Source organism: Nycticebus coucang, chromosome 6, assembly GCF_027406575.1.
Source record: "Nycticebus coucang isolate mNycCou1 chromosome 6, mNycCou1.pri, whole genome shotgun sequence".
NCBI lineage: Eukaryota > Metazoa > Chordata > Mammalia > Primates > Lorisidae > Nycticebus > Nycticebus coucang.
Genome location: NC_069785.1, coordinates 82789360 through 82859044, shown reverse-complemented (window position 1 = coordinate 82859044; position 69685 = coordinate 82789360). Strand labels below are relative to the sequence as shown.

Below are 69685 nucleotides of genomic sequence, written 5' to 3'. Positions count from 1 at the left end.
AAACCCAACCCCTTAAAAGCACTCAGGCTGCTCTCAGAAACCCCATGTTGGGACACTGAAGCAGTTGCCAGCTGGCACTTCAATAAAAGGACTCTGCTGTAAATGTGGCTTGTTTGGCAGTGTGGTCTTTGTGGAACTGCCAGGCCCAATACCTGGCTACTTCCATTAATCTTATAAACAAAATGACAATAATTTTTACATTTTCCTGCATATAGAGAAGTTATTTCTTTAAAGATTCCAGCAGATAACCTTCAATTTGTTCATACAAAAGGACATATGCCCATCCTGCTAGGAACACATTACAGGAAAACCCCCACTAGTAGCAAAATCCTACTTGGCACATTTGCTGAAATCATTCAGAAGCATCAATTACTCCAGGGCTCAGTAGGCCAAAAATGTTCCCTCAGCCTGCAGCCACCACAGGAAGACTCCAAAATGTCCCACCAGAGAAAGGACATGTTCCATTTAAGTTGCTGCTCTATGGCAGGAGATCAAATGGGTTATTTAATAGAAAAAGGCAAGTAAGATAGATGAGACAAAAATCCTACAATCAACTATAAATGGCAATTTTAACAACAAAAAAGTTTTCAGTTGGAAATGTAACATAAACCTACATAGAATACAATTTTTTTTTTTGATACAGTGTCTTGTTCTATGGCACTGGCTACAGTGCAATGGTGTCATCATAGCTCACTGCAACCTCAGAATACTGGGCTCAAGGGATCCTCCTGCCTCAGCCTCCCAATTATCTGAGACTATAGACAGCATTCACCAATTTTTCCGGTTTTTTCTCTTGCTTAGGTTGGTTATAAACTCCTGGCCTCAATCAATCCTCCCACCTCAGCCTCCCAAAGTGTTTGGATTACAGCATGAGGCACCACACCCAGCTGAGAATGCAGTTTCATAACAAAGTAGATCCCAAAGCAAATATGGAAACTACTCAGATTAAATACAGAAATTAAGTATTTATCATTTCAAGGTAGGATATGGCTGAATTTTTTCTAATTTTCTTAAATGAAAAATCCACCAGTAATACCCTTATATTTCATTTTTTTTAAATCACACATTTCTTACCACATCCTCTTCCTCAACTAACAGATTTACAAATGTGACATTTCAACAAAGGGGACTACCTGATTTACTTACTTGAATAGAAGCTATTTAAAAGGAAGAAAATAATACCATATTCAGAAAGTTATATACACAACAAACATCCTCACACACAGCAGTTGTGGATACACTGAAATTAGAGTGCTGTTAAAAAATTTTTTTTCTAGAAAACTTGCTGACTAATTGAAATAACAGACTGCAATTATGGCATCACTAGATATTAGTTAAATTTATCTGAGCACCAAAGATGGTAAGAGTAAGAAAAAGAATTCATATGCATTATATCCTTTGAAGTAGTTTCACCCCATTATTCATCCAGGTAATAAGTAAAATGCCAAAAATGAGGCACACCAATAAAAAAATGCAATTTGTTTCCTTTCAATAAGCCAGTATCATTTAGTTTCAAAATATCTCTAGAATAGGGCAGCACCTGTCGCTCAGTCGGTAGGGCGCCAGCCCCATATACGGAAGGTGGCGGGTTCATACCTGGCCCTGGCCAAACTGCAACCAAAAAATAGCCGGGTGTTGTGGCAGGCACCTGTAGTCCCAGCTACTTGGGAGGCTGAGGCAAGAGAATGGCTTGAGCCCAGGAGTTGGAGGTTGCTGTGAGCTGTGTGAGGCCACGGCACTCTACCGAGTGCCATAAAGTGAGACTCTGTCTCTACAAAATATATATATATATATATATATATATATATATATATATATATATATATATATATCTAGAATAAAGAGGAAATGCAAATGAGATCTACCAGGAAGCATCCAGGCTTGGGCCTTATGGAAGCCTAGAGTGGAAAGGGTTCCCAAGCTCATCAATTCTAGGCCAGGTTTTTCAGCCTGGAGACATCATCTGACTCCCACAAAGATAAACAACTGACAGAAATGCACTAACCTCCAACCTCAATGTGCAGGGCAGTGCAACAGTCTGCTTCCTGAACGTTCATACTTTTCAAATGACAAATTCCACATCATACATACAATTCAGCTTCCCTGTATCAACCAACGGTACTCAGAGCTCTGCCATGGGGGTGCTGACTCAACAGCACACGAGTCCACTTGGCCAGTTTGCATAATTATTAAATACATAATTGAATTTGCCTATACTTTATAAATGTAAGTTAATAATGAAAGCAAAACATTTTTTAAAGCAGGAACTAGTTGTGAATATTCAAAAATGCTGAGACAAACATTGGAGAGAATTAGTTATTCCAGAGAAAGCAAATCTTTACTTGTTTGAAAACTCTCAGGCTTAAGGCAGAGGGCTAAGTGCTCAATTGTCCCTAAAGAGAACAATATTAAAGAACATGCATAAACACTATACTCAGAGGGTGCAAAATATATGTATACACATATTAGGAGCTGTTATCTATGTATTACTTTTTTTTTTTTTTGAGACAGAGTCTCAAGCTGTTGCCCTGGGTAGAGTGCGTGGTGTCACAGCTCACAGCAACCTCACACTCTTGGGCTTAAGCAATTCTCTTGCCTCAGCCTCCCAAAGTAGCTGGGACTATAGGCGCTCACCACAATGCCTGGCTATTTTTCGTTTGTAGTTGTCATTGTTGTTTGGTGGGCCTGGGCTGGATTCGAACCCACCAGCTTTGGTGTATGTGTCTGGTGCCCCAGCCACTTGAGCTACAGACGCAGAGCCTACCTATTACTTCTTGAAGTTGAATTCAATTACCACAGCAAGGCATAATATGAGGTTTGCAGCGCCTCTAGTAACTGCAGAAGACAAATGTGACTTGTATTCATCTTGTGTTATGAGTATATTAAGCATTACAATCTTAATACAGTTTTTCTTTCTTAAAATGTGCATACATTTTTGGGCATCCTCTGTATATATACAAATACATTACTATATACCTTGCTATATATCACAATCTATGCCATTAGATATTACTAGATATCACAATATATATCACCATCTCTATAAATCACAAATATATATCACAATGTGCAATAGAACCTCCGTAGTTGACCACCTCCTTAAGTTGACTTAATTTTCACAGACCAGACATGCACCCCATGTATGTATCAGTACAGAGAGCCTCGTTCCTTCTGTTGACCACCTCTTTATTCTGAGCAGTTTGTTACAGTCCGTTGGGGGGGTCAGCTTACAGAGGTTCTACTATATATCAGTCTCTACATAGCGGAGGTCTCTCCCTCTCTGTCTCTCTCTCACATGGACATGTCCTCCTCCAGGAAAGAGGCAAGCAGTGACGCTGTCCAGTCAGTGCATCAAAGGATGAGGAACAAGAAGCGTCTGGTTCACTCCTTGGCACACCTTACCTCTGGCCAACATCCCTAGGAACCACCTCCTCACTATGTGAAGGTGTCTGAGGAGGCAACCTAAGGCCATGGAAAATAATGCCAAGAATACTGCAGGCGCCTCCAAACTGCTGCCACAGGAAAGAATGCTTTGGAAGCCATCACCCCGTCCCCAACAGGGCCAGAAGGTGAGAGGTGAACACACCCACTCTCCAGAGGCTGGCGGCACCCCGCCTACCTCCGAGCCCTGCCCACAGCGCACCCCTTGGCAGCTCCCTGCCTACCCCCAGCACCACCCACAGTGGCGCCCTCTGGCAGTGCTGAGCTATTCAGGTGGGGGGGGAAGTAGACGGTGCTCAAGTACGTGCTGCACTCTCAGGTTGTGGGTCTGGTTGAAGGGACACTCTGGGGGGCGGGGAGGGATAGAGCCACACCAACTCCAATAATTTGGCAAAGTTCTTAGAGCACTGCCCACTGAACCACTAGGCTCTGCAGGAGCAAGCTCTCCAGCTTCACAAGGATTCCTCCAGAATTTGTTAGAACCCCTCAAAACTCCAACCCCAGCTCCTCTGAGCCCCGCCCACTGTCCATCCAAGCCCTTAAATCAGGCTCTGGGTCTCCACCCGCTCCTCAGAAAGTACCCACTGGTCCTGCAAAACCCCACCCTATTCCAGACGTCCCACACAGGGACCTGTAGTCCTGTTTTCAGCGTCTCAGGGCCAGCTATTGCCCATATAAAATCTGTAATTCCACTATTATTGACTCCTCACCTGTGACTCCCAAAAGTTTGTCTTTTCTCCCTTTACACCCTCCTGCCACTTCACCTCCAGGCTGTTCTCTCAAAAGTTCATAACCCCAGTCTACTTACAAGAAAAACCCACACGGAGGCACATTTTACAGCTTACCTGATCAGTAAGTACCCTTCAAAACTGCTAAGGTCTGAAAAAACAAGGAATAGGGAAAACTGTCTCAGATCAGAGGAGACCTTGCAGGCCTGACAATTTATGCAATCTGGTGCACTGGGTTGGACCTAGCCAAAGGAAATCAATTAACATTAATAGAATGTATGGTAAAATCTGAATCAAGCCTGGAGTTTAGTTAATTATAAACGTACCCAGTGATGTTTCTTAGTTGTGACAAATATACAATAGTAAAGTGAGATGATGGTAGTAGGGAAACCAGGTGAGGGGTTCAGGGAAGCTCTCTGTGTTATCACAGCAATTTTTCCTGTAATTCTAAAATCATTTGAAAACAAAAAGTTTATTAAAAAGAAAAAAGTAATTATATGCCTTATATTACAAAGATTTTTAATATACTTAAGTCTCTAAAAACCAGAAGAAAGAAACTACCAATAAGCCCGTGGAAGCTTGTTAGAGACATAAACCAACAGTTAAAAGAGAAAAAAAAAAAAAAAAGACAAACAGCTCTTCATCTCATTCAAAAAAGAAAAATTTAAATTAACTCTACTGAGATACCATATCAGTGACAAAATATCAGAAGTTTCACATCTAACTGCTTGTGTTTGTGCTCAGTGTTGCTAACAAAGTGTGACTCAAACGTTATGAGGACAAACTGGGCAATACTTAAAATACTGAAGAGGCACTTTGACTCGCAACCCAACAGGTCCAAATCCATCCCAAAGGTAGACTGCAAACTATGGAAAGGCTCCCCCACAAGGCCATTTGGTACAACATCAGAGATTTAAAGTATACTTCTAAAGTTAAATGTCTATAAAAATGGTAATGAAAAGTAGTCAATACTTACTGATAAGGAACATTGTGCAAATTGACATTTGGGAGATGCAGCAAAGAGCATTATATGAGAACAATCTATGGTAATTGTTGCATGACCAGAGACGCGAACAAATAGCAGCTTTGCCGTGGGTATAAACTCGCTCCTGTAATTATTGTCAAGAAACAGACTACACAGTATGGGATGGCATGTAGCAAAGTTCTTTCTTCAGGGTTTTGATTTTATACCTTTTTAGTCATGTACACACTTAATCTATCATCTGTTAGTTTCAACATTACCTCATTTTACCTATCTGCAATTAACTTGTAAGGAAATATCCTGTTACCATATCAACACAATCACTTCTGCAGTAAACATTCTCTTCTAGACACTGACTAATCTCTGGGCAGGTATCTAAATAAAGATCACAAAGAAGAAAGTAGTCACAGGAGAACAGAGTTAATGGAAGAGTATCTTCAAGCAACAAGCATTCACTCAGTTTACTCAGTATGAAGTAATGACTGTATCTTTCCTCAGGACAGAGCAGATATAGACCTCTCACAATATGTTGTTAACATACGTCAACCCTCTGGCCCATGCCTCTGAGGAAGGGCGGCATGTCCTTTGATCTCAGGCTTCATGGGATGCACAGCTTCAGAGAAGTGGCTTGTGGAATTTTTAACTCCAGGCAACCTCACTCTGCATGTGTCCCAGGGGGACCCAGGTCCCTTAAGCCTCTGGAAGAATAGAAAGTCATTTTAAACTCACACTGAGTTCACTTTGTGTGCTTGATGTAGGATATGTTTATTTCTAAATATTATCCTACATTTCCCCTGTTTTTTGACATATATTATTCATATCCGTCATCATTAAAGCAAACACTTGCGTGTAACGTTCATTTTCTCTTTGGGCATGCTTCATTTTCTTACAAATTAAATACAAAATGAATCCAATAATTAAAAATAATGCTAATGATCCTACTGAACTTCCTACAAGTCCCTGTATTTTTGGAATAGGATTCATTTGTTCAATTCCATCAGCTATGCCTTGTAAAATCTGATCTCCATCTATTTTTTGTAACTTATTTTCAAAAGTAGAATATACCTCATGTTGTAAATTTGCAATTTCCTTAGTCTAATTATCATGGTTTAACAAATGCTTTTTAACATTCTCCCAAGGAAATTTGCTCTCATTATATTTAACAGGGGTTATACAAAAAGTAGTTACATTCCAATCACATTTTAACTTCATTTATTTCTTTAAACTAACTAACTCATCCCCCAACGTAACAACAGATTGTTCTAAATTATCAATTTCATTATATAATTCAGTGTCAGTCTGTTTTTGAGTAGTCCATAATTGTTCAGAGTCCTTATGCCAGTCAGCCACAATATTATGTGTTCTGATTCCTTGAGTTAAAGTCACCCCAGAAGTGGCAGCAGAAGCTGTCACTGCAATAATTCCTAGAATGGCAGCATCCAAAGTCCAATAAATCTCTTGGTTCTTTTCAAGACTCAATCAGCCAGAAGTTGAAGGACTGTCAGGGCAGGAGATTCTTGCCACGGCTTGGTTAAATTCACTGGCATTCACACACCTGTCCTGGCTCTCAACAAATATAGCTGTTCCTTTTGAGGATCAAAACTTAGAGAACTATTAATACAAGTAAACAGTTGACACACAGGACAAAACAAGTCTCCTGTTTTTTCATTCCACTTTATGATGCCCTTAAGCCACACAAAGGGTAATTGAACACAAGCTTGAATGTATCTTTCATCATGGAATGTAAATTCCATACTATAAGTATGGGGTATGGTGGTTTGATGATAAAACAATACACCAGTCCAACCTTTCATAGGTTTTAGGGCTGCTGCTACTTTCCACAAATGATTTTGTTTAGGAAAGCTATAAATTCCAGGTGCGGGAAGTGTAAACCCTACATCTGTCCAACTCATAGGTGTTATCATATTAATATTAATTTTATTTTTACTTATGGGATAGATAGTCTCATCTCTTGGCAACTAAATGTTAATAGGTCTTTTATTACTGTCAAGTAAAGTTGCCTTTGGATTCCAGTCCACTATAGGACCTTTAGAAGTATAAGTTAAGAAAAAAGTTTGATCTCCTTTACATCGAGTTCAATGCACCCATTCTTTTTGTAATGTAAAACTGTGCTCCTTACAAGAAGGAGCGTCTACATCTATATGAGTTAAACCCAGGATAAAACGAGAGATGGAATTAGCACTTAGCATAAACATCTCACGTTTGAAGTCATTCCAGATACCGGCCGGTCATAATGACTTAGCCAGTACTGTACAGTCATATTTAAACACTGATATTGTTGCCCAAAACAAATAGGAGGGCTGGTGACCCCAGAAGTATAATTAGCAAGCTTCATTCCCTCTTCAGATTTAAATGGTCCTCGGGTATCATAGGGTCCAGGGAGCCATACAGATTCATTTGTAAATATGGGGACTGTGGGTTCCATCCAACTAACCCCTTGCAGCAGTGGTGAATTAGGGACATAAGTCCAATAATGAAATTCCTTTCCTTCTACAATTGACATAAGGAAAGCAAACATTGCTAAAAAAATATTCATAGGTGTTACCTTACGCTTTTGTCTGCGTAGGCTTGTCACAGTGGCTTTCCCCAGTTTCTGTATTTGTTGCATGGTCACCATTTCTGGGTGCACTGCCGTCATCTTCTTGCACTTCCCGTTTTTGTGGGTCAAGGTTAGGAGCTGGAATCTCGTGGCTAATTTGTTCACTCGAAATTCCATCAGGGTTCTCTGCTGTTGTTTCTTTATGGTAACACTTCTGAGTTTAATATTTTTATCTGGAACCTAAGAGTTACGGTCTCCTGTAGAAATATAAGCAAATTCCCTTCCTCATTTTACCACAGTGGCAGGGATCCACTGATTATTTAGGTTGTCCTTGTAATATACTTGTTGGTCAGTAGATGTTGATGTGACCACACTCCAGTGCTTAGATGCTGGAGTTTCATTTTCATCATTCAAATTTAAAAAATTTAAAGTAAATAGAGCTGAAGATAATCTGTTTCTTGGGGAGGTATACTGACCCTCCCCTTTCTGTTTTGGCATATCTTTTAATGTTCTATTTCGTCTTTCAATTATAGCCTGACCCTGGCTGTTCTGAAGAATACCTGTTAGATGATTTATTTGATGAAGATTTAAAAATTCTTTGCATTTATTTGAAATATTTGCTGATCCATTATCTGTTTTTATAGTTTCAGGTTTACTCATAATAGCAAAGCATTCCAAAAGATATGTGATAACAGCATCTGCCTTTTCAGATGATAATGCTATTGCCCATGAAAAATGAGAATAAGTATCCACAGTATGATGTATATATTTTGTTTTTCCAAACTCTGGAAATTGAGTCACATCCATTTGCCATAGTTGATTAGATTTCAATCCTCTAGGATTAACTCCCTTGGGTAAAGGATGTGCTACTAAAGGTTGGCAAGTGGGGCAAGATCGGACTATGGCTCTGGCAGAGTGCCAAGTGATGCCATGTCTCTGTTTTAATGATCTTTGATTAGGATGAATATTATGTTCCTGTCGGGCAGTAAGTACTGACCCTATTAATTGATCTATCATATGATATCTATCCTTCTGATAAAGGTCCGGGTAATCCTATATGGGCTCTAATATGTGTGATATAAATACCTTTAACTCAGGCTCTTAAATTTTGTATTTTTTGAAACAACAAATTTAATTCTGAATTATTTTCAGTTAAAGTAACAGTCTCGATAATTTGTACTACAATTGTGCTAAAAATTGAATCACTAATTATGTTTAGCTCTCTATCTGGATAATCACTTAATAGCATTAGTATAGCAAATAACTCAACTTTCTGGACAGATTGATAAGGAGACTGTTTGACCTTTTGTATTTCTTCTCCTACATATCCTGATATTCCTTTTTTGTTAGCATCAGTATAAAAAGTGACAGCATTATCTAAAGGATGTTCTTTAGTAATTTTGGTAATATCCAATTAGTTCTTTTAAGAAATTGAATTCTTTTATCTTTAGTATAATGGTTGCCTATAAGTCCTAGGTAATCAGAAAGAGTGATTTGCCATTCAATGTTGAAGATAAATAAATTATTAAATTGAGAATTAGTAAGAGGCACAAATATTTTTTCAGGGTCTTTACCAATTAATTGTCTAAATCTTTGATGTCCTTTTAAAATTATTGTGGCCATTATATCTATATCTATATCTATATCTATATATGTGTTTCCCTTTTCTTAACTGTCTTATTAGGTAGAAAACACCATTCTATGAAATTATTTTCCTGTGTTAACAGTCCAGTAGGGGAATGACTGGAAGGAAACACATATAAATAAAAATGACCAATTTCGTCAATTCTATCTATTTGAGATTGCTGGATATGCTGTTCTATCCATTGTAATTCTTTTTATGCCCCAGCAGTTAATACTCTAGGGCTTTTTAAATCAGCTGGCCCTTCTAAAGTTGCAAAGAAATTTTTTAGAGCATACGTGAGAATTCCCAAACTAGGTCTAATCCAATTTATATCTCCTAATAGTTTTTGAAAATCATTCAGAGTTTTTAAAGTATCCCTTCTAATAGTTACTTTTTGTGGAATTATTTTTTGTCTAGTTATTTTGTATCCTAAATACTCCCAAGGATCTGTATACTGTGTTTTGTCCTCAGAAATTATGAGTCCAAACTGTTGGCAATTTTCTTTTACAGCTTTAAACATCTGTTGTAACTTTTCCTTATCAGGGTGTGCTATTAAGATGTCATCCATATAATGTAAGCACATACCCTCCGGGAAAAGTGTTCATACTATTTCTAAAGGCTGATTTACAAAAAGTTGACACAAGGTGGGGCTATTCAACATTCCTTGAGGAAGGAACCTCCAATGGAAACGTTTTGCAGGTTTTTCTGAGTTCAAAGCAGGAATAGTAAAAGCAAATTTTTCAGCATCCTCAGGATGAAGAGGAATGGTAAAGAAACAATCCTTGAAATCAATTGTGATAATAGAATAAGTTTTAGGAATTAGAGATGGGTTAGGTATACCTGATTGTAAGGTTCCTGTCGGAGAAATAACTGTATTAATTCGTCTTAAATCAGTTATCATTCTCCATTTTCCATATTTCTTTTTTATTAAATGTACTGGACTTTTCCAGAAGATGTTACTGTGTACAATATGGCCTGCTTTTGACTGTTCGTGAACTATATTATTAAGCGCTTCTAATTTTTCATAAGGGAGCTGCCAATGTTCAACCCATATTGGTTTATCTGTTAACCGTTTCAACGGCAGGGCAAAGCGCTGAACAGGAGCCTCTATATAAAACCCTCGTGAAGAGCAGGCAAGCCTAGTCCTGTTTTGTCATTCCCTATTCTTAGAATTTCAGGTTTTAAAGTAGGAGTGGGGTCAATGGGATTATAACCCATATTCATCATTATAGTCTTGGCTGGTTTGGAAATAGTTGAAAGAGTAATCACGGCTCCCCACTGTTGTAAAAGATCTCTGCACCATATAGATAATGCAATAGGAGCCACATAGGGGCGCAGTTAAGCTTTCTGACCCTCAGGGCCAGAACAGTCTAAAGTATTAACACTTTGTTCAGTATCAGTTCAGGTTCCCACCAACAAATGTGGCCTCAATTTTCTTTTTTGGCCAGCCCCTAGGCCACATGAAAGAAGCAATTATCGAAACATCGGCTCCTGAACCTACTAGTCCAGTAATTGCCATTTTATCAGCAAAAGTTACTGTATACTGAGGTCTAGAGTCATTAAGGAAAGTATGCCAAAAAACCTGTTTTCCAGTGCTGCCAAAGCCACCCTCCTGCTTTATGGGAGCAGCCTGTCCTTTATGATAAGGCAGTATTAAAATTTGTGAAATTCTTTGACCAGCTTTTAATTTTATATTCTGGGTAGGAGAAGCCATAAGCATAATTTTCCCCTTGAAAATCAGAATCAATAACTTCAGGATGTATGTTTAAACCTTCCATTTTTAAACTGCTTCTACCTAAAATAAGCCCCACAGAGTCTGGTGGAATAGGGCCATAAATTCTAGTCTGAAGTTTTCTAGGCTTTTGTTCAGCTAAGATTTCTTCCTCAGATAGTATTGGTATGTCTAAAGCTGCACTTCCTTGAGTTGCATGAAAGAGATCCTGAACATGTAATTTCACAGGCTCTATTTCATTAGTTGTTCTGATTCACCTGTGCATGTGTTACCCCATTGTCCACTGGAAATTGACCTTGAGTGCTTTTATTGTTCATTATCAGGCCCCGAGCTGGGCCCTGTACCCCGTTTTTTGGGAACAAAATTCTACTTTGGGGGGCAGGAGTTTGCCATCTTTATCTTTAACAGATCTACATTCATTAGCCCAATGTTTGCTTTTTCCGCAGTGGCAGCAGAAGCCAGGTGCTTGTGCCTTGGTATCCTGAGCTGCAGCAGCTGGAGCACTTTAAGTTTTAGCCTTGCAACATTTAGAATGCAGGTGCCCCCATTTTTCCACAATTAAAACATTTTGCTTTCTTTTTAATCCCATTAAGTACCTCTGCCAAGGCTGCAGCCTTAAGCTTTGCCGGAAATGTTCCAGAGCCAATATCCCGACAAGTGCGGAGATATTGTTCAATGGAAACATTGTCCTGATTTTTGACAGGTGTCAGGGCCAACTTACAATCTGAATTGGCATTCTTGAATGCTAATTGTAATAAAAGCATCTGTCTGGCCTGTTCTCCAGGAACAGACCTTTCAATAGCTGTCTGAAGTCTAGCCACAAATTCAGAATATGGTTCATTGTTTGCTTGCATGATTCTTGTGAAAAACTGTTTAACCCCATCTTTTTCCTCTAGTCTTTGCCAAGCTCTAATACAAACATCTTTAACCTGCATTAATAAGTCTTGTGTTAATTGCAGCTGTTGTTGAATGTCAGCTGCAGGGCCAGTACCCATTATAGAGTTAACTGGAGTTCCCCGAGCTCAGTTTTGCAAAGTTGCCTCTTCCAGCCACCAAGCCTTAAATTGTAAAAATTGACCAGGGCTCAAGGTAGAATGAGTTAAAGTTTCACAGTCAGCGGAATAAAAATATGAATTGTGCAATATGAATTTAAAATGCCAATCACAAAAGGAAAAGTAGGTCCACAAGCATAAATGGCATCTTTCATTGTTCTTAAAATTTTTTCTTCTATAGGAGCATGCTGAGCAGCTCCTAATTGACCATTCTCTTGAATTTCCTAGAAAACAGAATATGCTTGTATAACAGGTTCTTTATTATTACCCAGTTCTGAAATTTGAACTGAGTTCTCATTAGATATACCCAGTTCAGAAACATCTAAAGGAAAGTGATACCGTGCAGTGAAGCGAGTATCTGGGGGATTAGACCACATAGGATAGATTCCTGGTGGAGCATTATGATGTAAGGGACCTTCCCTCGAGACCATAGGACCTGCTGGTGCAGAAGGAGTTAAAGGCTTGTAAGGTGGAAGTACATCTTTACAAGAACCTGCTTTAGAGTTGCTCTAGAGGAGAGTATTTCAGCTCCCTTCTTTTCTTTCTTTCTTTTTTTTTTTTGTGTGATTTTTGGCCGGGGCTGGGTTTGAACCCACCACCTCCAGCATATGGGACCGGCACCCTACTCCTTGAGCCACAGGCGTCACCCTCAGCTCCCTTCTTTTCTAAGAAGCCAATTCTTTGATTCATTGTTTGAAAATTTTCAGCCATAACCTTTTTAAGATGTTCAAACTCAGACTCTTCTTGAGCTGATTCATCAGCCATTTCCACTAATTCTGGACAGCTCTCTGCATCACTCTCTAGACTAATTAAGTCACCCACATATTTCTTTGTAGGCTTATTAGGCTTGGGATCAGAATAGGACTGTGGCATATCATATTCATGCTCTGATTCTCTGGGACTTTCTGCAGCCTGCTTTGGCTGGTCTAACTGACCCAGCTCGGGAAAAGGAGGCAGGGGTGGCAATAGTCAGCACCAATATCCTTGGTCTCAGAGGTTTCCTCAGAACATGTTTGACATGGCTCCAATGCAATATGAACCAGCTGATATGTTGCCCATATTTCTCTGCATATAAAATTGCCTTTTTGGTGGGTACAATGCAGAGCCTGACCCACTTTATTCCAGACTTTCAAATTAACCTGGAGTTTCTGGTCAGGCATGAACCAGTGGCAATGCTTAACAACCACATGGAAAAGTTCCCACGGATTACTGGTTTTTACTGGAATTTTAGTGGTACAAATCAGAGTTTTTAAAATGGCAATATACTGGTCCTCCAAAGAGGAAGAGAGCTGAAGACTCATATTATTTCTTCCCATGTTTCTTGCTATGCTGGAGATGTCCCACATACTCTGCATGGCAATTGCACCATCCCAGTTACAGGGTTCTCAAGCTTACCTCAAGAGGCTTCAGCAAAGATCTCTCCGAGGTGTCCTGGTGAAGATGGCTGTCCTCCAGCCCAGTGTCCAGAAAGGCTTTCTGCTCCTTTGCGATCCCCTTATCCTGCCAACTACACCAATATGTTGCATGACGAAGACGTGAACAAACAGCAGCTTTGCTATGGGTATAAACTCGCTCCTGTAATTATTAAGTCAAGAAAAAGACTGCATAGTATGGGACGGCGTGTAGCAAAGTTCTTTCTTCAGGGTTTTGATTTTATACCTTTCTAGTCATGTACACACTTAATGTATCATCTGTTAGTTTTACCATTACCTCATTTTACCTATCTGAAATTAACTTGTAAGGAAATACCCTGTTACCATATCAACACAATCACTTCTGCAGAATTAAATGAAATTGAAAGCAAAAGACTTATTCAGAAGATCAGTGAAACAAAAAGTTGGTTCTTTGAAAAGATACATAAAATTAAAAAAAATAAAAAATAAAAAAAAGAAAGAAAAGATAAATAAAATTGATAAAGCCTTGGCTAGACTAACCAGCAATAGAAAAACAAGATCTTTAATAACTACAATCAGAAATGATGAAGGGGAAATAACAACAGATGCCACAGAAATATAAATAATTCTCAACAATTATTATTAAAAACAAACCCTATTTTCAGCAATATGAAAATGTGGAGGAGATGGAACAAATCTGGACGCACCATACCTTCCAAAATTCAGCCAGAAAGATTTAGAAATCTTGAATAGACCAATATCAAGGACTGAAATACCATCAGTTGTACAAAGCCTTCCAAAAAACAAAAACCCCTAGACCAGATGGTTTCACACAAGAATTATATTAAACCTTCACAAAGGAACTAATTCCTATAATGCATAAACTTTTCCAAAATATAGAGAAAGAAGGAATCCTCAACCAACACATTCTATGAAGCAAATATCACCCTGATCCCAAAATCAGAAAAGGACCCCCCAAAAATTAAAGGTATAGACCAATATCATTAATAAATATCAATGCAAAAATATCCAACAAGACATTAGCAAACAGAATACAATACATTAAAAAGGTTATTTGGGCAGCACCTGTGGCTGAGTGAGTAGGGCGCCGGCCCCATATGCTGAGGGTGGCGGGTTCAAACCCAGCCCCGGCCAAACTGCAACAAAAAAGTAGCCAGGCGCTGTGGCGGGCGCCTGTAGTCCCAGCTGCTCGGGAGGCTGAAGCAAGAGAATTGCATAAGCCCAAGAGTTAGAGGTTGCTGTGAGCCGTGTGACGCCATGGCACTCTACCCAAGGGTGGTACAGTGAGACTCTGTCTCTGCAAAAAAAAAAAAAAAAAGTTATACACCATGATCAACTGGGTTTTATTCCAGAGACACAAGGTTTGTTCAACATACACAGATCTATAAATATAATATCATACAGCACATAAATAGAATCAAAAGCAAAGACCATATGATCCTTTCAATGAATGCAGAAAAGGCTTTTGACAATGTCCAACGTCTTTTCATGATAAAAATGCTCAAGAAAATAGGCTTAGAAGGAACATTCCTTAAGCTGATGGAGGATATCTACAGCAAACCCACACAGCCAGTATCATAGTGAATGGAGTAAAACTGAATGCATTCCTACTCAAGTCTGGAACCAGACAAAGATGCCCACTGTCTCCATTGCTATTTAACATAGTTGGAAGTCCTAGCCATTGCAATTAGGCAAGAGAAGGAGATCAAAGGAATCCAAATAGAGGCAGAAGAGGTCAAACTCTCCCTCTTTGCAGATGACATGATCTTATATCTGGAAAACCCCAGGAACTCAATTACAAAGCTCTTAGAAGTGATCAATGCCAGGGTGCTCCCCTGGGGTAGGGTCTGTCAAGACCTGTGGATCTGGTGGCAACTGACTGAAGAAATATAAAGTTACCAAAAAAAAAAAAATGAGAAAGAAAGAAACAAGACACACAGAATAGAATTTTCAGAGGTGGGAACTGAGGGTACCACCACCCTCGTGTGGGGTTCTGATGGTGGTCCGAAGTGTCAGTTCCACTCAGCTTTTATTGAAGGCTATTTGCTCATTAGCCTAAAGGGTAAGCTGAAGAAGGGAACAAAGATGTCAGCAGTTTCTTTGAGTGAACACATTAGCTCCTATTGTTTGAATAATCATTAACTTTAAGGGTTTGAGTAGTCTTGAGAAATCTGGAACCTGAGTCTTGTGTGAGAACAGCCTCTTGTCTGAAGTCACACATGCATATTTTAGGGGGGTGTTAATAAAACTAGTTCACTGTGGAGTAAAATGCCACTGGTGTCAATCTCCTCTGAAGAATCAGAAGGAGAGAAGAATTATCCTCTCATCACCACCACAGAGGGTCTTCCTCTGCAATAAGGGATATAAGCCCTCCTACCTATATTTCAGGGCTCGAGATGTTATCTTGATCTCTGCCTCAATCTAATACAAATCTCCACAATGGGTATTTGCTTTGACTGTTTATTGGGTGAAAATGGCCTAGTTAATGTATCTTGCTACAGCATCTTCTGTGGCCATTATTTTCTCCAGTGTTTACAGATCCAGCAAGGGTGTTTGAAAGCTGTATCCTTAATAGGCCAAAGTTGTAGGAAAGGTAGGAAACTAGTTCAGATAAAATGTTTAGGCTCAGTGCCTGTGGCTCAAGCGGCTAGGGCACCAGCCACATAGACCTCAGCTGGCAGATTTGAACCCAGCCTGCTCAGCACAAACAACATTGACAGCTGTACCCAAAAAATAGCCCAGTGTTGTGGTGGGCACCTGTAGTCCCAGCTACTTGGCCAGTGGAGGCAGGAGAATTTCTTGAGCTCAGGAGTTGGAGGTTGCTGTGAGCTGTGATGCCACGGCACGCTACCCAGGGTAAAAGCTTGAGGCTCTGTCTCCAAAAAAATAAATAAATAAATAACAATACCTGGTTTAGAGGCAAATTAACTGACTTTTCTTTGTTCTGATTCACTAATCTTACTTTTTTTTTTTTTTTAGAGACAGAGTCTCACTTTATCACCCTTGGTAGAGTGCCATAGCATCACAGCTCACAGCAATCTTCAGCTGTTGGGCTTAGGCAATTCCCTTGCCTCACCCTCCCCAGTAGCTGGGACTACAGGCACCCACCACAACACCTGGCTATTTTTTTGTTGCAGTTTGGCCAGGGCTGGGTTTGAACCCTTCACTCTCAGTATATGGGGCCAGCAACCTACTCACTGAGCCAAAGGCACTGCCCTCACTAAGTTTACTTTTTAATTTTTCCCTTTCTCTGGGGGTGTTTTCTCTTGCCAAGAATGAGGTCTTCAGTCCCCATTCTTCCAACAGATCAAGGAATATAGCAGCATCTCAGGTTGCAAAATCAATACCCACAAATCAGTAGCCTTCATATATGCCAACAATGTCAAGCCAAGAACTAAATCAAAGACTCTATTCCCTTTATAATGGCACCAAAGAAGATGAAATATCTGAGAATATATCTTTAAAAAGACGTGAAAGAGGGCGGCGCCTGTGGCTCAGTCGGTAAGGCACCGGCCCCATATACCGAGGGTGGCGGGTTCAAACCCAACCCCGGGCAAACTGCAACCAAAAATAGCCGGGTGTTGTGGCGGGCGCCTGTAGTCCCAGCTACTTGGGAGGCTGAGGCAAGAGAATCACTTAAGCCCAGGTGTTGGAGGTTGCTGTGAGCTGTGTGAGGCCACGGCACTCTACCAAGGGCCATAAAGTGAGACCCTGTCTCTACAAAAAAAAAAAAGAAAAAAAAAAAAAAGACGTGAAAGATCTCTATAAAGAGAATTATTAAACTATGAAACAGGAAATAGGAGAAAATGTCAACAAATGGAAGAACATACCATGCTCATGGCTGGGAAGAAGTAACATCACTAAAATGTCCATACTACCCTAAATTTAATAAAATCCCCATCAAAGCAACACTGTCATACTTTAAAGATCTTGAAAAAATAGTACTTTTATTTATACAGAACTAGAAAAAAAAACTGAATAGAAAATACAGTTCTTAGAAATAAAAACGAATCTGTAGGTATCATGTTGCCAGACTTTAGGCTATATGACAAAGGTATTGTGATCAAAACTGCATAGTACGGGCACAAAAATAAAGATACAGGTCTATGGAATATAGAAACTAGAGATGAATCCAGCCACATATCATCATTTAATCTTTGATAAGCCTAACAGAAATGTGCAATGAGGAAAAGAATCCTTATTTAATAAATGGTGCTGGGACAACAGGTTATCCACATGCAGAAGACTGCAACTGGACCCACACCTCTCACCACTGATAAAAATTGATTTTTGTTGGATAAAAGATATTTTAAGGGTGACTATTTAAACTAAAAACAATACTATACAAATTGTCTTACTCATTTGATTGAAAGGGCTATAAAATTCAACATACTGACAAAGGAAGCAACATAATCACATAGATAATACCTCTGCTAATTGCTTTTAACCTTACTTCTTCCTTAAAAGACCTGCATATTTAGCTATTCAATTTTCTAGACTGCATGATGGCTTTGAGGCTGGCCTACCATAAGTGACTGAAAGAAAGTCACGTTGGTAAGCTGACACTGGCTTGTGTATTTTTAAAAACGGAGAGAAAGTGGCAAATTGTGCCACATGGAGGGGGGTGGAGACAAGATGGCTGACTGAAGCCAGCTTTCCACAGAGGCTTCCATCCAGAAGGAGAGTTAAAGGACAGAAATTTAGCAAGTAACCTGGTGGATTAGAGCTGCAAGAAGAGAGAAGGTTGAAGAACACACCTCAACCCCGCTGAGGTGAGCTGCGACCCCAAGGATACAAACGAAAGGTACAAAATCCATCACCAAGTGGATGGGAGTCCCCTCCATGAGAACAGCTGGGAGTGCCCCACAAACAAATGAGCAGAGTTTAAAGGTTGTCTCACTACACTCCACGGGATAGACCCTCTAAAAACAGGACCTACCTCCCCTACTAGGGTGGCACGGCATTCTTCTGCCAGGCATAAAACTGTATAAAACTGTATATATTCTCTACCCGCAATTCTGACCTCCCAGCACTCCCTGAGGTCTGGAGGCCTGTCCCCGAGGAGTCCAGCTTCTTGGGTGATTTCTCGAGGGGTGTGGACAGGGCCTAGACTGCAGCTAGTCAGTGCTGATTCTGTGGCATGGGAGTGAGGAGAGGACAGTCGGCTGAGAGGAAATCACACTGGAACTGCAGTGCCCCGAGGCTCACTCCCAGATATTCTGAAGCCACACCCCCTGTCTCCCTGGGCAACCAGTGTAGGCCGGGCATCTTATCAGGTGGCAACCACCACGGAACAGATCTGGGATGGAAACTCATGTCCATGAGTAAAGGGTTTGCCTGAGGTGGGACCAGCCTGGGTGGATCCCGGGGACTAGAAAACGGACGTGCACAGCCAGGAAATTCCCAGGGCAGGGCTGACTCAGAGGACTGCTTTACTGAGCCTAAGATGGACCCGGCCCTCCAAGGATCGTCAGCCTATAGACAAAGGAAGGCAGGAGGCTAGAACTGACAGCTAACTGAATACAAACCTGCAAGAGCAAAACAGGGCCCTAGGCGCAGGCTCTGGGAACTCATAACACCTTCTCTTCTGCAGTGGAATTTAGCAGCGACAGAAACAAATTCCCACAAAGTTGTTCTGTTCTGTCAGTAATATCAATCAGGGGTGGGGCTGGAACTGAGTGAACATCCCCCAGCCTCCATCAAGTGCCCAAGGTTGTCGGCCTTACCTCCCCCTGCTGGACAGAGGCAGAGTGCAGTGGCCTGGCTGAGCCGATATAGATTTCCTTGTGATTCAGGCAGGTTCAAACCCCTGGAGTATCTGTTCACTAGAGGCAACGGGGTCACAGCCCTCTGGAGCTACAGTGACTGGGTGTGACAGAGGTGCAAGGTGGGGAAGGAGGCATCAACCTTCCCGGACTAATCTATTTGCTGGGTGGATCCTCATGAATTTACAGAGCACTGGAGCAAGTCATATCTGAGTTGTCACCAGAACCCTGTGATGCAGTTGCCACAGACCTTTTAAACTCTCCCACCTGAGACAGGTACTGACTGAGACAAATGATTTGGACATTTTGAACTGAGCCAGTCGCCTGAGGACTATTCAAGTGGTGCCCTGGGTGTGCGGTTTTAGAACGGTTTGATTTTCCTTTTCCAATTGTTGCCTGTGGGGAGCGGTGTGACTAAATTGCTGGTATTTCTCCATAGCTGAGACTTCAACCCAGAGTAACTCCTTCACTAGGGTTGAACAGAGACCAGCTAAAAACAAGACAGAACCACTTAGCCCCACCACACCAAACAGGTCCCCAGTTTCTCAGGCCATAGCACTGTACAGGTCATCGACAAAGCTCCAGGGGAAAAATCAAATGGTGTAAAATAATCAAAGGGTGGAATCAGCGGAAAAATTCTGGTAGCAAGAATAACCAGAATAGATCAACCACCCCAAGAACAGATACGGCAGATGTAACTGAAGATCCCATTCATAAACAGCTGGCTGAGATATCAGAAATCAAATTCAGAATTTGGATTGAAAACAAGATTAATAGAATGGTGGAAAATTTGGAATTAGAAATTTGAGGAGCAATTCAAAAGTTGTCTCAAAAATTTAACGAATTTAAAGACAAAACCACCAAAGATTTTGACATACTGAAGCAAGAAGTTGCAGCCCTCAACCATCTGAAAAATACAGGAGAATCCCTCAGTAATAGAGTGGAGCAAGGAGAAGAAAGGATTTCTGATACTGAAGACAAAGCCTTTGAATGCTCCCAAACACTCAAAGAGGAAGAGAAATGGAGAGCAAAAATGGATCATTCTCTCCAAGAGCTCTGGGATAATTCAAAGAAGGCTAATAGCCACCTCATTGGAATCCCTGAAGTGATGAAGTGGCCTTGCAAGAGAATTTTCCAGACGTGCCAAGAGATTCTGAAATTCAGATACCAGACAGTTTCAGTACCCCAGAGTGACTCAATCCAAATAAACATCCCCCAGGCATATCATAATTAACTTCACTAAAGTTAATATGAAGGAGAAAATTCTCAAAGCAGCCAGACACAAGAAATCCATTACCTACAAAGGGAAGAATATTAGAATGACTGCAGATCTCTCTGCTGAAACTTTTCAAGCCAGACGAGGGTGGTCATCAATGTTTAATCTCCTAAAGCAAAATAACTTTCAACCCCAGACCCAGTATCCAGCTAAACTGAGTTTCATTTATGATAGAGAAATTAAATACTTTTATGACATTCATAGTTGAAGAAATTTGCCATAACCAAACCAGCTCTTCAGAATATTCTCAGACACATCCTCCACAATGACCAGCCCAATCCTCTACCACAAAAGTAAACTCACTCAGAAACTTTTGATCAAATTCCAACTTCCACAGTGGCAAAAGGATTAAAAATGTCCACTGGACTTTTGAAAAACTCAATACTCAAAATTTTACCACACTTATCAATATTATTCATTAATGTGAACGGCTTAAACTGTCCTCTAAGGAGGCACAGATTAGGTAACTGGATACAAAAACTCAGGAGATATTTGCTGCATACAAGAGTCACATCTTACCTTAAAAGATAATATAGACTCAGGGTGAAAGGATGGTCATCCATATTTCAGGCAAATGGTAATCAGAAAAAAAGCAGGTGTTGCAAACTATTTCCAGGCAGTAGGCTTTAAACCAACAAAAGTAAGGAAGGATATGAATGGTCACTTCATATTTGTTAAGGGTAATACTCAATATGATGAGATTTCAATTATTAATGTTTATGCACTCAACCAGAATGCACCTCAATTTATTAGAGAAATTCTAACAGACATGAGCAACTTGATTTCCTCCAGCTCCATAATAGTCGGAGATTTCAACACTCCTTTGGCAGTGTTGGATAGATCCTCCAATAAGAATCTGAGCAAAGAAATTTTAGATTTATACCTAACCATCCAACGTTTGGATTTAGCAGACATCTACAGAACATTTCATCCCAAGAAAACTGAATACACATACTTCTCATAAGCCCATGGAACATATTCCAAAATTGATCACATCTTAGGTCACAAGTCTAACCTCAGCAAATTAAAAGGAATAGAAATTATTCCTTGCATCTTCTCGGACCATCATGGAATAAAAGTTGAACTCAGTAACAACAGGAATCTGCATATTTATACAAAAACATGGAAGTTAAATAACCTTGTGCTGAATGATAGCTGGGTTAGAGATGAGATTAAGAAGGAAATTGCCAAATTTTTGGAACAAAACCACAATGAAGACACAAATTATAAGAACCTCAGGGATACCGCAAAAGCAGTCCTAAGAGAGAAATTTATAGCACTACAAGCCTTCCTCAAGAGAACAGAAAGAGACAAAGTTAATAACTTAATGGGACATCTCAAGCAACTGGAAAAGGGAAAACATTCCAACCCAAAACCCAGTAGAAGAAAAAAAAAACCAAAATTGGAGCAGAATTAAATGAAATTGAAAACAAAAGAATTATACAGCAGATCAATAAATCAAAAAGTTGGTTTTTTGAAAAGGTCAATAAAATAGATAAAACTTTGGCTAACCTAACCAGGAAAAAAAAAAGTAAAATAATCTCATCAATCAGAAATGACAAAGATGAAATAACAGACCCCTCAGAAATTCAAAAAATCCTTAATGAATATTACAAGAAACTTTGTTCTCAGAAATATGAAGATCTGAAGGAAATCTACCAATAATTGGAACGTAACCTTCCAAGACTTAGCCAGAATATAAGTGGAAATTTTAATCAGGCCAATATCAAGTTCTAAAATAGCATCAACCATATAAAATCTCCCTAAAAAGAAAATCCCGGGACCAGATGGCTTCACATCAGAATTCTACCAAACCTTTAAAGAGCAACTAGTAGCTATATTACTCAACCTGTTCCAAAATGTAGAAAAAGAAGGAAGACTACCAAACACGTTCTATGAAGCAAACACCACCCTGATCCCAAACCACGAAAAGCCCCAACAAATAAAGAAAATTATAGACCAATATCACTAATGAATATAGATGCAAAAATATTCAACAAGATCCTAACAAACAGAATCAGCAACGCATCAAACAAATTATACATCATGACCTAGTGGGTTTTGTCCCAGGATCTCAAGGCTGGTTCAATATATGTAAATCTATAAGTATAATTCAGCACATAAACAAATTAAAAACAAAGACCATATGATTCTCTCAACTGATGCAGAAAAAGCTTTTGATAATATCCAGTATTCCTTCATGATCAGAACACTTAAGAAAATTGGTATAGAAGGGACATTTCTTAAAACTGATAGAGGCCATCTACAGTAAACCTACAGCCAATATCATATGGAATAGAGTTAAATTGAAATCATTTCCACTCAGATCAGGAACCAGACAAGGCCGCCCATTGTCTCCACTGCTCTTTGACATTGTAATGGAAGTTTTAGCCACTGCAATTAGGGAAGAATAGGTGATCAAGGGTATCCATATAGGGTCAGAAGAGATCAAACTTTCACTCTTTGCAGATGATATGATTGTATATCTGGAAAAGACCAGGGATTCTACTACAAAACTCTGAGAAGTGAACAAGGAATGCAGCAGCACCTCAGGTGACAAAATCAACATTCATAAATCAGTAGCCTTTATAAATATCAACAATAGTAAGCTGGAAAAACAGTTAAGGACTCTATTCCATTCACAGTAGTGCCAAAGAAGATGAAATATTTGGGAGTTTATCTAACAAAGGACGTGAAAGATCTCTATAAAGAGAACTATGAAACTATAAGACAAAAATAGCTGAAAATGTTAACAAATGGAAAAACATACCATGCTCGTGGCTGGGAAGAATCAACATTGTTAAAATGTCCATACTACCCAAAGCAATATACAATTTTAATGCAATCCCTATTAAAGCTCCACTGTCATACTTTGAAGATCTTGAAAAAATAATACTTCGCGTTATATGGAATCAGAAAAAACCTCGAATAACCAAGACATTACTCAGAAATAAAAACAAAGCAGGAGGAACCACGCTACCAGACCTCAGACTATACTATAAATCGATAGTGATCAAAACAGCATGGTACTGGCACAAAAACAGAGAAGTATTTATCTGGAACAGAATAGAGAACCAAGAGATGAATCCAGCTACTTACCTTTATTTGATCTTTGACAAGCCAAGTAAAAACATTCAGTGTGGAAAAGATTCCCTATTTAACAAATGGTGCTGGGTGAACTGGCTGGCAACCTGCAGAACTGAAACTGGACCCACACCTTTCACTATTAACTAAGATAAACTCTCACTGGATAAAAGATTTAAACTTAAGACATGAAACTTTAGTTTCATGAGTGCAGGGAAAAACCTTGAAGAAATCCGTCTGGGCGAGTATTTTATGAGGAGGACCCCCCAGGCAATTGAAGCAGCTTCCAATATACATCAAACTAAAAAGCTTCTGCACATCCAAGAACACAGTAAGTGAAGCAAGCAAACAGCCCTCAGAATGGGAGAAGATATTTGCAGGTTATGTCTCTGACAAAGGTTTAATAACCAGAATCCACAGAGAACTCAAACGTACAAGCAAGAAAAGAACAAGTGATCCCATCACAGGCTGGGCAAGGGACTTGAAGAGAAACTTCTCTGAAGAAGACAGGCGCACTGCCTACAGACATATGAAAAAATGCTCATCATCTTTAATCATCCGAGAAATGCAAATCAAAACTACTTTGAGATATCATCTAACTCCAGTAAGATTAGCCCATATCACAAAATCCCAAGACCAGAGATGTTGGTGTGGATGTGGAGAAAAGGGAACACTTCTACACTGCTGGTGGGAATGCAAATTAATACATTCCTTTTGGAAAGATGTTTGGAGAACACTTAGAGATCTGAAAATAGACCTGCCATTCAATCCTATAATTCCTCTACTAGGTATATACCCAGAAGACCAAAAATCACATTATAAGAAAGATATTTGTACCAGAATATTTATTGCAGCCCAATTCATAAGTGGTAAGCCATGGAAAAAGCCCAAGTCCCCATCGATCCATCAATGGATTAATAAATTGTGGTATGTGTACACCATGGAATATTATGCAGTCTTAACAAAAGATGGAGATTTTACCTCTTTCATATTTACATGGATGGAGCTAGAACATATTCTTCTTAGTGAAGTATCTCAAGAATGGAAGAAAAAGTATCCAATGAAACTAATTTATGGCTTTCACATGAAAGCTATAACCCAGATATAACCTAAGAATAGGGGGAAGGAGGAGAGGGTGAGGATGGATGAGGGAGAATGGGCAGAGGGAGAGTGATTGGTGGGATTACACCTGTGGTGCATCTTACAAGGGTACATGTGAAACTTCGTAAGTGTGGAGTATAGATGTCTTAACACATAACTAGGAGGGTGCCAGGAGGGCTGTGTTGACCAGTGTGATGAAAATGTGTCAAACGGTCTATAGAACCAGTGTATGGTACCGCATGATCTCATTAATGTACACAGCTATGATTTAATAATTAACAAAAAAAGAAAAAAAATGTGCCACATGTACTTACAGAATCCAAAGGATCATTCTGAATAAATGTGAAAGAAATAACTGATCCTTGAGTAAATACAATCTCTTGGCTGACTTAAAACTAGGAGAGTGAGTCTGTGAGCACTAACAATGCCACATAGAAATGCCTAGAAACGTCATTTTTTAGTACTCAGTTTAGTAGACCATATCTTGCCTGAATATGTTCATTATTTACAAAATATTCCCTTTTGGCCTCTGAAATTTAGCCATTTATTTTGGCTGTTAGCTGCTTCTTTCCAAATGCTAGCCAATACTGCAGTTATATCTAATATTAAAATACTCTTACACATGAATTACAAATATTAATAATGTAACTCTGCATGTATAAATATCTCAATATTTCTAGACTCAGCATTCAGAATGTACCTAAAAGTGGGTTTTTTTGGTACCGATGGTATTTTGTTTTAATTATCATTGTTTCAAAAGTGCTCTGTACATAGCAAAGCCCCAAACTGCAAAAACAGTAGCACCAAAACTTGCTCAAAGCCAAAATGTAGAGCTCTTGAGGTTGTGTCAGGTGCGGGTACATGGCCATTGTTGTCAATTTAACAAAGATATCCTTACTGGATGCATCAGCAGTATTGCAAGTGAAGGCTTGTGGTGGAGGCATTTTGTGTTTCCTGCAGAAATCAGTAGGTGAAATACTATATTCTTGCTTAACTTCATGTAGGTCTGACTTTGCAGCTACGATTAAGCAGGGCATTCTGCTGTCCATAAAGTGTTGCTTAAAAAACCTGGCACAGTATTCAAAGGATTTGGGATTACTGACATCATATACCAGGCACACAACACCACAAATGATCTCAGCCTCAGTTAGAAATTCCAATTATGAGATATCATGCAACAACAAGTATTTCTCTTGTCCATATACATAAACAGTGTTAATTGCATAGTAGGATTTATGATCATCATGAATTTTCTTCTGCCTCATTAAGTTTCTTCCAAGAAGAGCCTGAAGAACTCCACTTTTCCCACAGTTTTTCATTCCAATTAAGTTACATCTGAACACACTTCTTTTTCTTTTATTAGTATTAGATCATAGCTGTGTACATTAATGTGATCATGGGGCACCATGCACTGGTTTTATAAACAGTTTGGCACATTTTCATCACACTGGTTAACATAGCATTTCTGGCATTTTCTTTGTAATTGTGTTAAGACAATCATATTCTGCATTCACTAAGTTTCACATGTACCCTTGTAAAGAGGAAGAGAAATGGAAAGCAAAAACAGATCATTCCCTCAGAGAGCTTTGGGATAATTCAAAAAAGGCTAATATCCACCTCATTGGAATCCCTGAAAGTGATGAAGTGGCCTTGCAAGGCACAGAGACCCTTCTCCATGAAATTATGAAAGAGAATTTTCCAGACATGCCAAGAGATTCTGAAACTTGGATAGCAGACAGTTTCAGAATGCCAGCACAACTCAATCCAAATAAGACATCCCCCAGGCATATTATAATTAAATTCACTAGTGTAAATATGGAAAAGATTAACACACTCCTTTGAGTCTGTTTTTTTCTTTAGGTCGACCTTTTTATCTCTTGTTACTGTAATGCCTAAAGCTTGAGACTCTTGTTCAGTCAATATTGAATAGCCTAGGTAGCCCAAATACTACAGGCATGGCTGTACATCTAAATAGGTTGTGAGGATCCACTGGGAAAGGAATCCCTGGTAGGTTATCCAGCTTCTTTCTTGGTACAAACTGTGTTATTCACATCTGGCCCCCAAGGTATATAAGGGAAAACTTTGAATAAATTTTTAAGCTCATCAGGTGACAAAGCATAGTTTCTATCCAAATCATGCTTGTCAAAGGTGCTCTGGAGAAACAAATATGCATGATGATTTAATTCAGTAGGGCAATCAGGAGGTATTTTTAGCAGGGGAAATAAGCATTCAGGCATCAAATTCAGATTATCATCCTAACCGAATTATCGAAGCACAGTCCAAGTAATTCTGTGTCTCCCTCTCTGGATAAAAAGTGTGTGTAAAAAGAGAAAACCTTTCAGTGTCAATCCACTATCAGCCACACCATCACTTATATGCTTCCTTACTACATTCTTGACATCTTCCAAAGCTTGAGGAGCTAATGAAGTGTTGAAACAAATTTTCTGAAAGAAGTTGAGGTTGAGCTCAGCATCATTGAGGGTACCATCATTATCTTGGTCAGATATTTTAAATATACGAATAAGGGCTTTTATACAAGCTAGTTTCATCTCCTTCTCCTCTGGGAAATACAGGGGTCCTGTAGGAAGAAGAACAGCTTTCTGTGCATGATAAAAGAGCTCTGATATGTTCTTCAGGTTTTTTGCTGAACACTCCACACAGGTTTCTATTTCTGTATACTGGATCATAATAGGAAGGATGGTCTCCATACTACTATATTCCACCAGATCAGATTTTTTCCCAACTAACATTAAAGGCAGCCTGCTGCTATCTTTGTCTATTCTCTCATTTATGAGAGGAATTCATCAACTCGATACCTTATCAATAGAATGCTTATTGTTAACAGCATACACTATGCAAATGACATTAGCCTGTGATATTTCTTGATGAAGTTGTTCATGACTTTGTTCTGCTTCTGAGTAATCTACAACATGTGTTGGAACTCTCTCAGGGGTGACATCAGCTGTAATGGTGATTTCTTCAGCTCAAGGAAGAACCTCTTCTGGGAATTCTTCACTGACCAGAGACATAATCAGTGATGTCTTCCCAACTCTAGGTTCTGGCACCAGCAGGATCCGCAGGTCTTTCTTCATGTCTGCTGCCCACACGCTTGGAGTGGACTCCTTTCACCAGGTGCACCCACTCCACGGTGCTGGTCTCCCCACACTACTGGCACCACCTGCCAGCCTCTTCAGCTGCCCAGGCCCACCACACGGCCTCCTCAGTTACTTCAGAGCACCTGAGCCAGGACAGCCCAGCGGGACTGGATAAAAGATTTAAATTTAATACACAAATAAAAATTCTAGAAGAGAGTGTGGGGAAAACACTTGAAGATATTGGCCTGGGGAAAAACTTTATGAAGAAGACCACCTACCCACCCACCCACCCCCTGCAATTGCAGCAACACCAAAAATAAATAACTGGGACTTGATCAAGCTAAAGAGCTTTTGCACAGCTAAGAGTACCACAGAGCAAACAGATAGCCCTCAGAATGGGAGAAGATTTTTGCAGGCTACGAATCTGACTAAGGCCTGATAACTAGAATCTACAGAGAACTCAAAATGAACAATAAGAATAGTGCAAACAACCAGCTCTATAAGCAGGCAAGAGATGTGAATAGAAACCTCTCTGAGCATAACAGACAAATAACCAACAAACACATGAAAAAATGCTCATTGTCTTTAATCATCAGAGAAATGCTAATCAAAACCACTCTATTATATCACCTAACCCCAGTGAGATTAGCCCACGTCACAAAGTCACAAAACACCAGATGCTGGTGTAGATGTGGAAAGAAGGGAATACTGCTCATGGGACTGCAAACTAATACAGCCCCTTTGGAGAGAAGTATGGAGAATCCTCAAAGATCTAAAAGTAGACCTTCCATTTGACCCTACCATCCCAGTACTAGGTATCTACCCAGAAGAACAAAAATCATTTTACCACAAAGACATTTACACTAGCATGTTTATTGCAGCTCAATTCATAATTGCCAAGTCATGGAAGCAACCTAAGTGCCCATCAACCCATGAATGATCAACAAACTGTGGTATATGTACACCATGGAATGTTATTGAGCCATGAGAAAAGATGGAGACTTTACATCTTTTACATTTACCTGGATGGAGTTGAAATACATTCTTCTTAGTACAGTATCACAAGAATAGAAAAATAAATATCCAATGTATTCCATACTAATATGAAATCAATATATAAACAATCGCATGTTCCTAAGAACAATAAAACACTATTATAGTCCAGTTCAGGGGTAGAGGGAAGTGGGAGAGGGGAAGATGTATGGCGGAAGGAGGGAGGGCATCCGGTGGGATCTCACCGAATGTGCACATTGTGAGGGTACATAACACACCACCTGGGTGATGGGCTCTTCTACAAATGGAACTTTATCCTGGAAGTGACAACAATGTAACCTAAATATTGTACCCTCATATTAATTTGAATAAAGTTAAAAAAAATAAAAAAGAGATCTTAACAAAACATCAATAAACCAAAGTTAGCAACCCAATAAATGTTGCCATAACTATGCAACATTCATCCCTAGGAGCCAAAGATGGTTCAAAAAATACAAATCATTAGATTTGATATCACATATTAACAGATGGAAAAAAAATGAGGATTCACCTCAAAAGATGTGGGAAAAGCAACAGAAGAAATGCAATTCTTTTCATGATAAAAATGTTCAACAGACTAGGTACAGGAGGAATTTACCTTGACACAGCAATGGCCATAAATGAAAAGCCCAGCACTAATGTCAGTCAGTCTTGAAATACTGAAAGTATTAAATCTAAAATCAGGAGCACCGTGATGTAGTCCACGCTTCCAAATTCTACTCAAGATAGTTATGGAAGTCCTAACCAGAACAATTAAACAAGAAAGAAAAAAGTCACCTAGCTTGGAAAGTAAAAGTTAAGATCAAACTAATTGCAGATTGATAAACATGCAAAACACAAGACTACACTTGAAACTATTTCAAAATTCAGTTGTTCACATACCCAGAACAGGATCTCAGGAGACAGGACCCCCCAGGGAGGTTTCAGACCCCACTTAGGCAAACAGGGCCATGGGCCCAGAAGGACCATGGGGCTTGTACCTGATGACCCAGCTCATTCCTTAACTCCCTCTCCGCAGGGACCCAGGCTCACAGGGAGCGAGGCCGGGTCTCCTCTCACCTCCTTTGGGGGCAGCTTTCCCAGTCTCAGTCGCCTCCTGGGTCTTTCCGTTGGACTTCCCTGGGGGGTGTGGCTCCAAGAGCCTGCCTCACCTCCTGGCCTCCCAGGACTGCTGTCAGTACAATCCCAGCTGGCACCTGCATCCACTGGGCATCTCTCGGCCCTGGGCAGCGAGAGAAGGGGTGAGCCTTCGCAAGTGAACAACCTGAGCCCGCGGAAACAGGCTCACGCCTGTGGGGGTTGTGAAGCGGTGTCCAGGCACTCGGGGACAGCGGCCCTCACAGGCCTCCCCGTGCCCACTGTAGCTGCACTCGGGCTCCGGACAGGGGCTGAGTGGGCTACCCCAGTGCCTATGCGCCCACCGCCAGCCTCAGCGGAGGCCGTGGGAGGCTCCAGGGCCCATAGCGTGGGAAGACCAGAGCGTAGGGCGGCGTCCTCCGCAGCTGGGAGCTGCCTGGGCCTCCCTGGCCTGGTCCAGGAACCGCCTGGTCTCCACATCCCCTAGGGGCCCCCAGCCCCTAGGACACACACCCTTCTCCACGTGCAGAGGATCGGAGTCAGGACTGCTCCCTGATGCCGGCTGACCTTGAGGCAGGACACCGCCTCCCGCAGACTCCTGCAGTCGAGATCATCTCCCCTCTCCCCGCCTCAGCCCACGGCTGACCCTGAGGTCGGCAGAGGCGGCTCTGGGGGGAGCAGAGGGTCTGGGCTGGCGGCTGGGGCAGCACCTCCACCAGTTCTGAGGGGTCGGAGCTAGTGTAAGAGGGAAGGTACTGGGGGCGGTGCAGGTACCACGGGGTGCACAGAGGACACAGGGACTGCCAGGGGAGCAGACCAGGGATGCCCAGCGCCTGGCTCAGAGCTACTGAGGGCTCAGAAGCAGCGGGGCCAGGACCCTGGTGGACAGAAGATGGCAAAACGGTGCTCACCTCCCAGGCCGTGCACGGAGGATACACTGAGAGGTGGTCCAGGCGCCAACGCCCCTGTCGCAGAAGGTGTTGGGGGCGAGGGGGGTCGCAGCTAGTATCCTGCATGTGCTGGCGGACTACCTGAGGCTCACAGCATAGGAAGTCGCGCTCCCCACACAGGGCAAGAAAAAGAAGCTCACCAGCGCCTGCCGTAGTTGGGTCTCAGGTGGAAGTGACCAGGAACTGCAGGTCAGGGGCTTGAGGGGCAGGGCTGCCCATGGCACTGCGTGCCCAAGACTTCCCGCGCTGGACGTACCCAGCACTGGCTCCAGCCGTCCAGGGATCACCCGGCCTCTGAGCTGGGCTCCTGGGAACAAGACAGCCGCCCAGGTGCATTGGTGGCGGGGGTGCGTGTGGGGCAGCTCCAGGAATGCCCTGAAAGAGGGAAGAGGGCGGCATGGCAGTGCCTTTGAAGCAGGTGGTGAAATACATGTCAGCATCAGCCAGGAAAAGGTGCAGACCCGGGGCAGGCGATGGCGCATTACTCTCAGTGGGCAGGTCGGGGTAGGGAAGCTTGGTTGGTCCCCAGCCCTGGCCCTGTTTAAATCCAGTCAGTGCACACAGTCTGGAGAGGGGTGCGTGGGAGACAAATGTGAGGCCTCTGTCTGCCAGCGGCCAGCAGCCAGCAGCCAAAGAGGAGACGGCGGGAGAAGCGCTGGCCCCGGGAGAGCCCGACTGCGCCCACCTGCAAGCGCAGCGCCTGGACTGGCTGGAAGAGCAGCGGCCATTATGCGCACAGGCGGAGACGCTGTCTGGGGCGCGTGCACTGGAACCCAACGGGTTTGCTCGGCCTGTACCGTCTGGGACCTTGGAGGGCGCGGAGTGTAGATGCTGGCGATTGCGATTGCGGACAAAGCGAGCTGGCTGGGCTCTGGGGGTTGGAGGGGAGGTGAAGCCCAGCGGGAGTCGAGGTGTGTGTGAGCACATAGCCCCCTCCATGAAGAAGATCTTCAGCCCCTGGAGTAAGCAGCGGCAGCCGGCCCCAGGCTTTGTCACCAGCCTGCGGAAGATCAGGGGCAGCGTCGCCTGTGACACTGGCAGCATTGATGAGACCTTCACGCAGCCCAGGTACCACATCCGAGCCCAAGATCTGGGCAAGATCCACAAAGCTGCCAGCCGGGGTCAAGTGGGCAAAGTCCAGCAGCTCCTCTTCCTCGGGAAAAGCGACGTGAACGAGAGAGACAAGAAGAGAAGGTGATGGGACAGTGCCCAGAGGTGGGGCGGGCTGGGAGCTGTGGCAGGGGAGCCACCGCCTGGGCAGGCCAGGGGACCCCCAACCCTCCTGTCACCGAGGGCTCCCGGCTTTCTTCCCTGCACAGGCCCCCAGCTCCTGGCAGTGAAAACGTTGGTGAGGAGCCCCCAGGCCACCTCTGAGCAGCCATGCACATCTCTAGCTGGCTTTCCATCCATGTACAATTCCTCTTACAGAGCACTTTGGTGACAATTTTCAAGTGATTTAAGTAACAAAATTGAATATATACAGCTTTTTTTTTTTAATTTCAATAGCTCTAGGGATACAAGTGTTTTCTGGTACGTGGATGAATTGTATAATGCTGAAGACAAAACTTTCACTGTACCTGTGGCCAGAATGTGTACACTGTACCTGTAGGTAGAGGTTTGGCTATCACCCCCACCACATTCTGTGATTGTAGTGTCCATTACACCACTTTATGACCATATGTACCCCCTGTTTAACTCCCTCCTGCAAGATGAGGTGGTGTTTGTTTTTCCCTTCCTGAGATACTTCACCCAGGATAATAGTCTTGAGTTCCATTTAAGATGCTGAAAAAGACATTATTTCCCTTCTATATAAGGCTGAGTAGATGCCATCATTATACAGAGGATGCAAAAAATGTGTACACATTTTAAGAAAGGAAAAATCTGTATTAAATTGTAATAGTCAAGTCACATTAGACTTCTGCAATTACAAGAAGGCCTCAAATGTGATTTTTATTCATCTTTTGTTATCAGTACATATTGGGTATTGCAATTTTAATAGTTTTTTCCTTTCTTAAAATGCATAAACATTTTTGGGCACCCTTTGTATATAAGATCTGACAACTAATTTCATGGGCTTGCCCTAGAAAAAGTGCTACATACCTCATTGCTGAATATCACTCTGTTCACCTTCAAAGTACTCTTGAGAAGCTATGCAGTGACACCACCACACTTCAAAAGAATTGTGGAGCTCTTCTTCTGGAATCACCATCAGAGATGTCCTCATACAAGAGTCTGACAATTAAGTTCACAAACTTGCCGCCATGCACTTACGTTGGCAGCACCATCCAAACAACTCATCAAGATTTCATAACTTTGGTATATCAGTGTGTCCCAGCTGTGTTCAGGTCTATGTGTGGCAGTGTCTTGCTGAGTGGCATTCATTCTTGTGGGTGCATGTTTTTACATGCCATACAAAAAACAGCTTTAATTTAATGAAGTCTTCTTTATTCATTTTTGTTGTTGTCATTACTGTCTTTGGGGTGTTGGTCATAAATTATTTCCCTAGACCAACATTTAAAGGAGCCTTTTCCTACATTTGATGTAGTTGATGCTACTTCAGAACCTGTTCAACATTTCCACTTCGTTCTGGCTAAGTCTTGGTAGGTGGGTACTTCCAAGTATTGGTCGATTTTTTTCAGATTTTCATATTTCTGAGAGTAAAGTTTCTTGTAATATTCGTTAAGGATTTTTTGAATTTCTGAGGGTCTGTTGTTATTTCATCGTTACCATTTCTGATTGATGAAATTAGAGATTTTACTCTTTTTTTCTTATATACCTTAGGTTGACCAAAGGTTTATCTATTTTATTGACCTTTTCAAAAAACCAACTTTTGGATTTATTGATCTGTTGTATAATTCTTTTCTTTTCAATTGCATTTAATTGTGCTCTGATTTTGGTTATTTCTTTTCTTCTGCTGGGTTTGGGGTTGGAATGTTCTTCCTTCTCCAGTTCCTTGAGATGTCTCATTAAGTTATTAACTTCCTCTCTTTCTCTTTTCTTGAGGAATGCTTGCAGTGCTATAAATTTCCCTCTTAGGACTTCCTTTGCAGTATCCAAGGGGTTCTGATAATTCGTGTCTTGATTGCTGCTTTGTTCCAAAAATTTCGTGATTTCCTTCTTAATCTTGTCTATAATACATCTATGCTTCAGCATAAGATTATTTAGCTTCCATGTTCTTGTATGGGTATGCAGATTCCTGTTGTTATTGAGTTCAACTTTTATTCCATGGTGGTCCAAGAAGATGCAAGGGATAATTTCTGTTTTTTTTTTAATTTGCTGAGGTTAAACTTGTGGCCCAGGATGTGGTCGAATTTGGAGTATTTTCCGTGGGCCGATGAGAAGAATGCGTATTCAGTTTTGTTGGGATGAAATGTTCTATAGCTGTCTTTTAAGTCCAGATGTTGAATGGTTAAGTTTAAATCCAAAATTTCTTTGCTTAGCTTCTTTTTGGAGGATCTATCCAGCACTGCTAAAGGGGTGTTAAAATCTCCAACCACTATGGAACTGGAGGAAATCAAGTTGCTCATGTCTGTTAGAATTTCTCTTAGAAATTGAGGTGCGTTCTGGTTGGGTGCATAAATATTAATAATTGAAATCTCATCATATTGAGTATTACCTTTAACAAATATGAAGTGTCCATCCTTATCCTTCCTTATTTTAGTTGGTTTAAAGCCTATTGCATCTGCAAATAGGATTGCAACACCTGCTTTTTTCTGCTTTCCATTTGCCTGGAGTATAGATGACCGCCCCTTCACCTTGAGTCTATATTTGTCTTTTAATGTAAGATGAGATTGTTGCATGCAGCAGATATCTGGCTTGAGTTTTTGTATCCAGTCAGCCAACCCGTGCCTCTTTAGAGGACAATTTAAACCATTCACATTACTTGAGAATATTGATAAGCCTTCTGAGAGTCCAGTGGACATTTTTAATCCTTTTGCAACTGTGGAAGTTGGAATTTTATCAAAATTTTCTGGGTGGGTTTACTTTTGTGAGGATTACACTGCTCTTTATGGAGGATAGGTCTGAGAATATCATCCAGAGCTTGTTTAGTTGTGGCAAATTTCTTCAACATGTGAATGTCATTAAAGTATTTAATTTCTCCATCATAAATGAAACTCATTTTAGCTGGGTGCAGGATCCTGGGTTAAAGTTATTTTGTTTTAGAAGATTAAAAGTCGATGGCCATCCTTTTCTAGCTTGAAAGGTTGCAGCAGAGAGATCTACAGTTATTCTAACATTCTTCCCCTTGTAGGTGATGGTTTTCTTTCATCTGGCTGCTTTCAAAATTTTCTCCTTCATATTAACTTTAGTGAAATTGATTATGATGTGTCTGGGAGACGTCTTATTTGGGTTGAGTTGTGCTGGAGTTCTGAAACTGTCTGCTATCTGAATTTCAGAATCTCTTGGCATGTCTGGAAAGTTCTCATTCATAATCTCATGGAGAAGAGACTCTGTGTCATGTGAAGCCACTTCATCACTTTCGTGGATCCCTATAAGACGAATATTGTTTTTTTTTAATTATCCCAGAGCTCTCTGAGAGAGTGATCTGTTTTTGCCCTCCATTTCTCTAACTCTCTGAGAGTTTGGAAGCATTCGAAAGATTTGTCTTCAATGTCAGGAATCCTTTCTTCTGCTTGCTCCATTCTGTTACTGAGGAATTCTACTGTGTTTCTCAGATCCCTGAGGGTTGCAACTTCTTGTCTCAATGTGTCAAAATCTTTGGTCACTTGGTCTTTGAATTTGTTCAATCCCTGAGACATCTTTTGGGTTACTGCTTGGAATTCTAATTTGATCTTATTTGCTATCCAGATTCTGAATTAGATTTCTGACATCTCAGCTATTTGTTTGTGCGTGGGATCTTGTGCTGTATCTGCCCCATTGATCCTTGGGGGAGTTGATCTACTCTGATTATTCATATTGCCAGAGTTTTTCCTTTGATTTCATCTGATGATTGTTTTTCACTGTTGCCTCTGGCCGTCCTCAGAGTTGGGGTGGTGTCTCTCCGAGATTAGACGTGGGGATCACTCTATTGTTGCTGGATCTTTGTAGGGAGTGACCCTGTGTAGCTCTTCTGGGGCTGCCCCAGCCAGGGAGTTCTGGTTGTTGGAACAGCTCCAGAGTGTGACACCCCCGGATCCAGCAACAGGGCAGGAGGTGACGCACACGTTTCTGGGAATTTCTGGCGCCCAGTGACTTTGGCACAGAGGGCCCAAGGCTCCAGCAGTCTCTGGCCAGGAGAAGGGCTCCATGCAGAGGCAGGGAGGGCTCTGGAGGGCACATGGTACCAGAGTCCCTGGCCAGATGAGTGGGAGGTGTGGAGGCAGGGAAGGAACAAGAGGGAAGATGTAGGTTTGTGCGGCTCCTGGACTTCCTGGTCAGGACGTGGGGAGGCCTGGTGGGTGGGGTAGCAAGTCCCTGTGCAGCTCTTACCAGGGTCCGGGAGGGTGCTGGCACAGCTCTTACTGGGGTCCGGGAGGGTGCTGATTGTGGGTCCTGGCACAACTCTTCCAGAGGTCCAAGAGTGTCTCTTTCCTGGCTTTGACATCAAGATGATATTGGCTTCATAGAATGAGTTAGTGACAAGTCCCTCCTTCTTGATGTTATGGAATAATTTCTGCAGTATGGGTGACAGCTTCTCTTGGTAGGTTGGGTATAGTTTGGCTGTGATTCCATCTTGTCTGTGGTTCTTAGTTTTGTGAGATACTCTCCATGTAGGATGGCACTGTGGGGATTGCTCTCCCTGGCTCTCCCCACAGAGTTGGAAGTCTCACCTAGGAAGGGCTATTTATATTTAGGCAGAGGTCATGAGTTCCCAGAGTGTGGGTATTTGCTCAAACTGGGTCCTGGTGTATTGGTGGCTCAAGTCTAGGGTTCCCTGTGAGGGGCTATACCTTGAAAGATGCACCAGCTGAACAGCAGTGGTGGAGACTCATGGGTGGGTCATGGGCCCAGGTGCAGTACTAGAATCTCAGTGGTGATGTCCTGTGCCCAGAAGGAGCTCTGGAGCCAGAGGGGCAGAGGCTCTGTCTCTGGCATGAAAGCCTCAGAGCCAGAATGGGGATAACCATTTTTCTCAAAATGTGAAGTCTTCCTATGTTTATTGATTTTACATAAACCAAATAAACATTAACAATTTTCCAATTTTAAAGTTGTATATACTATCTCTTACTACTGTGATAATATTAAATTAAGAAAATATTTGTAATGGAGTGAAAAAAGATTTTCCCTTCTAAATATCAACATGTGGTATTAATTTTTACAAATTCATCATTTATTAATAGCTGAAAAAAGATGTATGAATGGAACAGAATAGAAAATCCAGACATTCAAATATATGTAAGAATTTTGAATAATGGCAACACTTTGTATTAGTTGGAAAAGATAAACTATTATACTTTGTAGAAAACTACCTCGATTTTTATGTCACAAAACAAGGTCCTAATTGAATATAGATTAAAATTTTTAAGTATACAAAATGAGAAACGTATTAGAAATACACACAAATGCCTATTTATACAGATACATTTTTATGGTGACAAAGACCTTCCTTAGAATGACCTCACAAGCAAGCATTCTCCTGGTTTATTTAGCAAAATTAAAATTAAAGCCTACTGTAAAAGTGTTCCCTTCTCTCCATATCCACACCAGCATCTGCAGTTTTGAGATTTTGTGATCTGGGTCGTTCTCACTGGGGTTAGATGATATCTCAAAGTGGTTTTGATTTGCATTTCTCTAAAACTTGTATAACATTTTTGGAAGGAACCCTCAAAGAACTCAAACTAGACCTCTCATTTGATTCTGCAATCCCATTACTAGGCTTTTCTTTGAGTGTTTTAAGAATATGGAACTTGCCAACTATATTTGTCCATTCTTTTAATCTGTTTATACATTGAGCTTCCCTGAATACCTATCATATAGCAGACATATTTTATTTTTTTAGTGATCCTTTCATCCTTAAAAAGTTCATGTTTCCTTGACCAGCTAGAGAAAATTCAGAGATTTAAAAGTGGAATATTAGGCTCAGCACCTATAGCTCAGAGGCTAGGGCACCAGCCACATACACCAGAGCTGGAGGGTTCAAACCCGGCCCAGGCCTGCCAAACTACAACAACAACAAGGCAAAATAGCCAGGCATTGTGGCACGTGCCTGTAGTCCCAGCTACTTGGAGGCTGAGGCAAGAGAATCACTTAAGCCCAACAGTTTGAGGTTGCTGTGAGCTGTGATGCCATGGCACTCTACCGAGGGCAACATAGTGAAAATGTCTCAAAAAAACGTGGAATAGTAGGGGTTAATCTCAAATGAAACTTTTGCTCCGTCTTGTCAAACTAAAATATGTCTGAAGCTAGAAAATTGTAAAAGATTATCTTGAACTCCCCTTTGAAAGATGTAACAGAGAAATATTAATCATTCAAAATATTTGATTTGTTTACATTTGATAAATCAATATATTGAATAGATGAGCCACACTTCTTCATTTGAATCATGAGTTTCTTTTGACTTAAAGTAAGAATTAGTTTGTTTTAAAACTTTTTTTTTTTTTTTTTTTTGTAGAGACAGAGTCTCACTTTACTGCCCTCGGTAGAATGCCGTGGCATCACACGGCTCACAGCAACCTCCAGCTCTTGGGCTTATGTGATTCTCTTGCCTCAGCCTCCTGAGCAGCTGGGACTACAGGCGCCCACCACAACGCCCAGCTATTTTTTTGTTGCAGTTTGGCAGGGGCTGGGTTTGAACCCGCCACCCTCAGTATATGGGGCCGGCGCCCTACTCACTGAGCCACAGGCGTGGCCCTGTTTTAAAACCTTTTATTACTTCCTCCCTCTTTCCTCATAGTACTGTTAAGAACTAAAGTTTGTTTAAATGTGAATCATACAGCTAGACTGCCATAGACCTATTTTACATACTGTATTCCACTGAACAGAAGGCACAATGGATTGTGTGATGCTCCATTATATTAAGTATTGATAAGAGATTTTTTTAAAATACTGCTTATATTTGTAATAATTTGTGAATTACAAGTGGAATTCCACTATCAGACATGTTAAAATGTGAGAAAATAAGCATCTCAGAATTATTGATATACAGTGCTATCTCTGATTATTCAAACATACCACAGGTAGGTATAATTGTATCATTTTACTTGATTTAAATGTTGTCTTTGTTACATAGTAGTAGCTAATAATTACGATATCTAATATTATCAATATGTTATCTGTGTTAGGAATACTTTGCATAGATTCTCATTGGAGCATCAGAGTAGTGACCTGTGAGACAGCTACTACTTTTATGCCTATTTTATTGATAAGGAAATTGAGGTCTAAGCAATAGCTAATAAGGGATAGAGCTTAAAGTAGGATCCAAACCCAAGTTGAACTGAATCCAAGGCCATACGCACTCTATTCAAATAGGCTGCTCTTTTATTAATGGAAGGGGGTGATACATGCTAATCAATACTGTACTTTCTTTACAAGAAAATGAAATATGCATTCAAAAGCAGAGGAATAACTTACTATGTAATATGTACAATTAAATAAGTGTATGTTTTGAGATAGTGCACCACAATTTCCTCAAAAATCCTCTTCCTTCCACAGGACTGCTCTGCATTTTGCCTGTGCCAATGGCCATATAGAAGTGGTAAAGTTCCTGCTGAGCAGAAAATGTGAAGTTGACATGGGTGATAATGAAGACAGGACACCTTTGATGAAGGTATATAGTAGCCAACTAGTTCAGCATGAGCTGGATCTGACTTAAATGCATAAAATACATAGAATAAAATTGAAGTTATCTCCTGTAAATATAATGACTTGGTGAAACCTGTGGAATACTTACTTTGAATTCTTAAAAGCTACCATCTATTTTTTGATCTAATACTTACAGGCTATACAACACCAGGAAACGGAATGTGCATTTAATCTGCTAGACTATGGAGCAGATCCAAATATAACGGATGACTACGGCAACACTGCTCTCCACTATGCTGTGTACAGTGGGAATATAGTTTTAATAACAAAACTGCTTTCATGTGGTGCAAATATCGAAACCAAAAACAAGGTATAGCTCAACTGCCTTTATTTTCAAAATCTGTTAATATGTAAAGGCATTTGTTTTAATTTGTCATATGTAACGGTCAGTTTTCCATAATTGGAAGTTCAGGCATTCCCTGAATGAAAATAAAGAAGGTATCCCAAAAATGGATATGTATTTTAAGAAAGGAAAATACTGTATTAAAATTGTAATGCTCAGGTGAGGTAAAATGACTAACTGGAGCCAGCTTTCAACAGAAACTCCAATCCAGAGGGAGAGATAACAGCCAAAATAAACCTAATAAAGCTGAAGGTCAGGAACTGAGCTGAGAGAGATTTTTGTCTTGTTTTGTTTTGTTTTTGTGAAACAGAGTCTCAAGCTGTTGCCCTGGTTAGAGTGTCATGGTATCACAGCTCACAGCAACCTCAAACTCTTGCACCCAAGTGATTCTCCTGCCTCAGCCTCCCTAGTAGCTGGGACTACAGGTGCCCACCACAATGCCCAGCTATTTTTTTGATACAGTTGTCATTGTTGTTTAGCAGGCCCTGGGCCGGGCTGGAACCTGCCAGCCTCAGTGTATGTGGACGGCGCCCTACCCACTGAGGTATGGGCACCACCCATGAGAGAGAAGATTGTTAAGTGCATGTCATCCCTCCTGAGGCAAGTTGCGACCCCAAGGAAGCAAATTTCAGGTACAAAACCATCCCAAAGAGGACAAAAGTCTGTCTCTGCCCCCAAGAGAGTGGCTTGCTGTGTGCTCTGTACAAGCAAGCAGTGAGCAGAAGACCTCGTATTTCATCACAGGGGAGACAGCTGCTGAAGGCCAGGACTCCTTCTCCAGAGACATCTTGTTGTGAGCTGTGGCATTCTCTTGTCCAGCATAATAGTTGAAAAAATATTTTCCCTGCCTTTCTGAACTCCTATTCCACCCTTCCCCCCCTCTCCTGGCAGTTGGAAGCTTACCCCCTGCAGAGCCCAGAGTATCTGGCAGTTCCTTGCTAGGGCTGGGCATTGTATGGGCCACAGCACAGCTGTGCTCAAACTATGACTCAAGTAGAAGCAGAGAGACACAAGGGGAGGGGGACTGGCCTGGAGCTATGAAATGCATAGTGGGGACACATGAGGTAGCACCTCCAACCCCCAACTATGGAGGCACCCCTATCCATGGAGTCTTTGGTGGCATCTTCAACATGGTGGTGCACTTCTGCTGGGGTCAAATTTGGGACAGACACCTCCCCAATTCTGTGGACCACTGGAGGGAGCCAGACCTTGCCCTGCAGGGGTACCAGAGGATGAGTGCCTCCAGGGCAGAGGAGCAGTCTCTGAGGGAAAGAATCATGAGCAGCAACATTCACCCCCAACTTGGAACAGACTCAGGTGGCACACTCACCAGTTTCCAAAGAGCAGTGGAAGGAGTCAGGCTTCAGCTCCACCTGCCTGCTGGTGGAAGAGTGCAGTGGCCTGGCCAAAGAAGAATTGACTCCCCTTTGACTCTGGCAGGCACAAATTCCCGATGCATTTCATCATTGGAGGGAACTGGGCCACAGCCCCATGGAGTTATCAGTGACTGGGCATGGTGGAGGTGCAAGGTGGGGAAGAAGGTGCCAATCCTCCTGGACTAACTCTTTTGCTGGAGCAAGTCACACTTCAGCTGCCAGTGGACCCCTACTGTCTCATTGCTGGAGACCTTTTGTACTCTTCCACTTGAACAGCAATTTTGCTGCCAAGGACAATGGGTTTGGAACTCTGGACCTGGGCTGGCCACCTGTGGACCCTACAAGGTTGAGCCTTGGTTGTGTTGTAGTGATAGAGACTGATCCTCCTCTTCCAGTTGTTGCCAAAGGCAAGCAGGGTGTTTTAGTTGCTTGTATCTCTCCCCAGCTGAGATTTCACCCTAAGCCACTGATTCACTAGGATTGGACAGAGGCTGGCTGAATACAAGATGGAACCACCTAGCCCCATCACACCAAACAGGTCGCCAGAGTCTCAGGCTGCAGGATTGAAAGGTATCTTTGTAAAGTGGTAGGAGAAAAGCCACAGTCACCAGTCTCAGCTCTTTGGTAAAGTGCTGATTGACTACAACTCTGGGAGTCCTCAATACAATTTTACCTTACCAGCTTCTCTAGCCAAGGGGTGGAACCAAAGAAAAACTATGGCAACATGAATAATCAGAGTAGATCAACTCCCCAAAGAATGACAAAGAAGACACAACAGAAGATACTATTCATTAAAAAAAATGGCTGAAATGTCAGAAATAGAGTTCAGAATATGGATGTCAAATAAGATTAATACAATGGAAGTAAAGTTTGAATTAGAAATTCAAGGAGTAGTTCAAAAGTTGTCTCAAAAAATCAATGAATTCACAGACCTTGCCCTGCAGGGGTACCAGAGGATGAGTGCCTCCAGGGCAGAGGAGCAGTCTCTGAGGGATTTAGACAAATGCAAAAATAAATCTCCAAGGATTTAGACAAATGCAAAAATAAATTGCAGACCTCAAAGAATTGAGAAATAGAGTAGAATCCCTCAGTAATAGAATCAAGCAGGTAGAAGAGAGGATCTCTTGATGTCGAAGACAAAACTTTTTTTTTTCTTTTTGAGACAAGAGTCTCACTTTGCACACTTGGTAGAGGGCCATGGCATCATAGCTCACAGCAACCTCAAACTCTTGGGCTCAAGCGATTCTCTTGCCTCATCCTCCCAAGTAGCAGAGACTACAAACGTCTGCCACAACACCCAGCTATATTTTTTTAGAGACAGGGTCTCGCTGTGGCTAAGGCTGATCTCGAACCTGTGATTTCAGGAAATCCACTTGCCTCAGCCTCCCAGAGTGCTAGGATTACAGGCATGAGCCACCTTGCCCAGTCTGAAGACAAAAGTTTTGGATGCTCCCAAATGCTCAAAGAGGCAGAGAAGTGGAAAGCAAAAATGGATCACTCCCTGTAAGAGTTATGGGGCAACTCCAAAATAGTAAACATTCACCTTATGGGAATTCATGAAGGACAAGAGGATGGTCCTAAAGGCACTGATACTCTACTCCAAAATGCAATGGAGGAGAATCTCCCAAGCATGGCAAGAGATACAGAAATTCAGATAGAGGACAGTTTCAGAACCACAGCATGACTCAATACAAATAAAACATTTCCTAGACACATGTAATTAATTTTGCCAAAGTTAATATGAAGGAGAAAATTCTGCAAGCAGCCAGACAGAAGAAAATCATAACCTACAAGAGGAAGAATATTGGAATGATTGCAGATCTCTCAGCTGAAACTTTTCAAGCCAGAAGAAGATAGTCATCAACCTTCAAGCTCCTATAACAAAAAAACTTCCAGCCCAGGATCCTGTATCCAGCTAAGCTGAGTTTCATTTGTGATGAAGAAATCAAATACTTTATGAATTACACATGTTGAAGAAATTTGCCATAACTAAACCAGCTTTCCAGAATACTCTCAGACCCATCCTCCATAATGACCAGCTTAATGGTCTACCACCAAAGTAAACTCACCCAGAAACCCGTGAACAAAACCTAACATCTATAATGGTGAAAGGATTAAAAATATCCCCTGGAAACTTGAAAAACATGACAACCAAAACACTACCAGGCTTATCAATACTCTCAATTAATGTGAATGGCTTAAATTGTCCCCTAAAGAGGCACAGGTTGGCTGACTGGATACAAAAACTCAGGCCAGATACTCATTGTTGCATACAAAAAACTCATCTTACCTTAAAGGATAAAAATAGACTGAGGGTGAAGGGATGGACATCCGTAATTCAGGCAAGTAGAAATCAGAAAAAAGCAGATATAATAGGCTTTAAACCAATAAAGGTTTAAAGATTTAAACCAATAAAGAAACGATAAGGATGGTCACTTCATATCTGTCAAGGGAAACATTCAAAATGAATAGATTTTAATTATTAACATGTGTCCAACCAGAAGGCTCCTCAATCTATTCAAAATGAATAGATTTTAATTATTAACATGTGTCCAACCAGAAGGCTCCGTGATAGACATGAACAATTTATTTTTTATTTTTTTAGTTATTTATTTTATATTTAATACATATATTATTCTTATTTATTTATTTATTTATTTTAGAGACAGAGTCTCACTTTATCACCCTTGGTAGGATGCCATGGTGTCACAGCTCACAGCAACCTCCAATTCCTGAGCCTAGGTGACTCTCTTGCCTCAGCCTCCCAATTAGCTGGGACTACAGGCACTTGCCACAGTGTCTGGCTATTTTTGTTGTTGTTGTTCTTGCAGTTGGCCAGAGCTAAGTTTGAACCTGCTACCCTCAGTATATGGGGCTGGCGCCTTACCCACTGAGCCACAGGCACTGGCCCAGACATGAACAATTTGATATCTTCCTGCACTGTAATAGTTGGAGATTTTATCACCACTTTGGCAGTGTTCGATAGATCCTACAAGAAGAAACTAAACAAAAAAATATTGGACTTAAACTTGACCCTACAACAATGGACTTAACAGATATCAACAGAATGTTTCATCCTAATAAAACTGAATACACATTGTTTGTATCAGCTCATGGAACATCCTCCAGAATTGATCACATCTTAGGTTACAAGTCTAACCTCACCAAATTTAAAAGAATAGAAATTGTTCTTTGTATTTTCTCAAACCACCATGGAATAAAAGTTGAACTCAACAACAACAGGAATCTTCATACTCAAACAAAGTCATGGAAACTTAATAACCTTATGCTGAATGATAGCTGGGTCATAGATGAGATTAAGAAGGAAATTACCAAATTTCTGGAAAAAAATGATAATGAAGACACAAATTATCAAAACCTGCAGCATACGGCAAAGGCAGTCCTAAGAGGGAAATTTATAGCATTGCAAGCCTTCCTCAAAAGAATGGAAAGAGAAGAAGTCAACAACTTAATGGGACATCTCAAGCAACTGGAAAAAGAAGAACATTCCAACCCCAAACCCAGAAGAAGAAAAGAAATAACCAAAATTAGAGCAGAATTAAATGAAATTAAAAACGAACCATTCAGAAGATTGAAAAATCAAAAACTTTATTTTTTGAAAAGATTAATAAAATTGACAAAACTTTAGCTAACCTAACCAGAAAAAGAAAAGTAAAATCCCTAATTCATCAATCAAAAATGATAAAGGTGAAACAACAACAGACATGTCAGAAAATAAAAAAATCCTTAATGAACACTATCAAAACCTCTATTCTCAGAAATATGAAAATCTGGAGGAAATAGACCAATACCTGCAAGCATGCCACCTTGCTAGACTCAGCCACAAAGAATTAGAAGTGTTGAAGAGACCTATATAAAGTACTGAAATAGCATCAAACATAAGAAATCTCCCCCAAAAGAAAAGTCCAGGACAGATGGCTTCACATCAGAATTCTACCAAACCTTTAAAGAGGAATTAGGGGAGGGTGGAGCAAGATGGCGGCCGAGTAACATCGTCCCTGCAACTGGGCACAGTGAGTCTGGGGAGATAAGACTCCAGGCATCTCTGGCTGGTGGGATCTGCCTATAATAATCCCCTGAGGATATAGGAAGTCACCAAGGGACTTCTGGATCACAAGAGGAGGACAAAAACAATGGAAAACTGGCAAGTGGTTGCGTGTGTTCGATCGACCTAATCCTGCCAGCAACCGTGAGTACAGGCAGCATTGAGACTACAAACCGGAAAGGCCTTACCTGTGAACTGTTTTGCTGTTTTTGGACTTGGCACTCAGTTGAGCTGCCTTGGGGAGAGCTTGAGCAGGAGTGTGGAGAACTTTGGGCATTGTCTAGGGCCCCGCACTGAGCCAATGAGCTGGGCCACAGGGAGCCATTTTCAGAGAACTGTCCCAGCAAGCTCTGCCCTCGGGGTCCCAGAGCAAGGATCAGGCGGAAGGTAGTAACCTAGTAACTGAGCAGCATAATTGTGTTGACTGAGCTGCCTTACAGCCTTAAGCCTTGGGGCAGAGTGAGACTGGTTTTGGCACACTAGAGCCTCGGGCTGCTGCCCTGGGTAGAGTGCCATGGCGTCACAGCTCATAGCAACCTCAAACTCCTGGGCTAGGTGCCACCTGGACCTCCATAAAAGCTGTACCGCGACCCCTGACCTGCGATGTGTGCCTGCTGGGCTTCCACACAGCTGACCATGCAACCCCATGTCCTCCCTCCTTTATCCTCCCTGCCACCACACTGGCCCGCCTGTCTGGCCAGGGATACTGGTAGCCATGACCTTCTGGAGCCCTCCCTGCCCCTGCGCAGAGCCCTTCTCCTGGCCAGAGACTGCTGGAGCATTGGGCACTCTGTGCCAAAGTCACTGAGTGCCAGGCACTCCCAGAACCGTGCCCATCACCTCCCGCTCTGTTGCTGAATCCAGGTGTGTCACTCGCCAGAGGTGCTTCCACAAACAGAACTCCCTAGCAGGGTCAGCCCCAGAGGAACTACACAGGGTCACTCACTACACAGATCCAGCAAAAATAGAGTGATCCCACAGGGGTCTAATCTTGGAGAGACACCTCCCCAACTTAGGACGGCCAGAGGCAACAGTGAAAAACAATCATGAGGCGAAATCAACAGAAAAACTCTGGCAATATTAATAATCAGAGTAGATCAACTACCCCAAGGATCAATGGGGCAGACACAGCACAAGATCCCATGCACAAACAAATAGCTGAGATGTCAGAAATCGAATTCAGAATCTGGATAGCAAATAAGATCAAATTAGAATTCCAAGCAGTAACCCAAAAGGTATCTCAAGAATTCAATGAATTCAAAGAACAAATGACCAAAGATTTTGAAACATTGAGACAAGAAGTTGCAGCCCTCAGAGATCTGAGAAACACAGTAGAATCCCTCAGTAACAGAATGGAGCAAGCAGAAGAAAGGATTTTTGACATTGAAGACAAAGCTTTCGAATGCTCCTAAACTCTCAAAGAGGAAGAGAAATGGAAGGCAAAAACAGATCACTCTCTCAGAGAGCTCTGGAATAATTCAAGGAAAACCAATATTTGTATTACAGGGATCCCTGAAAGTGACAAAGTGGCTTCACAAGGACAGAGTCTCTTCTCCATGACATTATGAAGGAGAACTTTCCAGACCTGCCAAGAGATTCTGAAATTCAGATAGCAGACAGTTTCAGAACTCCAGCATGACTCAACCCAAATAAAACATCCCCCAGACACATCATAATCAATTTCACTAAAATTAATATGAAGGAGAAAATTCTGAAAGCTGCCAGATGAAAGAAAACCATTACCTATAAGGGTAAGAATATCAGAATAACTGCAGATCTCTCTGCTGAAACCTTTCAAGCTAGAAGAGGATGGTCATTGACTTTTAATCTCCTAAAACAAAATAACTTTCAACCCAGGACGCTGCACTCAGCTAAACTGAGCTTCATTTATGACGGAGAAAGTAAATACTTCAACGACATTCACATGTTGAAGAAATTTGCCACAACTAAACCAGCTCTCCAGGACATTCTTAGACCTATCCTCCATAAAGACCAGCGTAATTCTCCACCACAAAAGTAAACTCACCCAAAAATTTTTTGATCGAATTCCAACTTCCACAGTCGCAAAAGGATTAAAAATGTCCACTGGTCTCTCAAAAGGCTTATCAATACTCTCAATTAATGTGAATGGTTTAAATTGTCCTCTAAAGAGGCATAGGTTGGCAGACTGGATACAAAAACTCAAGCCAGATAACTGCTGCATCCAAGAATCGAATCTTACATTAAAAGACAGATTTGGAATCAAGGTGAAGGGATGGTCATCTATATTCCAGCTAAATGGAAAGCAGAAAAAAGCAGGCATTGCAATGCTGTTCACAGACGCAATAGGCTTTAAACCAACCAAAATAAGGAAGGATAAGGATGGACACTTCATATTTGCTAAAGGTAATACTCAATATGATGAGATCTCAATTATTAATATTTATGCACCCAACCAGAATTGCACCGCAATTTATAAGAGAAACTCTAACAGACATGAGCAACTCAATTTCCTCCAGTTCCATAGTAGTTGGAGATTTTAACACCCCTTTAGCAGTCCTGGATAGATCCTCCAAAAAGAAGCTAAGCAAAGAAATTTTAGATTTAAACTCAACCATTCAACATCTGGACTTAACAGACATCTACAGAACATTTCATCCCAAAGAAACTGAATACACATTCTTCTCATCAGCCCACAGAACGTACTCCAAAATCAACCACATCCTAGGCCACAAATCTAACTTCAGCAAATTTAAAAAAATAGAAATTATTCCTTGCATCTTCTCAGACCATCATGGAATAAAAGTTGAACTAAATAACAACAGGAACCTGCATACCCATACAAAAACATGGAAGCTAAACAACCTTATGCTGAAGGATACATGGGTTATAGATGAGATTAAGAAGGAAATCACCGTATTTCTGGAACAAAACAACAATCAAGACATGAATTACCAGAACCTCTGGGATACTGCAAAGGCAATCCTAAGAGGGAAATTTATAGCACTGTAAGCCTTCCTCAAGAAAACGGAAAGAGAGGATGTCAATAACTTAATGGAACATCTCAAGCAACTGGAGAAAGAAGGACACTTCAACCCCAAATGTAGCAGAAGAAAAGAAATAACCAAAATCAGAGCAGAATTAAATGAAATTGAAAACAAAAGAATTATACAAAAGATCAATAAATCCAAAAGCTGGTTTTTTGAAAAGATCAATAAAATAGACAAACCTTCGGCCAACCTAACCAGGAAAAAAAGACTAAAATCTCTAATTTCATCAATCAGAATGAAATGGTAATGATGAAATAACAACAGACCCCACAGAAATTCAAAAAATCCTCAACGAATACTACAAGAAACTCTACTCTCACAAATATGAAAATCTGAAAGAAATCAACCAATACCTGGAAGCATGGCACCTACCAAGACTTAGCCAGAACGAAGTGGAAATGTTGAACAGGCCTATATCAAGTTCTGAAATAGCATCAACTATACAAAATCTCCCTAAAAAGAAAAGCCCAGGACCACATGGCTTTACGTCAGAATTCTACCAAACATTTAAAGAAGAACTAGTTCCTATACTACTAAACCTCTTCCCAAATATAGAAAAAGAAGGAACATTACCCAGCACATTCTATGAAGCAATCATCACCTTGATCCCCAAACCAGGGAAAGACCCAACAAGAAAAGAAAATTATAGACCAATATCACTAATGAATACAGATGCTAAAATACTCAATAAGATCCTAACAAACAGAATCCAACAACACATCAAAAAAATTGTACACCATGACCAAGTCGGATTTATCCCAGATCTCAAGGCTGGTTCGATATACGTAAATCTATAAATGTAATTCAACACATAAACAAACTTAAAAATAAAGACCATATGATTGTTTCAATTGATGCAGAAAAAGCTTTTGATAATATCTAGCATCCCTTCATGATCAGAGCACTTAAGAAAATTGGTATAGAAGGGACATTTCTTAAACTAATAGAGGCCATCTACAGCAATCCCACAGCCAATATCGTATTGAATGGAGTTAAATTGAAATCATTTCCACTTAGATCAGGAACCAGGCAAGGTTGCCCATTGTCTCCATTGCTCTTTAACATTGTAATGGAAGTTTTAGCCCTTGCAATTAGGGAAGAAAAGGCGATCAAGGGTATCCACATAGGGTCAGAAGAGATCAAACTTTCACTCTTCGCAGATGATATGATCGTATATCTATAAAACACTAGGGATTCTACTACAAAACTTTTAGAAGTGATCAAAGAATATAGCAATGTCTCAGGCTACAAAATCAACACCCATAAATCTGTAGCCTTTATATATACCAACAATAGCCAAGCCGAACAAACAGTCAAGGACTCTATTCCTTTCACTGTAGTGCCAAAGAAGATGAAATAATTGGGAGTATACCTAACAAAGGATGTGAAAGATCTCTACAAAGAGAAGTATGAAACTCTAAGAAAAGAAATAGCCAAAGATGTTAACAGATGGAAAAACATACCATGCTCATGGCTGGGAAGAATCAACATTGTTAAAATGTCCATACTGCCCAAAGCAATATATAACTTTAATGCAATTCCTATTAAAGCTCCATTGTCATACTTTAAAGATCTTGAAAAAATAATACTTCGTTTTATATGGAATCAGAAAAAGCCTCGAATAGCCAAAACATTACTGAGCAATAAAAACACAGCAGGAGGAATCACGCTACTAGACCTGAGACTGTACTATAAATCAATAGTGATCAAAACAGCATAGTACTGGCACAAAAGCAGAGAAGTAGATGTCTGGAACAGAATAAAGAACCACGATATGGATCCAGATACTTACCATTATTTGATCTTTGACAAGCCAAGTGAAAACATTCAGTGGGGAAAAGATTCCCTATTTAACAAATGGTGCTGGGTAAACTGGCTTGCAACCTGTAGAACATTGAAACTGGACCCACACTTTTCACCATTAACTAAGATAGACTCTCACTGGATAAAAGATTTAAATTTATGACAAGAAACTATAAAAATACTTGAAGAAAGTGCAGGGAAAACTCTTGAAGGAATCGGCCTGGGTGAATATTTTATGAGGAGGACTCCCCAGGCAATTGAAGTAGTATCAAAAATACACTCCTGGGACCTGATCAAACTAAAAAGCTTCTGCACAGCCAAGAACATAGTAAGTAAAGCAAGCAGACAGCCCTCAGAATGGGAGAAAATATTTGCAGGTTATACCTCCGATAAAGGTCTAATAACCAGAATCCACAGAGAACTCAAATGTATTAAGAAGAAGAGAACATGTGACCCCATCTCAGGGTGGGCAAGGGACTTGAAGAGAAAATTCTCTAAAGAAGACCGATGCAAGATCTACAAACACATGAAAAAAAGCTCATCATCCTTAATCATCAGACAAATGCAAATCAAAACTACTCTGAGATATCACCTAACCCCAGTAAGAGTAGCCCACATAACAAAATCCCAAAACCAGAAATGTTGGCGTGGACGTGGAGGAAAGTGCACACTTCTACACTGCTGGTGGGAATTCCCACTAATACATTCCTTCTGGAAGGATGTTTGGAGAATACTTAGAGACCTAAAAATGGACCTGTCATTCGATCCTATAATTCCTTTACTAGGTTTATACCCAGAAGACCAAAAGTCACAATATAACAAAGACATCTGTACCAGAATGTTTATTGCAGCCCAATTCATAATTGCTAAGTCATGGAAGAAGCCCAAGTGGCCATCGACCCACGAATGGACTAGTAAATTGTGGTGCATGTATACCATGGAATACTATGCAGCCTTAAAGGAAGATGGAGACTTTACCTCTCTCAAGTTTACATGGATGGAGCTGGAACATATTCTTCTTAGCAAAGTATCTCTGGAATGGAAGAAAAAGTATCCAATGTACTCAGCCCTACTAATGAAGCTAAATTACAGCTTCCACATGAAGACTATAACCCAACTATAGCCCAAGACTATGGGGAAAGTGCCAAGGAAGGGGAAGGGAGGGGGGAGGTTTTGGTGGAGGGAGGGTAATCGGTGGGGCCACATCTATGGTGCATCTTAGAATGGGTACAGGCGATTGCACTAATGTACACAGCTATGATTTAACAATAAAAAAATAAAAATAAATAAAAATGTTAAGAGAAAAAATAAAATATACATAGGTAAAAAAAGTGTAATACTCAAGTCACATTTGACTTCTGGAATTATAAGAGACACAAGATACAAAATACAGGGTGTCCATAAAGTTTGTGTACAGCTATTGTAAATTGCACATGAACTTTGTGGTCACCCTGTATAAGATAACAAATATTATCAGTATATGTGTGTACATTGACTATTACAATTTTAATACAGTTTTTCCCTTTCTTTCTTTTTTTTTGGAGACAGCGTCTCAAGCTGTCGTCCTGGGTAGAGTACCATGGCGTCATAGCTCACAGCAACCTCCAACTCTTGGGATTAAGCAATTCTCTTGCTTCATCCTCCCAAGTAACTGGGACAACAGGCCCCCACCACAATACCTGGCTATTTTCTGGTTGTAGTTGTCATGGTTGTTTGGCAGACCTGGGCTGGATTCGAACCCGCCAGCTCCGTTGTATGTGGCTGGCCACCTAGCCACTTGAGCAATAAGTACTGAGCCAGTATTTCCCTTTCTTAAAATGTGTGCATACATTTTGGGGTACAGTCTACATTTTTAAATAATTACCTATCATTAAACTTTAACTATTGATACTTTTAAAGAAGCAGTAGGGGATACCCCTTTGTTATAAGGATTTATGGTAAACTAAATTTGTTAAATTTAAAACTTTTTCCTTATCAAATATTTTTCTCACCCAAGGTGTTTTTTTTTTAATTAGTGTAAAACACCACAAGAAAGCAAAATTTACTCTCTAAATAGGCTTTATCATAAAACTTTTCTGAAACAAATTTATTCTATCAATACAATAATTGGAAATCTTACTGTTCACAAATTCCTAAAACATAAATCTCCATGAGAAAGAGACTTATCTCAGTGGCAAGGCTTAAGAGTGAAAAATGGAAAGAAAAAGGAAAGCGATTAGAAATATGCAGGTCGGGTGGCGCTTGTGGCTCAGTGGGTAGGGCACCTACCCCATATACTGAGGGTGGCATGTTCAAACTCAGCCCGGCCGAACTGCAACAAAAAAATAGCCAGGCAAAGTGCTGGCCCCATATACTGAGGGTGGTGGATTCAAACCCCGCCCTGGCCAAACTGCAACAAAAAAAATAGCTAGGGTTGTGGCCAGCCCCTATAGTCCCAGCTACTTGGGAGGTTGAGGCAAGAGAATCGCCTAACCCCAGAAGTTGGAGGTTGCTGTGAGCTGTGTGACGCCCCGGCACTCTACCGAGGGCTATAAAGTGAAACTCTGTCTCTACCAAAAAAAAAAGAAGAAGAAGAAGAAGAAGAAAAGAAAAAAGAAATATGCAAGTCATTTGGAAATTAGGTAATTGAGGAAAAATACCAAGATGTCATTTATTGTCTATATTATTTTTTCTATTGTTTTTCCAGCTTATACGTTTAAACCAGGTTCTCTTCAGTTTGGGGGATGATCATTCTCTAGTTTGGAAAGAGAGTTAATGAGCACTAAACTTGCCTAGAGATCAGTTGTAAGAGGACTCTGATGAACCTAGATTGGCAGCAAGTCAGTGGTGATCAATTAGGAAGCAAGAGAGAAGAAGAAATACTTAAACAACTTCTCTTATCCCGGCAGAAACGGCTACTCACATAAGTCTGGACACTGCTTTCAAATCTGAAATGTCTGGGTAGGAAGATGGGAGAAAAGGAGCTTATAAAAAGGAAAATCAGATTGCATTTTGAGTTTGCTAATCACTGCTCTCTGCCTATCTGGAAAATTCAATGTAATTTTCGGTAAATTACTCCACCTGTTATTCTTTCTGGCCAGATTCCCCAATAATAAAGGGAATCGTCTATATGGATGAGAGATGAGACTGAAGTGATGGTCAGCTCCACTAGATTGCTTAAGCATAGGAATCTGAACTCAATCTGGGGCTGAGTGACAAGCAAGACCTGCCTCTAACAACAATAATAAAAAAACTTCCTTGAGATTCTGCTACACCCCGGTTAATAACCACTAAATACATAAATGCACTATATGAATTCCCATATCTCAAAAACTTAAGAAGACTCTAGAAGAGTTGGAGTTTAATAGGTGGCACTTGCTTAAAATCTCTCCTTTCCAATAACATTAGCCTGCCTTTTCTTTTCTTTTTCTTTTTTTTTTTTGTTAGAGACAGAGTCTCACTTTATCACCCTTAGTAGAGTGTCGTGGCAGCACACAGCTCACAGCAACCTCCAACTCCTGGGCTTAGGCGATTCTCTTGCCTCAGCCTCCCAGGAAGCTGGGACTACAGGTGCCCATCACAATGCCCAGCTAATTTTTTTTTTTTTTTTGTACTTATCATTGTTGTTTGGCAGGCCCGGGCTGGATTCAAACCTGCCAGCTCCAGTGTATGTGGCTGGCACCGTGGCCACTGAGTTACAGGTGCTGAGCCATTAGCCTGTCTTTTATCTGTCTTTCTCTACCTCCGTGGTTGAGAAGCTAAAAGGAATATTATTGATAATGTCTGTCAGTTTACAGATAACACTGTGTTCCTTCCAACTACCAATCATTCACTACCATGAAGTGCTTGATTTGAAATTAGATTATGTTCAGTCTTTCAGTAGTAGAGGTTGCATTTTTAAGGGTCTTCTCTCTGTTATTCAGGTACTTAGGTTAACAAATGTTTATTACAAGTAGGGTTACCTCAACTGGAATAAGTAGCAAATATTGAACAAGTTTGTTAGTCAAAGCTGAATTATGGACTAACTTAGTATGTTACGTTCATACAGCTTTGGCACAATCAGGATGGCAATTTTAAGCATTGAAAACTATGAATTTAGTAAGAATACAGATAGGAATTTCAAGAACAACTTAGTTCCAGCAGTACAATGAACTAACCATCAATTTGGTTAACAATGAGGGAAAATTCAATACCAATAGCTTATAAATGAATATTGGAATAATTCTTGAAGTGTTTATTATGAGTTTTAATAGCAATATTTATTACATGTTGGGGCTTGATTTTTTTTGTTTTAGTAAAACATATGATACCAAAGAAAGGAAAGATTTTACATAGAAATAAATACTTGCTTCACACATAGTGACCAATTGGAAATCATGGTACATCCATAGCGAATAGGAAAACGCAAGGGCTAAGTGTGGCCCATAGGTAGGTTTAGTCTGTGTCCATAAAGTGAGCCAACATGTGACCTTAGGAGACTCATGCAGAAGTCTTGAATTCAGGCTTCTCTTCAGAATGAAACCTGCTATCCCTGAGCCATAATACTGTTGGGTGTGCTGTGCAGAGATTGCCCCTTTATGTGAAGCACAGGTTCCCCACTTTAATGCTGTGCGTACCTGGGTACGTACCAGATCACCTACTTTGTCTCTGTAAGTATTTTAGTTTACAACTCCTACTTTAGGGTGTATTTTGATAAAGATTTGAAAGTTTCAGGACAGTTTACATTTCTTTACAATGGATTATCTATATTTTATATAAATCCTTTATTAATAGAGTTGAGTTGTAGAATTTAAAATTGATTTTTTAACAATTCTTTCTTTCTCTCCTTTCTTCCTTTCTTTCTTCCCTTCTTTCTTTCTTTCTTCCTTCCTTTCCCACCCTTCTCTCCTCTCCCTCCCTTCTTTCCATTCTTTTCTTTTTTTCTTTTCTCCTTCCCTCCCTCCCTTCCTTCCTTCCTTTCTTTTTTTCTTCTTTTTTATTGGGGGGGGGGAGAAAGTGTCACTCTGTCACCCCAGCTCTAGAGCATGGTGGCATCATTGTAGTTCACTGTAACCTCAAACTCCTGGGCTCAAGCAATCCTCTTGCCCCAGCTTGCTCAGTAACTGGGACTACAGGCATGTGCCCCCAAGCCTGGGTAAATTTTTTCTATTTTTGGTAAAGATGGGATCTGCCTCTTCTTTGGGCTGGTCTCAAACTCCTGACCTCAAGCAATCCTCTTCTCTCAGCCTCCAGGGTGCTGGGATTACAGGTGTGAGCCACTGCACCTGCCCTCGTTTTCTTTACATATGCCAGAAATAGTTACCTTCACATTAGAATGTCTTTTTAGGTCCCTTATGATTATAGTTGCATAGGTTATGCATACTGTAGACAACACTAGATCTTTCTCCTTAGAGAAAAACCAGTCATATGTAGTGGCTTTCATTATGCTGAAAAGAAATCCCTATGGATCTGTACTAGAATTTTTGTTGATAAGGCATTTTATTTTTATTTCTAATTTTTATTTTACCTAAAATAAAAAGCAGTTTGTAAATGAATTTTAAAAAGGAAATATATATATCAGGGTCCCAGTATTATTATTACAATTGCAAATAAAATTTCATCCCAGGCTTTCTAACAGCTAAGATAAACTATCGTTTATAACAAGAGAAACCCCATAGACCATTTAATAATTGGCTAGTAATCCTTAATGCAAGCACTACTTTAATTGGTAATTAAAGTTTGTTTCAGCTGGGCACTGTGGCTCACGCCTGTAATCCCAGCACTGTGGGAGGCTGAGGAGGGAGAATCGCTTGAGCTCAGGAGTTCGAGACTCGCCTGAGCGACAGTGAGACCCCACTCCTGAAAAAAAAAATGGAAAAACCCAGCGGGGTGCCGCAACGAGCGCCTGTAATCCCAGCGGCTTCAGGAGGCTGAGGCAGCCGGGTGCCCGCAGCCCGAGTCTGAGGTTGTGGTGAGCTACCATGCCAACTGCACCCTGCACAGGGGCATAGGGTGGGACCCTGTCTCAACAACAACAAAAAAAGTAAAGAAATAAAAATAAGCAACGAAATAAAATTAAAAAGCCAAAAATAAAATAAAATAAAATAAAAAGTTTGTTTCAAGCCCAGCTCTTCTAATTCAGAGTCCATTTCCTTAGTCATCCGTCTGGAGCAGGAGTGCCTGACTTTGGGATCTAGGATCCTGATGTCACTGACAGAAGAAATCCAAGCAAGTTAGTGAAACCAGGAAGAAAGCTCCCCCTTTGTTGGAAAGCTCTCAAAACTTTATTTCTCAAACTTGAATTCCTCACATGCTAACATCTGTTATAAAAAGGTGTTGTAAAACAGGGATCAGGCAAAGTTTAAGAGATTTCTTGATGCTGGATATATATTGCATAGTTTTGTGATCTGTCTCAAACATGGATTATCCAATCTTTCTCATGGGGTATTCGCGGGTACCGGCCCCAACACGCTATGGGTTCCCTTCCAGTGAAGGCTTGGTGGGGCAGAAGGCCATCGCAAAATTGGAAAATAGGAAGAAATAGACAAGCAAGAGATAAATAAATAGTTTTTAAAGCAGCGGGGATTCGGGAGATCGCATACCTATTTTCGGGAGGCTTCCAGTATGCCACCCCGAATACCAGGCTAGTTCTGTACTTACTTCCTACACAAGTGTTTGAAATTATAATGATGTTTCAATCATAAATTTCATGAAAGCAAGACAAACAATCCCGTCATGGTTCTTGCTGCACTTGCATTTCTTTAACTATACTATTTCTTGAACTATGTTAATTGTATGGATTTACTTGTTACTTTTATTGTTTTAAGGTATTTATAATCCTAATACAGAGTTTGGATGGTGAAACAGTCCAGGAGCAGAAGTCATAGAAATATCCTAATTAGACCAAGTTTGCAAATCACAAAAGTGATTTTTTAATACCCTCAAATCCTTACGTCCAAACAGACAGACTCCTCTAGCCAAACCAAGGTGACAGAAAAAAAGAGATATTTCACATCCGTCTCTGCTCCAGAGCAATTCTTGCTGTGTTCAACAAAGTTTGAACATCCTACATTCCCAACTCCCTAAAATCACTCTCCCAGAGTGAGCAGCTCTGTCCTGGCAGAAAACCTCTGCAGCAGCTTGCAGTGCAGTGCTGTAGGGGTAGGGGGAAGTTCCAGCAAGACAGCCTTCAGAATCTTTGGTTGTTGTTTTTTTTTTTTTTTTTTTTTTTGAGACAAGAGTCTCACTTTGTCACCCGCAGCAGATTACTGTGACATCACAGCTCACAGCAACCTCCAGCTCTTGGGCTTAGGTGATTCTCTTGCCTCAGCGTCCAGAGTAGCTGGGGCTACAGGCTCCCACCACAACGCCCAGCTATTTTTGTTGTTGTTGTTGCATTTTGGCAGGGTCGGGTTCGAACACGCCGCCCTCAGTATATGGGGCTGGCACCCTACTCACTGAGCCACAAGAGCCACCCCAGCCTTCAGAATTTTAAAGGGTCAGGTCTCCACAGTGCTTTGTACTGAAATCAAGGTTCCTCTCCAATCACTTACCTCCTTTTTCTGTTTTCCTTTTGTCCATCCTCTGTAATCATATTCCTAACTTAATTCCTAATCTACTTACAACTAATAACTGAATATTGGTTTTAAACTTATAAAATCATTATTACTAGTAATGCAAGCACATCAAGATATGACTCTTCCCTTAAGTATTCCCACATGCACCCTGCATCTTATAATCTTCAACTTACGGTGGTGTAAATATTCCTTGGGATAGAGTTTATAAACACTACTCTAGAGAAAATGATTTAGATCATTAATTCAATAAAAATATTTAAAGCATTTACTACTGTGTCTTACTGTTTCAGAATATAGGGATAAAAGAGACAGCCCCCGGCACAGTGCTGGTGGCACAGTGGTTATGGCATTATGGCACCAGCCACATGCACCAAGGCTGCCCCGTTTGAACCCTGCCTAGGCCAGCTAAACAACAATGACAATTGCAACAACAATAACAACAACAAATAGCTGGGCATTGTGGCAGGTGCCTGTAGTCCCAGCTACTTGGGAGGCTGAGGCAAGGGAATCGCTTAAGCCCAAGAGTTTGAGGTTGTTGTGAGCTGTGATGCTACAGCACTGTACTGAGGGCAACATAGTGAGAGACTCTGTCTCAAAAAAAGAGAGAGAGACAGCCCTTGCCCCCAAGGAGCTCCTGATTTCAATGGGAGACAATAAAGTAATTATACTACACCATGATAAATTCCATGATAGAAGCAGAGTCTTCAAAGTGGTAAATGTGTTAAGTGAGCTTTAGAGATGGCCAAAGTTAATGTGGTGAGGCAGAGGAGGGGTGATTCAAGGTGAAGGAGCAGTGCCTGGAAAGCACAGAAGGAAGGAAGTGCTTTCTATTACTTTCTACATTACATGTGTACGTTCATGAAATCTTATGTGAGGTTTTCACTTGAGTTGAGGAACATGTGATTTTGTGAATTATAAATTGTTTTTCCTGTTTTACAGAAGCAACTTACCCCACTGTTACTTGCCATAAATGGAAAAAATCTTAAAATGGTGGAATTCTTGGTAAAGAATAAAGCAGATATAAATGCAGTTGATAAATATGAAAGGTACAGTAGGTTTTTTTATTCCAGAATATAACAAGGGTACATACGATTTGGTTACATATTTTGCTTTTATACATTTTAAGTCAAAGTTATATGTGTACCCTTCACCCAGAAAATGTGCAATGTACCCCTGGGGTACAATGTACCCACGGGGTGGGAATCTACACATCTCTTTCTCCCCCCCCACTTAAGTTTGTTGATTTTTGCTTTCATATGAGCACATAGATGTTGATCTAGTTCCAGTTTGGTACTGAGTACATGTGGTATTTGTTTTTCCATTCTTGTGATACTCACTTAGAATAATCTCCAATTCCATCCATGTTGTTACAAAAGATGTTCGACCACCATCTTTTTTGTGGCTGAATAGTATCCAATGGTGTACATATGTATGTTTAGGTACACACACATAAAATATATATCACATTTTATTAATCCATCCATGTGTTGATGGTCACTGGGTTGTTTCCATGTCTTTGCAATTGTGAATTGTGCTGCTATCAAGACTCAAGTGAAAGTGTCTTTGTTATAAAATGTCTTTTTTTTTCCTTTGGGTAAATTCCTAGTAGAGGGATTGTAAGATCAGATGGCAGGTCTACTTTAGGTTTTCTAAGTAATATCTGTAATTTTCATAGAGGTTGGACTAGTCTGCTGTCCCACCAAGAGTGTAGGACTATTCCTTTCTCTCCACATGCATGCCAGCATCTGCTGCTTTGGGATTTTATGATGTGAGCCATTCTCCCTAAGGGCTAATTGATATTTTCAATATCATTTTGATTTGCATTTCCCTGACGATTAGGGATGTTCAGCATTTTTTCATGTGTTTGTTAGCCATTAGTCTATCTTCATGAGAAAAGTTTGTTCATATCTCTTTCCCAACTTTCATTGATATTGTTTGATCTTTTCTTGTTAATGTACTTGAGTTCTTTGTAGATTCTCATTATCAGCACTTTATTAGATGTGTAGTATGCAAATGTCTTCTTCAAATCTGTGGGTTATCCATTTACTTTGTGGATTATGTCCTTGGCTGTGCAGAAACTGTTAAACTTGACCAGGTTCCATTTACTTATTTTTGCCATAGGGGTCTTATTTCCCTAGGCTGATATCTATAAGAGTTTTTCCAACACTTTCTTATAGATTTCTTGTAGTTTAGAAATTAAGTTTAAATATTTTATCTATCGTGAGTTAATTATTTTTAATTAGGGATCTAAAATAAAATTTAAATCTTTCATCTATCATGAGTTAATTTTTTTATTAAATCATAGCTGTGTACATTAATGTAATTATGGCGTACAATGCGCTGGGTTTTTTGTTTTCTTTTTGTGTTTTTTTTGGCTGGGGCTGGGTTTGAACCTGCCACCTCTGGCATATGGGACCGGCGCCCTACTCCTTGAGCCACAGGCGCCGCTCCAATGTGCTGGTTTTATATACGACTTGAAATACTTTAATCAAACTGGTTAACATAGTCTTCACCACATTTTTTTAGTTATTGTGTTAAGACATTTATATTCTACACTTAGTAGATTTAACGTGTACCCTTGTAAAATGCACCATAGGTGTGGTCCCACCAATTACCCTCCCTCCACTCATCCTCCCCCCTAGCCTTCCCTCCCCATCCTCTTCCCCCTTCATCTTGGGCTGTAGTTGGGTTATAGCTTTCATATGGAAGTGTGGGTATTTATAAATTGGTTTCACAGTAGAGCTGAGTACATTGGATACTTTTTCTTCCATTCTTGAGATACTTTACTAAGAATATGTTCCAGCACAATCCATGTAAACATAAAAGAGGTAAAGACTCTGTCCTTTTTTTTTTTTATGCAATTATGGGGTACAATGTGCTTGTTTTATATACCATTGGAATTATTTTCATTAAACTGGTTAATATAGCTTTCACTGAATTTTCTTAGTTATTGCGTTAAGACATTTATACTCTACAATTAGTAAATTTAACATGTACCCTTGTAAAATTCACTGTAGTTGTGTTCCAACCAATTACCCTCCCTCCACTAGCCTTTCCCCCTCCCCTCCCACTCCTCTTTCCTTTCTTCTTGGGCTATAGTTGGATTATAGCTGGCTATATATAAATTGGTTTCATAGTAGGGCTGAGAACATTGGATACTTTTTCTTCCATTCTTGAGATACTTTGCTAAGAAGAATATGTTCCAGCTCCATCCATGTAATCATGAAAGAGGTAAAGTCTCCATCTTTTTTAAGGCTGCATAATATTCCATAGTGTACATATACCACATTTTTATTGATCCATTCATGTGTCAGTGGGCACTTGGCCTTCTTCCATGACTTAGCAATTATGAACTGGGCTGCAATAAACATTCTGGTACAAAGGTCTTTGTTATAAAGTTATTTTTGGTCTTCTGGATATATACCTAATAGAGGAATTGTAGGATCGAATAGCAGGTCTATTTTTAGATCCCTAAGTGATCTCCCAACATCTTTCCAAAAGGAATATAGTTTGCATTCCCACCAGCAGTGCAGAAGTGTTCCCTTTTCTCCACATCCACGCCAACATCTCTGGTCTTGGGATTTTGTGATGTGGGCTAATCTTACTGGGCTTAGATGATATCTCAAAGCAGTTTTGATTTGCATTTCTCTGATGATTAAAGATGATGAGCATTTTTTCATGTGTCTGTAGGCCTTATGTCTGTCTTCTACAGAGAAGTTTCTCTTCAAATCCCTTGCCCACCCTGAGATGGGATCACTTGTTCTTTTCTTGCTAATACGTTTGAGTTCTCTATGGATTTTGGTTATTAAACCTTTGTTGGAGACATATCCTGCAAATATCTTCTCCCATTCTGAGAGCTGGCTGTTTGCTTTACTTACTGTGTTTTTGGCTGTGCAGAAGTTTTTAGTTTGATCAGATCCCAGTAATGTATTTTTGGTGTTGCTTCAATTGCCCAGGGGGTCTTCCTCATAAAATATTCACCCAGGCTGATTTATTCTAGTGTTTTCCCTGCACTTACTTCTAGTATTTTTATAGTTTCATGTTTTAAGATTACATCTTTAATACAGTGAGAGTCTATCTTACTTAATGGTGAAAGGTGTGGGTCCAGTTTCAGTCTTCTACAGGTTGCCAGCCAGTTCACTCAGCACCATTTGTTAAATAGGGACTCTTTTCCCCACTGAATGTTTTTAATTGGCTTATCAGAGATCAAATAACGGTAAGTAGCTGGGTTCATCTTGTGGTTCTGCATTCTGTTCCCCACATCTACCTCTCTGTTTTTGTGCCAGTACCAGGCAGTTTTGATCACTATCGATTTATAGTATAATCTGAGGTCAGGTCTGGTAGCATGACTCCTCCTGCTTTGTTTTTATTTCTGAGTAATGTCTTGTCTATTCGAGGTTTTTTACTTCCATATAAAATGAAGTATTTTTCTTTTCTTGAGATCTTTAAAGTATGACAGTGGAGCTTTAATAGGGTTTGCATTAAAACTGTATATTGCTTTGGTAATATGGACATTTTAACAATGTTGATTCTTCCCTGCCATGAGCTTGGTATGTTTTTCCAATTGTTAACATCTTCAGCTATTTCTTTTCTTAGAGTTTTATAGTTCTCTTTATAGAGATCTATAAAAGAAGATCTATAAAAGATCTATGTCCTTTGTTAGGTAAACTCCAAAATATTTCATCTTCTTTGGCACTACTGTAAAAGCTGTTTTTTCAGCTTGACTGTTGTTGGTATATATAAAGACTACAGAATTATGACTGTTGATTTTATAACCTGAGATGCTGTTGTATTCCTTGATCACTTCTAAGAGTTTTGTAGTAGAGTCCCTGGTGTTTGCAGATACACAAACATATCATCTGCAAAGAGTGAAAGTTTGATCTCTTCTGTCCCTATATGGATACCCTTGATCACCTTTTCTTCCCCAATTGCAATGGCTAAGACTTCCATTACAAAGTTGAAAAGCAGTGGAGACAATGGGGAACCTTGCCTGGTTCCTGATCTGAGTGGATGAGTTCAATTTAACGCCATTCAATATGATTTTGGCTGTGGATTTGCTGTACATGGCCTCTATCAGTTTAAGAAATGTTCCTTCTGGGCGGCGCCTGTGGCTTAGTGAGTAGGGCGCCGGCCCCATATGCCAAGGGTGGTGGGTTCAAACCCAGCCCCGGCCAAACTGCAACAACAACAAAAAAATAGCCGGGCGTTGTGGCAGGCCCCTGTAGTCCCAGCTACTCAGGAGGCTGAGGCAGTAGAATCGCCTAAGCCCAGGAGTTGGATGTTGCGTGAGCTGCGTGATGCCATGGCACTCTACCAAGGGCAATAAAGTGAAACTCTGTCTCTATAAAAAAAAAAAAAAAATAGGAAATGTTCCTTCTATGCCAATTTTCTTAAGTGTTCTGATCATGAAAGGATGCTGGATATTATCAAAAGCTTTTTCTGCATCAATTGAGAGAATCATATGGTCTTTGTTTTTTATTTTGTTTACGTAATGAATTATATTTATAGATTTATGTATATTGAACCAGCCTTGAGATCCTGGGATAAAACCCACTTAGTCATGGTGTATAATTTATTTCATGTGTTGCTGGATTCTGTTTGCTATGATCTTGTTGAATATTTTTGCATCAATATTCATTAGTGATATTGGTCTATAATGTTCTTTTCTTGTTGGGTCTTTTCCTGGTTTGGGGATCAAGGTGATGTTTGCTTAGAATAGAATGTGTTGGGTAGTATTCCTACTTTTTCTGTATTTTGGAAAAGGTTGAGTAATATAGGTCCTAGTACCTCTTTAAAGTTTTGGTAGAATTCTGATGTGAGTCCAACTGGTCCCAGGCTTTTGTTTTTAGGGAGATTTTGTATGGTTGGTGCTATTTCAGAACTTGATATAGGCCTGTTCAACATTTCCACTTCTTTCTGGATAAGTCTAGAAAGATGGCATGCTTCCAAGTATTGGTCTATTTCCTTCAAATTGCCATATTTCTAAGAATAGAGTTTTTTGTAATATTCATTAAGGATTTTTTGAATTCCTGAGGAGTCTGTTGTTATTTCATCTTTGCCATTTCTGATCCATGAAATTAGAGATTTTAATTTTCTTTTTCTGGTTAGGCTAGCCAAACATTTAACTATTTTTTTTGACATCTTCAAAAAACAAACTTTTTGATTCATTGATTTGTTGTATGATTCTTTTGTTTTAAATTTCATTTAATTCTGCTCTAATTTTGATTATCTCTTTTCTTCTACTGGGTTTGGGGTTGGAATGTTCTTCCTTTTCCAGTTGCTTGAGATGTCCCATTAAGTTGTTAACTTCCTCTCTTTCCATTCTCTTGAGGAAGGCTTGCAGTGCTATAAAATTTCCTCATAGGATTGTCTTTGTGGTATCCCAGACGTTCTGGTAATTCGTGTCTTCATTATCATTTTTTTCCAAAAATTTGGTAATTTTCTTCTTAATCTTGTCTATGACCCAGCTATTGTTCAGCATAAGGTTATTTAATTTCCATGTTTTTGTATGAGTATGCAGATTCCTGTTGTTACTGAGTTCAACTTTTATTCCATGATGATCTGAGAAGATGCAAGGAATAGTTTCTATTCTTTTAAATTTGCTGAGGTTAGGCTTGTGACCTAAGATGTGATCAATTTTGGAGGATGTTCCATGGGCTTATGAGAAGAATGTGTATTCAATTTTGTTAAGATGAAATGTTCTATTGATGTCTGTTAAATCCGATTGTTGAATTGTTAAGTTTAAATCTAAAATTTCTCTGCTCAGTTTCTTATTGGAGGATCTATTTAACACTGCCAGAGAAGTGTTAAAATCTCCAACTATAATGGTGCTGGAGGAAATCAAGTTGCTCGTGTCTGCTAGAGTCTCTCTTATAAATTGAGGCACATTCTGGTTGGGTGCATAAATGTTGAGTGTTACCCTTAACAAATATGGGTATCTTTCCTTACTTGTGTTGGTTTAAAGTTTATTGTACCTGTGAATAAAATTGCAACACCTGCTTTTTCTGATTTCCATTTGCCTGAAATATAGATGACCATTCCTTTACCCTGAGTCTATATTTATCATTTAAGGTAAGATGAAATTCTTGTAAACAGCAGACATCTGGCCTGAGTTTTTGTATCCAGTCAGCTAACCTCTGCCTCTTTAGAGGACAATTTAAACCATTCACATTAATTGAAAATATTGATAAGCCTGGTAGAATTTTGTGTATTGAGTTTTACAAAAGTCCAGTGGATATTTTTAATCTTTTCACCACTGTGGAAGTTGAAATTTGATCAAAAATTTCTGAGGGAGTTTCCTTTGGTGGTAAAGGATTGCACTGTTCATTATGGGGGATAGGTCTGAGAATATCCTGAAGAGCAGGTTTAGTTATGGCAAATTTCTTCACCATGTGTATGTCATTAAAGTATTTAATTTCTCCATCATAAATGAAACTCCGTTTAGCTGGATACAGAATCCTGGGTTGAAAATTATTTTGTTTTAGGAGATTAAAGGTTGATGACCACCCTCTTCTAGCTTGAAAGTTTTCAGCAGAGAGATCTGTAGTCATTCTAATATTCTTCCCTTTGTAGGTTATGGTTTTCTTACATCTGGCTGCTTGCAGAATTTTCTCCTTCATATTAACTTTAGCGAAGTTAATTATAATGTGTCTAGAAGATGTCTTACTCAGATTGAGTCATGCTGGGGTTCTGAAACTGTCTGCTATCTGAATTTCAGATTCTCTTGGTTTTTCTGGAAAGTTCTCTTTGATTATTCCATGGAGTAGAGCATCTGAGCCTTTCCAAGCCACCTTGTCTCCTTCAGAAATTCCTCTAAGGCAAATATCAGTTTTCTTCGAATTATCCCAGAGCTCTCTGAGAGAATGATCTGTTTTTGCTCTCCACATCTCTTCCTCTTTGAGCATTTGGGAACCTTCAAAAGCTTTGTCTTCAGTGTCAGAAATCCTTTCTTCTGCCTGCTCCATTCTATTACTGAGGGATTCTACTGTATTTCTCAGATATTTGAGGGCTTCAAATTCTTGTCTCAATGTGTCAAAATCTTTGGTGATTTTGTCTTTGAATTCATTGAATTCTTGAGACAACTTTTGAATTGTTCCTTGAATTTCTAATTCCAACTTTACCTCCATTCTATTAATCTTATTTGCAATCCAAATTATGAATTCAATTTCTGACATCTCAGCCATTTTTTTATGAATGGGATCTTCTGTGTATCCACCATGTTGTTCCTTCTGGGAGTTGATCTACTCTGATTATTCATGTTGCCGGAGTTTTTCCGCTGATTCTGCCCCATGATTATTTTACACCATTGGCTAGATGAGTAGATAAGGTGAAGTTGGGTTGGGTGCTCTTGGAGTAGGTATTAACCACCCTTTTGCCCAAGAGCTAGGACTGGTGTCTATACCTTTTCCCCTAGAGCTTTTTAAAGGACCCATATAGTGCTATGGTCTGAGACACTGGGGACCTGCTTGATGTGGTGGGGCTAAGTGGCTCTGTCTTGTTTCAGCTGGTCTCTGTCCACTCCTAGTGAATCAGTAACTCTGGGTTGAATCTCAGCTGTGGAGAAATACCAGCAATTAATTCCCCCCAGCCCCCATGGGCAGCAATTAGAAAAGGAAAATCAAACCTTCCCACAACCACACACCTAGGGTATCACTTTGGATAGTCCTCGGGTGATTGGCCGAGGTCAAGAATTCCAGATCAATTGTCCCAGTCAGCACCCAGTCTCAAGTGGGAGAGTTCAAAAGGTCTCCAGCAATTGGAAAGCAGGAATCCGCTGGCAACTTGAGTATGACTCACTCCAGTGTTCCATGGAGTCAGAAAGACCCACCCAGCAAATGAATTAGTCCAGGAAGGTTGATGCCTCCTTTCCCACCTTACATCTCTGTCACACCCGGTCACTGGTAACCCCTCATGGCTGTAACCCAGTTCCCCCCAATGAGCAGATGCTTGAGGGGTTTGTGCCTGCCTGAGTCACAGGGAAATCTATGTCTCCTCAGCCAGACCACCACACTCTACCACCAGCCAGCAGGGGGAGCTGAAACCTGACAACCTTGGGTGCTTAATGGAAGCTGGGGTAGTTCACTCAGTTCCAGCCTCACCCCAGATTGATGTTGCTGCCACTTATATTCTGCCAGAATTAGCAATTCTGTCCCAGCTACATTCCCCTGTGGGCCAGGCTCTGTTTGAGTTCACAGAAACTGTGGCTCAGCCCCATCCTGTGCTGGTGCCATTGTGCCAATTCTCACGGAGCTGGCATCTCTGTGTTGGCTGCACTCTGTGTTGGGGCAGGTGTGATTAGAGCTCACACTCAGCTCTCAATTCTTGCCTCTCCCTGGACTTGTGAAGTTGCCGCACCTGCTTTTGTCTCAGCTATATTCCCCTGAGGGCTGGGTGCTTTTTAGGGTCACTAAAGCAGCACTTCTGACTCAGCTCCACCCTGGGAGTATGCCATCTCTGCACATGCATATTCTAGTCTCCATCCATGCCATGCCCAACCTGGGCAGGTACCTCCACAGGCATACCCTTTACTTATGGGGCCTGTGTTTCCATCTTAGATCTGTTCTACCAGTGGCTGCCACTGGTTACCAAGAAAGGCAGGGAGTGTCTCTCCAAAATGTCCCCAGGGGTATTGTTCCTGCAGCTGCCACTGCTGCTCTGTGCCACAGGGCACCACTTGTCACTCTCCCTCTCAGTGCCTAGTCCTCAATTTACCCCCATGTCACGGAATCAGCACAGACCTGCAAAAGCCCATGTCTTGTCCACACCTCTTGAGAAAATGCCCCAGAATCTGGACTCCATGGGGGACAGACTTCCAGACCTTGAGGGTGGTGAGAGTGGAGGGGAATGCTGGGAGTTCAGAACTGCAGGTAGAGAATTTATACAATTTTATGCCTGGTGGGAGAGTGCCACTAGTGTTAGTGGGTCCTCTCTGGGGTAGGAGTTCTGGTTTTTAGAGGGTCTCTCCCATGGGATAAAATAGGAGGATATCAGAACTCTGCTCACTTGTTTGTAGAAAGTATACTGTGAGCCACTTTTATGGGGGAGGGGACCCCCATCTGCTTGGTGATAGATTTTGTACCTATTGTTTGTTTGTTTCCTTGGGGTTGCAGCTCACCTCAGCAGAGTTGATGTGCATTCTTCAACTTCTCTCTTGGCTCAGCTCCAAACCATCAGCTTACTTGCTAAACTTCTGTCCTTAAACTCTCCTTCTGGATGGGAGCCTCTGTGGAAAGCTGGCTTCAATCAGCCATCTTGCCTCCACCCTCCAAATCTCCATCTTTCTTAAGGCTGCATAATAGTCCATGGTGTACATATACCACAATTTATTAATCCATTCATGGGTTGTTGGGCACTAGGGTTTCTTCCATGACTTAGCAATTATAAATTGGGCTGCAATAAACATTCTGGTGCAAATATCTTTGTTATAAAGTTATTTTTTAGGGGATTGGTGGGATTACACCAGCAGTGAATCTTACAAGGGTATATGTGAAACTTGGTAAACGGTCTGTGAAGCTAGTGAATGATGCCCCATGAATATATCAATGTACATAGCTATGATTTAATAAAAAAAAATAAAAATAAATAAAGTTATTTTTTGTCTTCTAGATATATACCTAGAAGAGGAATTGAAGGGTCGAATGGCAGGTCTATTTTTTAGATCCCTAAGTGATCTCCCAACATTTTTCCAAAAGGAACGTATTAGTTTGCATTCCTACCAGCAGTGCAGAAGTGTTTCCTTTTCTCCACATCCATGCCAACATCTCTGGTTTGGTGATTTTGTGATGTGGGCTAATCTTATTGGGCTTAGATGATATCTCAAAGTGGTCTTGATTTGCATTTCTCTGATGATTAAGGATGATGAGCAATTTTTCATCTGTCTGTAGGCCTTGCACTTGTCTTCTTCAGAGAAGTTTCTCTTCAAGTCCCTTGTCCACCCTGATGGGATCACTTGTTCTTTTCTTGCTAATACTTTTTAGTTTTCTATGGATTTTGGTTATTAAACCTTTGTTGGAGACATAACCTGCAAATATCTCCTCCCATTCTGAGAGCTGTTTGCTTGCTTTACTTACTGTGTTCTTGGCTGTGCAGAAGCTTTTTTAGTTTTATCAGAGCTAATTTTTGAGGAAGGTGAGAGGTGTGGGTCCTGTTTCCATCTCTTACATGTGTCTATACACTTCTCCCAGTACCATGTATTGAATAGAGATTCTTTTCCCCAGTGTATACTTTTGTTTGCTGTTCAAAGATCAGGTGGAAAGATAAGGATGGTTTCACAGCTGGATCCTTTGTTCTGATCCATAGGTCTATATCTTTATATTCTTATGATAATACTATGATGTTTTGATTATTATAGCCTTGTAATATTGCCTGAGTTCTGATAAAGTGATGCATCCATATTTGTTCTTATTACATAAGATTGCATTGGCTATTCATATATTTTCTGACTTCCATATGAAGTGTAGAACTATTATTTTAGTACTTCAAAATATGGCATTGGTATTTTTAATGGGAATTGCATTGAGTCCATAAATCACTTTGGGTAGTATAGACATTTTAACAATGTTGATTCTGCCAATCCACGAACATAAAGTGCTTTTCTATCTCTTTAAATCCTCTGTGATGGCTTGGTGCCTGTGGCTCAAGTGGCTAAGGTGCCAGCCACATACACCTGAGCTGGCGGGTTCAAATCCAGCCCGGCCCACCAAACAACAATGATGACTGCAACAAAAAAATAGCTGGGCATTGTGGCGGGTGCCTGTAGTCCCAGCTACTTGGGAGGCAGAGGCAGGAGAATCACTTGAGCCCAGGAGTTTGAGGTTGCTGTGAGCTGTGATGCCATGGCACTCTACTGAGGGTGACAACTTGAGGCTCTGTCTCAAA

At 40.6% G+C, this 69685-nt stretch overlaps 1 pseudogene; it reads right to left on the bottom strand.

Annotated features, from left to right (window-relative positions):
* Window positions 1-25505: 25505 nt before the first annotated feature.
* On the bottom strand, window positions 25506-27667 carry LOC128589146 (mitochondrial Rho GTPase 1-like; annotated as a pseudogene).
* Between the last annotated feature and the right edge of the window lie 42018 nt (window positions 27668-69685).